Source organism: Hibiscus syriacus, unplaced genomic scaffold, assembly GCF_006381635.1.
Source record: "Hibiscus syriacus cultivar Baekdansim isolate YM2019G1 unplaced genomic scaffold, ASM638163v2 tig00110895_pilon, whole genome shotgun sequence".
NCBI classification, from domain to species: domain Eukaryota; kingdom Viridiplantae; phylum Streptophyta; class Magnoliopsida; order Malvales; family Malvaceae; genus Hibiscus; species Hibiscus syriacus.
In genome coordinates this window covers 51,134-123,222 of record NW_024062903.1, presented here as the reverse complement: position 1 = coordinate 123,222, position 72,089 = coordinate 51,134, and the positions used below count along the sequence as shown (strand labels likewise).

The 72,089-nt window shown below is 34.8% G+C and overlaps 2 long non-coding RNA genes and 3 pseudogenes across 2 annotated transcripts; 1 reads left to right on the top strand and 4 right to left on the bottom strand.

Annotated features, from left to right (window-relative positions):
* Positions 1-30,715: 30,715 nt before the first annotated feature.
* LOC120145995 lies at positions 30,716-42,409 on the bottom strand (annotated as a pseudogene).
* Positions 42,410-47,010: 4,601 nt separating this feature from the next.
* On the bottom strand, positions 47,011-48,735 carry LOC120145999. Its single transcript, XR_005518168.1, has 2 exons — positions 48,667-48,735; positions 47,011-47,329 (listed from the first exon to the last, which is right to left on the bottom strand). It is a non-coding gene; the product is annotated as an uncharacterized LOC120145999 (long non-coding RNA).
* An 8,789-nt stretch (positions 48,736-57,524) lies between these two features.
* On the bottom strand, positions 57,525-57,867 carry LOC120145997. The gene is made up of 2 exons (XR_005518167.1): positions 57,737-57,867; positions 57,525-57,604 (listed from the first exon to the last, which is right to left on the bottom strand). It is a non-coding gene; the product is annotated as an uncharacterized LOC120145997 (long non-coding RNA).
* Positions 57,868-61,298: 3,431 nt separating this feature from the next.
* On the top strand, positions 61,299-63,420 carry LOC120145905 (annotated as a pseudogene).
* Positions 63,421-71,091: 7,671 nt separating this feature from the next.
* LOC120145996 overlaps positions 71,092-72,089 on the bottom strand; it is an 8,798-nt pseudogene continuing 7,800 nt past the window's right edge.

The following is a 72,089-nucleotide window of genomic DNA, read 5'->3' as shown; positions in this document are numbered from 1 at the left end:
CTATCCTGACATTTTTCGACGTTCCAAATCCGATTCCGCAGTTCGTCAAACCTGTTGACTTTGATTTTGACCGAAGATTCCAAATTTTGTCAAAGCCATATTTTATGCTTTCGACGTCCTGAATCCGAATCCGAAATTTTTCCAAAAAACCCGGTAATTTTTGACTGATTAATCATCCAATTCGATCCGTTTTTTAGAATTAAGCTCCATTTTTTATGTAATTTCTATTTATATGGATCCGAGGAAATATTGGAAGTTGAATTGAAGATCAAAGGTGTTCGAATGTAATTTTTATGGTCGATCAGTATTACACGGAAATCGAGGTAATACTTTACTACCTCTTTATGCTTTATGGAACATGTTTATATTAATAAATGCATGAACAAGATAATGTTGGTCACTTTGGTGGAGTTGAATAATTTATACACTTGATATGATGCCGTAGAAATTCTGTAACTGATTACGGATCGAATGACTAATATAAGAGATTGAGAAATTGTTAGATTAAATTACAAGTTTGTGATTAGTGATAAAGAAATCAGCCCTGTATCTGCAACTTATAATTTATTTCATCAAAGGTTAAATGTTAAAGGTACTTGGATGAGAAATTATGAGAATACTCTGGTAGGGTAAAACTACGAAAATACCCTTAAGTTATAAAAAGACAAGATTTGAATATGGAAGTTAGATAAGAGGATTTTACAGACATATTGATCTGATAAAATATTGATGTGCATAAGAAATGTTAGTTTTATTTGGAAATTATGGATAACCGGTTTTTAATCCTATGAGAGTTTGTGAAGAATACTAGAAGTTTGTTAAGAGAACCGTTTCAAGATCAGAGAGTATTCAAGAAAGCAATTAATCATAGGATCTCTAAATTATATTATTTTCGTTAAGAGCTAATATCGAAATTATCTGGTTAAGAAATTACTGAAATGCCCTTAAGAGGTAGAATAGTCTGAGTTGACTCTGAATGAGAAATACTTAGGGGATTCATACTTAACTCGATTAAGTACGGATTTAATTGTTAAGATCCTGACTTAGTGCAGGAAAATTCCTGAATTCCGTTTGTAAAATCTGAGAAGACACTTGACCCGTAAATATTCGAATAATGAGTAAATACTTGAAGAATAATTTATCGGGGGTATTTTGCTGTCAGAATTGTTCAAAATGACTAAAGTAAATGATAAGATAGAATTAAATAATAAGACCGGATGGCAGGAAAAGATTGAAATATCGTAGATCTGTAAAATGACCAAAATACCCATATAATGGAAATGACCCAAGAATATCACCAAGCTCAGGAATGATTGGATATCCTCGAGCTCTGAAATAAATGGAATAAAACTGAACACCAAAATTACCAAAATAACCTTATGGCCTAAACTAAGTAAATACCTTGGATTAATTAAGGAATCCAAATAAGCATAGGTATTGGACTACCTTTAAAAGTTATGGAACATAACTAAGTGAGCCGATCAACCTTAATATGTCAGTACCTGAACGACATAGATATTACTTGAATACATGTTCGTCTACTCAAGTTTAGCTCAATGATAATTTTGGAAGTATTCAGCTCAGCTCAACTCTAGATTGTATTCGGTACTAAGAATTGGATATTTATTCGATAAATCAACCACGAAGACCAAACTGAACTGAACGGAAGTATAATATGTATCTGAAATTCAGAAACGTACGGAATTACTCTGGAAAATCCCGAAGTAACTGGAATAGACTTGAATGCTAATGAACTAAGCAACCTCAAGCACTAAGGATTAAGTAAGTGTGTGAGTCTGGAACGTTAATGAACATACACAATGTACTGTTCTTCTAGATCATGAACTACAATCAAGCACGTCATATTTCATGATATTGGAAGCGTAAAATAAAATAAAGACATTGGAAGATCTATTCAGCGATTATGAAATGATCTATGGACAAGAGTTTGTGGTATTAAGAGTAATACCCTGAGAACAATGAATTGATCAATCGACAAGCATTAATTTGGGAGCTATTCATTTAAGAGTTGTTTGATAATCCGATCATCGACATAGATTGTAAATGTCCTGAATCTTCATTTCATCCTTACAGCTCAATTCATATTCTGAATAATTGATGATTTTGTCATATTGAACTCTTCCAATAGTGATTCGGAATTTCGATATTCTATCGGCATACTGAAAACTGTGTTTCTCTGCCTGATAGTACCTCTAAATAATTCCTGTAAACTCTGGTGTGTTCCCTAATTATATAAATATTTTATCTGATTTTCAAATTGAATTTTGTTCTGATACGTTACCTGAATTCTGTTCTGATTCTGATCTGGATTCTGTTCTGATATCTGATATGAATTCTGTTTTGATTTCTGATATCTCCGTTACCGACGGAGAATGTTTTATCTGGGGGTTTATTGTTGGAGGAAGATTACTGCAGGCTCCTCGGCTGTGTGCTCAGGGCCTTACTGTTACTGGTTGTGCGGGGTGTATGGTTCTGAGGAACCTACACAAACAGATTGTGAAAGGATGGGGGTGTATATATATAGCTTTAAAAATATGTATCTTTTTACTGGTTTTATGGGAACACACTAGATAACCTATTCTGATCTCCTGAACTTAGTCTTCGAATTTTTCTGAACTGAAAACTCATTGTCCGTTACCATCTGAAATATCAGTAGGATCTCTGGTCAGCATAAAAATCTGTAAATGTTCGAAAATAATAAGGATATGTATGTTTATCTGTATCTGTACGTTTTTCAGCATCATCTGGGGGTTCTGTATTACTGAGCTTTTCGAAGCTCACTCTATTACTCACCTTTTCAGGTTAAAAGAATTGTACCAGTGCATCTATCGACTTCAGTAAGGGAGTTCTTCCGCATTGTTGCAGAGTATGGTACATGTGATTAGGGGCATCAATTGTATTTGATTTATATACGAGTATGAAAATTGTTTTATTTTAAATGTGATAACTTTTATTTTGTAGTAGCAAATGATTTTATTAGTTACATGTAATTTAAAAAGTTTTAAATTTTCCGCTATTTTTACAGTGGGTTACTCCGGTGGCCCTAATGTGACTTCCCGGATCGGATCGGGTTACCCGTATCGGTCTGTGGGGGTTACATTTAGTGGTATCAGAGCTTTGGTTTGAGTCAAAATTTTCAAGTTAGACCGGCCGGTCGGATGTCAAAATATGTCTGATCAGTACATGCCCCTAGACTGCAATCGTACCTCTCTGAGATGGAACTCCATGGTTGAGTCCCTATCTGTAATGAGTAAACCTAAGTTTCTATTCGTTAAGACTCTGCCTTTGCAAAAAGGAATACCAGTAACATCTGTATAAATGCTGTAAAGTACCTCACGAGCCATGTGAGAGTTAATTATACGAGAAATTCTGACCTGACTCCGAAAATGAAATTGAGATATGCTGCTGCTCTATGAGCCTATTCACGTAGCCAAGGCTGAATTGATTTCACAAGTATAAAGTTGTTTTGATTATTTACTTGGACTGAGAGAGAATTCTGAAGAGATTGATTACTCGAGAAAATTTTTGTTCAGATTCTTTTATTGAAATGAGGAAAAGTTATGATAAGAATGTATGCTCAGCTAGTTAAGGATTAGTGAAGGATTCGTATTTCTATAAGAGCTACATGAAAGATATGAAAGATCTGATGGAAGTTTCATTTCTGCAATTATGTGACACGAATGAATTTCGGGACGAAATTCTTTTAAGGAGGGAGAATTGTAATACCCCAATTTAGGGGCTAATTTAAGAAATTATAAGTTATGGATTTAATTGGTATTTTGAAAGAAACAGTGGGTTAAATTGCAAAATTTAAAGTTGGTGGACCGTTTTATGAAGTGCATGAAGTTCAGTGGCTAAACATTTGGTTTAGCCATTTTTAATTATGAGATGATATATACCCCCAATCTCCCGTATGTTTCTGGAAATTTTTCCAGTTTTCCCTATCCCGTCAACCCTCCTTCCAACTCCGATCTACTCGCCGTCCGACCTCCGATCGACAAGCTGAAACCACCATCGTGTTCGTTGTCAACCGAGGAACAAAACCCCTCAAACCTTTTGTCGTGAATCATCGCCGTTCGTCGTGAATTTCAATCGGTAATAACTCGGTTTTAGTTGGTTTTTCATCGATTCACGACGACCGGGTCATCCGTTTACGACACCTCCCGCACCATCGTGTTCCTTGAGCCGTTCTGAGTCCACCGGCGTCCTCCCTTTTCTCCGCACGCGGCGCATGTGGAGGTGAAGCGGTCAAAGTTTCCGATTCGTTGAAATCGAGCTCTCCGTCGTTCAAAAAATTGAACCGAGCTTTGTAAGTATCTCGAAATCGATTAAAATAATTTTTAGGATTTTTTTCGAGAATTTTCCGATATCAATGCACTGTTCACGCGCCACCACTGCGCGTGGGGAATGAAAAATGACCGGTTTGACCGGTTTTGTAACCCATTTGACCGGTTTGACCGGTCACACCCCGACCCGACCCGTTTACCCGACCCGACCTGTTGACCCGACCCGTTGACCGGCGTTGACCACTATTGTCCAAAACTTTGACTGGCTTTGACCGGGCATTAAACGACCTTTGACTTTGACCGAGTATACCTATCCTGACATTTTTCGACGTTCCAAATCTGATTCCGCATTCCGTTTCTCAAAATTCAAACCTGAAGGCCTTGAAATTGCCGGTCAAACCCGTTGACTTTGATTTTGACCGAAGATTCCAAATTTTCGAAAAGCCATATTTTATGCTTTCGACGTCCTAAATCCGAATCCGAAGTCGGTTTTTCCAAATTCAAACCCGGTAAGCTATTTTTGACTGATTTATCATCCGATTCGATCCACTTTTCAGAATTAAGCTCCATTTTTGATGTAATTTATGTTTATATGGATCCGAGGAAATATTGGAAGTTGAATTGAAGATCAAAGGTGTTCGAATGTAATTTTTATGGTCGATCAGTATTGCACGAAAATCGAGGTAATACTTTACTACCTCTTTATACTTTATGGAACATGTTTATATATAAATGTTGAACAAGATATGTTGGTCACTTGGTGGAGTTGAATAATTTATACACTTGATATGATGTGGTAAAATTCTGTAACTGATTACGGATCGAATAACTAATATAAGAGATTGAGAATTGTTAGATTAAATTACAAGTTTGTGATTAGTGATAAAGAAATCAGCCCTGTATCTGCAACTTATAATTTATTTCATCAAAGGTTAAATGTTAAAGGTACTTGGATGAGAAATTATGAGAATACTCTGGTAGGGTAAAATTATGAAAATACCCTTATGTATAAAAAGACAAGATTTGAATATGGAAGTTAGATAAGAGGATTTTACAGACATATTGATCTGATAAATATTGATGTGCATAAAAATGTTAGTTTTATTTGGAAATTATGGATAACCGGTTTTTAATCCTATGAGAGTTTCTGAAGAATACTAGAAGTTTTTAAGAGAACGTTTCAAGATCAGAGAGTATTCAAGAAAGCAATTAATCTAGGATCTCTAAATTATATTTTTCGTTAAGAGCTAATATCGAATTATCTGGTTAAGAAATTACGAAAATGCCCTTAGAGGTAGAATAGTCTGAGTGACTCTGAATGAGAAAACTTAGGGGATTCATACTTAACTCGATTAAGTACGGATTTAATTGTTAAGATCTTGACTTAGTGCAGGAAAATTCCTGATATTCCGTTTGTAAAATCTGAGAAACACTTGACCCGTAAATATTCCAATAATGAGTAAATACTTGAAGAATAACTTATCGGGGTATTCTGCTGTCAGAATTGTTCAAAGGACTGAAGTAAATGATAAGATTGAATTAATAATAAGACCGGATGGCAGGAAAAGATTGAAATACCGTAGATTTGTAAAATGACCAAAATACCCATGTAATGGAAATGACCCAAGAATCACCAAGCTTAGGAATGATTGGATATCCTCGAGCTCTGAAAAATGAATAAAATTGAACACCAAAATTACCAAAATAACCTTATGGCCTAAACTAAGTAATACCTTGGATTAATCAAGGAATCCAAATAAGCATAGGTATTGGACTACCTTTAAAAGTTATGGAACATAACTTAAGTGAGCCGATCAACCTTAATAATATGTCAGTACCTGAACGACATATATTACTTGAATACATGTTCATCTACTCAAGTTTAGCTCAATGATAATTTTGGAAGTATTCAGCTCAGCTCAACTAGATTGCATTCGGTACTAAGAATTGGATATTTATTCGAAAATCAACCACGAAGACCAAACTGAACTGAACGAAGTACAATATGTATTGAAATTCAAAACGTACGGAATTACTCTGGAAAATCCCGAAGTAAGAATAGACTTGAATGCTAAATGAACTAAGCAACCTCAAGCACTAAGGATTAAGTAAGTGATGTGAATGTCTGGAAACGTTAATGAACATACACAATGTACTGTTCTTCTAGATCATGAACTACAAATCAAGCACATCAGTATTTCATGATATTGGAAGCGTAAAAAAAAATAAGACATTGGAAGATCTATTCAGTGATGATTAGGAAATGATCTATGGAAAGTTTGTGGTATTAAAGAGTAAATACCCTGGAAGAACAATGATTGATCAATCGACAAGCATTAATTTTGGGAGCTATTCATTTAAGAGTTGTTTGATAATCCGATCAATCGACATAGATTGTAAAGGTCCTGAATCTTCATTTCTTCCTTACAGCTCAAGTCATATTCTGAATAATTGATGATTTGTCAGTTATTGAACTCTTCTAATAGTAATTCTGAATTTCGATATTCTATCGGCATACTGAATAACTGTGTTTCTCTGCCTGATACAGTACCTCTAAATAATACCTGTAAACTCTGGTGTGTTCCCTAATTATATAAATATTTTATCTGATTTCCGAATTGAATTCTGTTCTGATACAATACCTGAATTTTGTTCTGATTCTGATCTGGATTCTTTCTGATATCTGATATGAACTGTTTGATTTCTATCTCGTTTACCGACGGAGAATGTTTATCTGGGGGTTTATTGTTGGAGGAAGATTACTAGGCTCCTCGGCTGTGTGCTCAGGGCCTTACTGTTACTGGTTTCGGGTGTATGGTTCTGGGGAACCTACACAAACAGATTGAAAGGATGGGGGTGTATATATATGCTTTAAAAAAATATGTATCTTTTTACTGGTTTTATGGGAACACACTAGATAACCTCTTCTGATCTCCTGAACTTAGTCATCCGAAATATTTGTCTGAACTGAAAACTCATTGTCCGTTACCATCTGAAATATCAGTAGGATCTCTGCTCAGCATAAAATCTGTAAATGTTCGAAAATATAAGGATATGTTGTTTATCTGTATCTGCACGTCTTCAGCATCATCTGGTAGTTTTGTATTACTGAGCTTTTCGAAGCTCACTCTATTACTCACCTTTTCAGGTTAAAAGAATTGTACTAGTGCATCTATCGACTTCAGTAAGGGAGTTCTTACGGCATTGTTGCAGAGTATGGTACATGTGATTAGGGGCATGCAATTGTATTTGATTTTATACGAGTATGAAATTTGTTTATTTTTAAATAGTGATACTTTTATTTTGTCGTGGCAAATGATTTTATTAGTTTACATGTAATTTAAAAAGTTTTAAATTTTCTGCTATTTTTACAGTGGGTCGCTCCGGTACCCTAATGTGACTTCCCGGATCGGATCGGGTTACCCGTATCGGTTTGTGGGGGTTACATAGTGCCCACTAAAATCAGCAATTTTCCCAGTAAAGCAACCATCATCATCAACTAAATCAGATTCATCCTACATGCCAAATTGATAAATAATGGTAAAAGAAGTAAAAGAAGGGTGATATTAATCTGAGAGTTAAAACATAAAAAAGCATGGAAATTAATTCAATTTACATAAAAGTGCAAACAATATGGTGAATTAAAGAAATGAAGCTTATTGTAGGATTCCCGATGAATTCTTCAATTTCTTTCGGAAGCAAATGTTATGAACCCATCTCTCATGTTCCATGTACAACCAGAACATAAATTTCATAACAGAAAAGTATTAATTTTGCAAAAAACCATCAAGCAAGAACATTACCGTGGCATGAACGCCAAATGAAAATTCAAAATATGTATACATCATAATATAAGACTAAACAATCATAATAGCTGGAGGAAATCCACTCAGACAAAGTACTTAAGAGCAAACTTATTGATTATTGATTTTAGTACAAACACGGTAATCATCTTCACCAAATGCAGGAGCACAGTACAATTCCAGTACCACTCATTTTTCACATAGTTGTCAGCTATTACCCTAAAAGTAACATCTGAAAACTCCAAGTAGTTGAACAATGATTCATACCTGCAACACATGTTCCCTCTAGTATCCTACTACAAGAAGCTGCATTGGCTAAAACCAATTTAAATACCACAAAAGACAGTAATGTTTTAAGTTCTCTAGAACATTAGAGCTGGCAGCCAAATATCGATCGCCGGCTCTCTTTTATATATTCCACTTAATGTTGCACATGCTGCAATTCATTCCTACTTGTGAAGAACAATTGTTGTATAATATAGCATATTAGAGATCACCCAGACAGGGATCCTTAACGCATGAACCAAGGTGTCTAAAGCTAGATATCACTGCTTAATAATTCACAAAAGAACTGCTTGGATGTAGACCATACAAACTTCTTTTATAGTCAGCTACAACAAAAAACAGAACTATAAGTATGAATACTCACTTTTTCCCCACTAATGAAGCCGCAGAAAATTTTTCTAAGACCTCAAAGCAATCAGCTGCAGAATCTTTAGTCTTTTCACCAAAAGTTCATTTGCTCTTAGATTTCTTGGAACCACCAGAAGATTCATTAGACGAATTTGACTTTGGGTTCTCAGTTGGAAGCTCAGATAACCTTGACTCAGCAACCACGTAGATTTTCCAGAGTACTTATTGCGGACCTGAAATATAATTACAAAACCCATGTCTTTAGGAAGAAAGTCATATCTTCGTCCTGCGTGCAGACATATTAAATATGAAAAAGATGCAACTATTTATGCCCCATGCATCAACCAAGAAAGTGCTAGGAAAAAAAAACTATCAGCACTTCAATACTATGATCCCACTCCTTTTGTAAAAGCCCCATCTATTTGAATGGAATGGCTATTTAAAAACTTCAGTGATAAACATAAATTAAGCAATTATGAACATTCATGATGGAGCTGCGGATTTTCCAGGACAGGAGGAATCAAATAACAACGTTACAAGTAGTGCACAACATCATGTATAAACTAAAACTAAGAGTATGCATTGATTAAACCCAAAATGATGTAGATATGACATGATAAAACAGCTCGACCATCTTGTGCTGATGACCTAAATAGATAACAAGTTGAAGGCAACAGACCTTCACATAGACAAAATTTGCGTTGACACAGAGTGCAAGATTATTAGAAGGTCCATGGGGTTATCGTCCAAGCCACAAGCAGCATTATCTGGATCACAATTTTGGAAAGCCACTATTATTGAAGGATCAGATACAGACTGCACATTCAAGAGTCTGTTGGGTTAAAAGAGGTGAAAACAGAATTTGTATTGAACTTAGAAGATTTCTGAAAGGTCATCAGACACAACCAACTAGAAAGAAATTTATATTGTTTCACAAGAGGAAAATGAAAACTTGTGAGCTTTGTCCTGTAAACATGACACACAACTGCAAGTAATTTCAGTAACAGAATATTACACGAACTAAGAACATTCTTAAGAACACCCAACGATGGTGACCAAAATGCTGAGGCCACACTACCAGAGACCCTTGAGTTTGGGAAATAGTATTGTTCTCCACACACTGACCATCAAATCAGAACCTCGAAAAACAGTTTGAAACTTACACCATCAGAAATGCGCTTCCGTAGTAACGTAGCATGAGGCTGGGAATCCTTCACAAGGCACACAGATGAATGAATTCAACAATAACATAATTTTCAGGAGTCAATTGTGAGATAAAAGGTAAGTTTTTCTTTATGGAAGGAACACACAAAACATTGTCTAACTGCAAAACCCTAGACTTAGTAACCAACTTACCACGCTCAATGATGATTGAAAATTCCTCGCCATTACCCATAAAAATAGAGTTGTTACTTGTATAAGGCATGTCAGACTAAAGATTGGCCCGATCGTTGGTAATGTGATGCGTAGCACTAGAATTTGGATACCAACAAACATCTTTATCCATGGTGGAAGCAAATGCACATGAGAACCCCGAACGAGACTATTGATGTGAGACAAAAGGAATATGAGAAGTCGAAATAATAGGAGCAGATGTAGGATGAAAAACTAGCAAACCCATGTGAGGTGTAAGCAGATTTATGGGAAATATAAGCATTAATATCGTCGTTTCCAATGTCAAACTTAGCATTAAAACCACTGGTTCCAACACCAACGAATAATTAAAGAATAACGAGCCACCTAAAGAGATTCCTTGAAAACCCAAAACGGCATGAACCCTAAAACCTTGATCATGTATGACCAAGGGCTTTGAATTTATAGCAGAATATGGGCCTAAACTCTATGTCACATATGGCCTCACAGAAATAAAAGAAGGCTTGTATGCACTCAGACTAGGGCTGAGCAACGAAATCGAGAAAATCAAAAACCGACACGAACCGAGTAAAATGGTTCAGTTCGATTTGGCATTATACGGTTCGGTTTAAAGTCTTAATTCTTTTGATTCGGTTCGGTTCGAGTTTTCCATATGGAACTCATTTGTTCCATATTGAACCGAATAGGCAATTTTTTTTAAAAAAAATTATAGTTTCAACTGATTTTTTCATTGAAAAACCGATAATCAAACTGAACCGAACCGAAACCTTGAACCATTAAAAAACTGAACCAAAAATCAGTTTCTATTTTTTTCGGTTTTTTAACCATTCGGTTTCGGTTTTGGTTTAAATATTGAAAAATTGTTTATTTCGGTTCGGTTCAATTTTTGGTAAAAAACTGAACCGAACCGAACTGAATATACCTCTAACTCGGACCATCAACCCCAACAAATCCAGGTGGATAAAGCACATGAGTCAAACACCTGAGCAAGAATCGTCGGGCTACCGTGAACAAAGTTTATCATCACTCTAACTACCATCGGTGCGAGAGTTCCTCGAGGAATGCCCCTGAAACATATGATCAAATCGATAGTAACACTTTTGTACTAGTGCCCATATTTCCATATAACTATATTGTGGACACATATTTCGATTCAAATGAGAGATAAAACTCGGATGATTTCTTCCCAGCATAACCATCATTCTCATTATGTGAGGCAATATTTGCATGAACCAATGCACTATTATTGAAAAACTCCTTATGCCTTGCTTCACAATCGAGAAATATGTCCGTTAGAGTGGACAAGGTCATCGTCTCCTTCGAAGCAATAGCAAAAAAAATTTAAAATCAATAAAAAGTCCCGCATGAATGACACTAACATATTTATATTATGTGATAACAACATCAGCAGCGTAAAGCATATCGTAAATGAGCTTGATCTGGCCAAGAATTCACTAACCGAGAGTTCGCACTTCTTCTAAGTGTGAAGAAAATGCCTAAAGGTAGAGATTTTGGCACTCGAGTGAGCTCCAAACAACTTGGATACTGCCTTCAAAATATCACTAGCATTCGTGAGGCTAATCAAGTATGTGAGAACTTTTGATGAAACAGTTGAAAGCAGCCACGAGGCAAGCAGCTTGTACTACTGCCGATGAACAAGAAACTGAGGGTTCTAAACCAATAACCACTCCCATGTGTTGATATATTCATCAGGAGACTGCTAAAAATCGAAAACATATTTCAACAACCTTAAATCGTCCATGATCAATAAGACTTGGTACTTCCAGAATAAATATTAGAACCAAAACGCTGATGCCACACTACCAGAGACCCTTGAGTTTGAGAAAGAGTATTGTTCTCCACACATTGATCATCAACATCATGAACCTCAAAAAACAGAGGTTGAAACTTATACAACCCATCAGAAGTGCGCTTCCCACATAGTAACATAGCATGAGGCTGGGAATCCTTCACAAGGCACTCAGATGAATGAAATTCAACAAAAATATTATTTTCACGAGTCAATTGTGATATATAGAAGGTAAGTTTTTCTTTATGGAATGAACACACAAAACATTGTCTAACTGCAAAACCCTAGACTTGTTAACCAACTTACCACGCTCAATATGAGTGATTGAAACTTCCTCACCATTACCCATAAGAAGAGAGTTGTTACTTGTATAAGGCATGTCAGAGTAAAGATTGGCCCGATCGTTGGTAATGTGATACGTAGCACTAGAATTTGGATACCAACAGACATCTTTATCCATGGTGAAAGCAAAAGCACAAGATAACCCCGAACGAGACTGTTGCAGTGAGACAAAAGGAATATGAGAAGTCGAAATAATATGAACAGATGTAGGATGAGAAAAACTAGCAAACCCATGCGAGGTGTAAGCAGATTTATGGGAAATGTAAGCATTAATATCGTCGTTTCCAATTTCAAACTTAGCATTAAAACCACTTGTTCCAACACCTAACGGAGAATTAAAGAATAACGAGCCAACTAAAGTGATTCCTTGAAAAACCAAAGCGGCATGAACCCTAAAACCTTAATCAGGTATAACCAAGGGATTTGAATTCATAGCAGAATATGGGCCTAAACTTTATGTCACATATGGCCTCACATAAATAGAAGAAGGCTTGTATCCACTCAGACTAGGGTTGAGCAACGAAATCGAGAAAACCAAAAAATCGACAGGAACCGAGTAAAATGGTTCGGTTTGGTTTGGCATTATACTGTTCGGTTTTCGGTTCGTTTTAAAGTCTCAATTCTTTTAATTCGGTTCGGTTTGAGTTTTCCATATGGAACTCATTTGTTCCATATTGAACCGAATAGGCAGTTTTTTTTTTTAAAAAAAAGTATAGTTTCAAGTGATTTTTTCATTGAAAAATAGATAAATCGAACTGAACCGAACTGAAAAACCCGAAAAATTAAAAAAACTGAACTGAAAAATCGGTTTCTGTTTTTCGGCTTTTTAAACATTCAGTTTCGGTTTAAATTTTGAAAAATCGTTTATTTAGGTTTGGTTCAATTTTTGGTAAAAAACTGAACCGAACCGAACTGAATACACCTCTAACTCAGACCATCAACCCCAACAAATCCAGCTGGATAAAGCACATGAGTCAAACACCTGAGTAAGAATCGTCAAGCTACCGTGAACAGAGTTTATCAATCATCACTTTGACTACCATCGGTGCGAGAGTTCCTCGAGGAATACCCCTAAAACGTATGATCAAATCGATAGCAACACTTTTATACTAGATGCCCATATTTTCCATATAATTGATATTGTGGTTCATTATTAAAACATACATGACCGCGACCACATCCACCAGCATCACGATTTCTCTGAGACACATATTTCGATTCAAAGGAGAGATGAAACTCGGATGATTTCTTCCCAGCATAACCATCATTCTCATTATGTGAGGAAACATTTGCATGAACAAATTCACTATTATTGAAAAACTCCTTATGCCTTGCTTCACAATCGAGGAATATGTCCGTTAGAGTGGATCAGGTCATCGTCTCCTTCGAAGCAATAGCAAAAAAAATTCAAAATCAATAAAAAGTCCTGCAAGAATGACACTAACATGTTTATATTCTATGATAACAACATCAGCAGCGTAAAGCTTATCGTAAATGAGCTTGATCTGGCTAAGAATTCACTAACCGAGAGTTCGCGCTTTATCTGATAGTGAAGAGAATGCCTAAAGGTAGAGATATTGGCACTTGAGTGAGCTCCAAACAACTTGGAGACTGTCTTCAAAATATCATTAGAATTTGTGAGGCTAATCAGGTACGGGATAACTTTTGATGAAACATTTGAAAGCATCCACGAGGCAAGCAGCTTGTACTACTGCCGATGAACAAGAAACTGAGGGTTCTAAACCAATAACCACTCCCATGTGTTGATAAATTCATCAGGAGACTGCAAAAAATCGAAAACATATTTCAACAACCTTAAATCGTCCATGATCAAAAAGACTTGGTGCTTCCGGAATAAATGTTAGAACCAAAACGATGATGCCACACTCCAGTGTTGATAATTCATCAGGAGACTGCAAAAATCGAAAACATATTTCAACAACCTTAAATCGTCCATGATCAAAAAGACTTGGTGCTTCCGGAATAAATGTTAGAACCAAAACGATGATGCCACACTACCAGAGACCCTTGAGTTTGGAAAATAGTATTGTTCTCCACACATTGATCATCATCATCATGAACCTCGAAAAACAGAGGTTGAAACTTATACAACCCATCAGAAGTGTGATTCCCGTGTAATAACGTAGCATGAGGCTGGGAATCCTTCACAAGGTACTCAGATGAATGAAATTCAACAAAAACATTATTTTCACGAGTCAATTGTGAGATAGAAGGTAAGTTTTTCTTTATAGAAGTAACACACAAAATATTGTCTAACTGTAAAACCCTAGACTTAGTAATCAACTTACCACGCTCAATATGAGTGATTGAAACTTCCTCACCATTACCCATAGGAAGAGAGTTGTTACTTGTATAAGGCATGCCAGAGTAAAGATTGGCCCGATCGTTGGTAATGTGATGCGTAGCTCTAGAATTTGGATACCAATAGACATCTTTATCCATGGTGGAAGCAAAAGCACATGAGAACCTCGAACGATGTTACTGTGGACAAGGAATATGAGAAGTGGGAAATAATAGGAGCAGATGTAAGATGAGAAAAACTAGCAAACCCATGCGATGTGTAAGCAGATTTATGGAAAATATAAGCATTAATACCGTCGTTTCCAATTTCAAACTTAGCATTAAAACCACTGGTTCCAACACCCAACGGATAATTAAAGAATAACAAGCCACCTAAAGAGATTCCTTGAAAAACCAAAGTGGCATAAACCCTAAAACCTTGATCAGGTATGACCAAGGGCTTTGAATTCATAGCAGAATATGGGCCTAAACTTGATGTCACATATGTCCTCACAGAAATAACAGAAGGCTTGTATGCACTCAGATTAGGGCTGAGCAACGAAACCGAGAAAACCAAAAAACCGACACGAATAGATAAATGGTTCGTTCGGTTTGGCATTATCAGTCGGTTTAAAGTCTTAATTCTTTTAATTCGGTTCGGTTCAGGTTTTCCATATGGAACTCATTTGTTCCATATTGAACCGAATAGGCAATTTTTTTTAAAAAAATTATAGTTTCAATTGATTTTTTCATTGAAAAACCGATAAATCTAACTGAACCGAACCGAAAAACCCGAACCATTAAAAAAACTGAACCGAAAAATCTGTTTCTGTTTTTTCAGTTTTTAACCATTCGGTTTCGGTTTCAATTTAAATATTGAAAAAATCGTTTATTTCGGTTCGGTTCAATTTTTGGTAAAAAATCAAACCGAACTGAATACACCTCTAACTCAGACCATCAACCCCAACAAATCCAGCTGGATAAAGCACATGAGTCAAACACCTGAGTAAGAATCGTCGGGCTACCGTGAACAGAGTTTATCAATCATCACTCTGACTACCATCGGTGCGAGAGTTCCTCAAGGAATGCCCCTGAAACATATGATCAAATCGATAGTAACAATTTTGTACTAGATGCCCATATTTTCCACATAACTGAGATTGTGGTTCATTATTAAAACATCCATGACCGTGAACACATCCACCATCATCACGATTTCTCTGAGACACATCTTTCGATTCAAAGGAGAGATGAAACTCGGATGATTTCTTCCTAGCATAACCATCATTCTCATTATGTGAGGCAACATTTGAAAGAACCAATTCCTATTATTGAAAAACTCTTTATGTCTTCCTTCACTCGAAATATCCGTTAGAGTGGACAAGGACATCGTCTCCTTCGAAGCAATAGCAAAAAAAATCAAAATCAATAAAATGTCACGCAAGAATGACACTAACATGTTTATATTTTGTGATAACAATATCAGCAGCGTAAAGCTTATCGTAAATGAGCTTGATCTGGCCAAGAATTCACTAACCGAGAGTTCGCGCTTCTTCTGAGAGTGAAGAGAATGCCTAAAGGTAGAGATATTGGCACTTGAGTGAACTCCAAACAACTTGGAGGTTGTCTTCAAAATATCACTACATTCGTGAGGCTAATCAGGTACGGGAGAACTTTTGATGAAACAGTTGAAAGCAGCAACGAGGCAACCAGCTTGTACACTGCCAATGAACAGGAAACTAAGGGTTATAAACCAATAACCACTCCCATGTGTAGATAAATTCCTCAGGAGAGTGCAAAAAATCGAAAACATATTTCAACAACCTTAAACCGTCCATGATAAATAAGCCTTGGTGCTTCCGGAATAAATGTTAGAACCAACACGCTGATGCCACACTACCAGAGACACTTGAGTTTGGGAAATAGTATTGTTCTCCACACATTGATCATCATCATCATGAACCTTGAAAAACAGAGGTTAAAACTTATACAACACATCAGAAGTGTGATTCCCGCGTAGTAACGTAGCATGAGGCTGGGAATCCTTCACAAGGCACTCAGAAAAATGAAATTCAACAAAAACATTATTTCACGAGTCAATCATGAGATAGAAGTAAGTTTTCTTATGGAGGAACACACAAAACATTGTCTAACTGCAAAACCCTAGACTTAGTAACCAACTTACCACGCTCAATATGAGTGATTGAAACTTCCTCACCATTACCCATAAGAAGAGAGTTGTTACTTGTATAAGGCATGTCAGACTAAAGATTGGCTCGATCGTTGGTAATGTGATGCATAGCACTAGAATTTGGATACCAACAAACATCTTTATCCATGGTGGAAGCAAAAGCACATGAGAACCCTGAACGAGACTGTTGCTGTGAGACAAAAAGAATATGAGAAGTCGAAATAATAGGAGCAGATGTAGGATGAGAAAAACTAGCAAACCCATGCGAGGTGTAAGCAGATTTATGGGAAATATATGCATTAATATCGTCGTTTCCAATTTCAAACTTAGCATTAAAACCACTGGTTCCAACTCCCAACGGAGAATTAAAGAATAATGAGCCACCTAAAGAGATTCCTTGAAAAACCAAAGCGGCATGAACCTTAAAACCTTAATCAAGCATGACCAAGGGCTTTGAATTAATAGCAGAATATGGGCCTAAACTTTATGTCACATATGGCCTCACAGAAATAGCAGAAGGCTTGTATGCACTCATACTAGGGCTGAGCAACGAAATCGAGAAAACTGAAAAACCGACACGAATCGAGTAAAATGGTTCGGTTCGGTTTGGCATTATATGGTTTGGTTTTCGGTTCGGTTTAAAGTCTCAATTCTTTTGATTCGGTTCGGTTTGGGTTTTCTATATGGAACTCATTTGTTCCATATTGAACCGAATAGGCAATTTTTAAAAAAAAATTATACTTTCAAGTGATTTTTTCATTGAAAAACCGATAAATCTAACTGAACCGAACCTAAAAACCCGAACCATTAAAAAAACTAAACCGAAAAATCTGTTTATGTTTTTCGGTTCTTTAACCATTCAGTTTCTGTTTCGGTTTAAATATTGAAAATCATTTATTTCGGTTCGGTTCAATTTTTGGTAAAAAACCAAACCGAACCGAACTGAATACACTTCTAACTTAGACCATCAACCCCAACAAATCCAGCTGGATAAAGCATATGAGTCAAATACCTGAGTAAGAATCGTTGGGATACCGTGAACAGAGTTTATCAATCATCACTCTGACTACCATCGGTGCGAGAGTTCCTCGAGGAATGCCCCTGAAACGTATGATCAAATCGATAGTAACACTTTTGTACTAGATGCCTATATTTTCCACATAATTCATATTATGGTTCATTATTAAAACATCCATAACCGTGACCACATCCACCATCATCACGATTTCTCAGAGCCACATCTTTCGATTCAAAGAAAAGATGAAACTCGGATGATTTCTTCCATGCATAACCATCATTCTCATTATGTGAGGCAATATTTGCATGAACCAATGCACTATTATTGAAAAACTCTTTATGCCTTGCTTCAAATCGAGAAATACAATGCACTATTATTGAAAAACTCTTTATGCCTTGCTTCAAATCGAGAAATATGTTTGTTAGAGTGGACAAGGTCATCTTCTCCTTCGAAGCAATAGCAAAAAAAATTCAAATCAATAAAAGAATGCACTATTATTGAAAAACTCTTTATGCCTTGCTTCAAATCGAGAAATATGTTTGTTAGAGTGGACAAGGTCATCTTCTCCTTCGAAGCAATAGCAAAAAAAAATTCAAAATCAATAAAAAGTCCCGCAAGAATGACACTAACATGTTTATATTCTGTGATAACAACATCAGCAGCGTAAGCTTATCGTAAATGAGCTTGATCTGCCAAGAATTCACTAACCGAGAGTTCGCGCTTCTTCTGAGAGTGAAGAGAATGCCTAAAGGTAGAGATATTGGCACTTGAGTGAGCTCCAAACAACTTGGAGACTGTCTTCAAAATATCATTATCATTCGTGAGGCTAATCAGGTACGAGAGAACTTTTGATGAAACAATTGAAAGCAGCCAAGAGGCAAACAGCTTGTACACTGCCGATGAACAAGAAACTGAGGGTTCTAAACCAATAACCGCTCACATGTGTGGATAAATTCATCAAGAGACTCCAAAAAATCGAAAACATATTTCAACAACCTTAAATTGTCCATGATCAATAAGCCTTGGTGCTTCTGGAATAAATGTTAGAACCAAAACGCTGATGCCACACTACAAGAGACCCTTGAGTTTGGGAAATAGTATTGTTCTCCACACACTGATCATCATCATCATGAAAAACCTGAACCATTAAAAACTTGAACCATTAAAAAAACTGAACCAAAAAATATGCTTTTGTTTTTTCAGTTTTTTAACCATTCGGTTTCGGTTTCGGTTTAAATTTTGAAAAATCGTTTATTTCGTTTTATTCAATTTTTGGTAAAAAAATCGAACCGAACTGAATACACCTCTAACTCAAACCATCAACCCCAACAAATCCAGCTAGATAAAGCACTTGAGTCAAACACCTGAGTAAGAATCGTCGGGCTACCGTGAACAGAGTTTATCAATCATCACTCTGACTACCATCAGTGCGAGAGTTCCTCGAGGATTGCCCCTGAAACGTATGATCAAATCGATAGTAACACGTTTGTACTAGATGCCCATATTTTCCATATAACTAACATTGTGGTTCATTATTAAAACGTCTACGACCTCGACCACAGCCACTATCATCACGATTTCTCTAAGACACATCTTTCGATTCAAAGGAGAGAGGAAACTCGGATGATTTCTTCCCAGCATAACCATCATTCTCATTTTGTGAGGCAACATTTGCATGAACCAATGCACTATTAACTGAAAAACTCCTTATTCTTGCTTCACATCGAGAAATATGTCTGTTTGAGTGGACAAGGTCATCGTCTCCTTCGAAGCAATAGCAAAAAAATTTCAAAATCAATAAAAAGTCCCGCAAGAATGACACTAACATGGTTATATTCTGTGATAACAACATCAGCAGCGTAAAGCTTATCGTAAATGAGCTTGATCTAGCCAAGAATTCACTAACCGAGAGTTCGCGCTTCTTTTGAGAGTGAAGAGAATGCCTAAAGGTAGAGATATTGGCACTTGAGTGAACTCCAAACAACTTGGAGGATGTCTTCAAAATATCACTAGCATTCGTGAGGCTAATCAGGTACGGGAGAACTTTTGAAGAAACAGTTGAAAGCAGCCACGACGCAACCAGCTTGTACACTGCCGATGAACAGGAAACTAAGGGTTCTAAACCAATAACCACTCCCATGTGTAGATAAATTCCTCAGGAGAGTGCAAAAAATCGAAAATATATTTCAACAACCTTAAACCGTCCATGATCAATAATCCTTGGTGCTTCCGGAATATAAGTGATTGAAACTTCCTCACCATTACCCATAAGAAGAGAGTTGTTACTTGTATAAGGTATGTCAGAGTAAAGATTGGTCCGATTGTTGGTAATGTGTGCGTAGCACTAGAATTTGGATACCAACAGACATCTTTATCCATGGTGAAGCAAAAGCATGAGAACCCCGACCGACTGTTGCTGTGAGACAAAAAGGAATACGAGAAGTCGAAATAATAGGTGCAGATGTAGGATGAGAAAAACTAGCAAACCCATGCGAGGTGTAAGCAGATTAATGGGAAATATAAGCATTAATATCGTCGTTCCAATTTCAAACTTAGAATTAAAACCACTGGTACCAATTCCCAACGGAGAATTAAAGAATAACGAGCCACCTAAAGAGATCCTTGAAAAACCAAAGCGGTATAAACCCTAAAACCTTAATCAAGCATAACCAAGGGCTTTGAATTCATAGCAGAATATGGGCCTAAACTTTATGTCACATATGACCTCACAAAAATAGCAAAAGGCTTGTATGCACTCAGACTAGGGCTAAGTAACGAAATCGAGAAAATCGAAAAACCGACACGAACCGAGTAAAATGATTCGGTTCGGTTTAAATTCTCAATTCTTTTGATTCGGTTCGGTTCGGGTTTTCCATATGGAACACATTTGTTCCATATTGAACCGAATAGGCAATTTTTTAAAAAAATATAGTTTCAAGTGATTTTTCATTGAAAAATCGATAAATCGAACTAAACTGAAAAAACCGTACCATTAAAAAAACCGAACCGAAAAATCGGTTTCGATTTTTTCAATTTTTTAACCATTCAGTTTCGGTTTCGGTTTAAATTTTGAAAAATCATTTATTTCGGTTCGGTTCAATTTTTGGTAAAAAATCCAACCGAACTGAGTACACCTCTAACTCAGACCATCAACCCCAACAAATCCAGCTAAATAAAGCACATGAGTCAAACACCTGAGTAAGAATCGTCGGCTACCGTGAAAAGTGTTTATCAATCATCACTCTTACTACCATCGGTGCGATAGTTCCTCGAGGAATAAACTCGGATGATTTCTTCCCAGCATAACCATCATTCTCATTATGTGAGGCAATATTTGCATGAACCAATGCACTATTATTGAAAAACTCCATATGCCTTGCTTCACAATCGAGAAATATGTCCGTTAGAGTGGACAAGGTCATCGTCTCCTTCGTAGCAATAGCAAAAAAAAATTCAAAATCAATAAAAAATCCCGCAAGAATGACACTAACATGTTTATATTCTGTGATAACAACATCAGCAGCGTAAAGATTATCGTAAATGAGCTTGATCTGGCCAAGAATTCACTAACTGAGAGTTCGCGCTTCTTCAGAGAGTGAAGATAATGCCTAATGGTAGAGATATTGGCACTCGAGTGAGCTCCAAACAACTTGGAGACTGTCTTCAAAATATCACTAGCATTCGTGAGGCTAATCTGGTACGGGAGAACTTTTGATGAAACAGTTGAAAGCAGCCACAAGGCAAGCAGCTTGTACTACTACCGATGAACAAGAAACTGAGGGTTCTAAACCAAAACCATCCCATGTGTGATAAATTCATCAGGAGACTGCAAAAAATTGAAACATATTTCAACAACCTTAAACTGTCCATGATCAAAAAGACTTTGTGCATCCGGAATAAATGTTTGAACCAAAACGCTAATGCCACACTACCAGAGACCCTTGAGTTTGGGAAATAGTAATGTTCTCCACACACTGATCATCAACATCATGAACCTCAAAAAATAGAGGTTGAAACTTATACACCCATCAGAAGTGCGCTTCCCGCGTAGTAACGTACATGAGGCTGGGAATCCTTCAAGGCACTCAGATGAATGAATTCAACAAAAACATTATTCACGAGTCAATTGTGAAATAGAAGGTAAGTTTTTATTCATAGAATTAACACACAAAACATTGTCTAACTGCAAAACCCTAGACTTAGTAACCAACTTACCACGCTCAATATGAGTGATTGAAATTTCCCACCATTACCCATAAGAAGAGAGTTGTTACTTGTATAAGGCATGTCAGAGTAAGATTGGCCCGATCGTTGGTAATGTGATGTGTAGCACTAGAATTTGGATACCAACAGACATCTTTATCCATGGTGGAAGTAAAAGTACATGAGAACCCCGAACGAGACTATTATTGTGAGACAAAAGGAATATGAGAAGTCGAAATAATAAGAGCAGATGTAGGATGAGAAAAACTAGCAAACCCATGCGAGGTGTAAGCAGATTTATGGGAATATAAATTACAGTCGTTTCCAATTTCAAACTTAGCATTAAAAACCACTGGTTCCAACACCCAACGGAGAATAAAGAATAACGAGCCACCTAAAGAGATTCCTTGAAAAACCAAAGTGACATGAACCCTAAAACCTTGATTAGGCATAACCAAGGACTTAGAATTCATAGCAGAATATGGCCTAAACTTTATGTTTCATATGGCCTCACAGAAATAGCTGAAGGCTTGTATGCACTCAAACTAGGGCTGAGCAACGAGATCCAGAAAATCGAAAAATCGACACGAACTGAGTAAAATGGTTCGGTTCGATTTGGCATTATACGGTTTGGATTTCGGTTCAGTTTAAAGTCTCAATTCTTTTGATTCAGTTATGTTCGGGTTTTCCATATGGAACTCATTTGTTCCATATTGAACCGAATATGCAATTTTTTTAAAAAAAAAGTATAGTTTCAAGTGATTTTTTCATTGAAAAACCGATAAATCGAACCGAACTGAAAAATCCAAACCGTTAAAAAAATCGAACCAAACCGAAAAAATCAGTTTTAGTTTTTTCGGTTTTTTAACCATTCAGTTTCGGTTTTGGTTTAAATTTTGAAAAATCGTTTATTTCGGTTCGGTTTAATTTTTGGTTAAAAACCAAACCGAACCGAACTGAATACACCTCTAACATCAGCAACGTAATGCTTACCGTAAATGAGCTTGATCTGGCCAAGAATTCACTAACCGAGAGTTCGCGCTTCTTCTGAGAGTAAAGAGAATGCCTAAAAGTAGGGATATTGACACTCGAGTGAGCTCCAAACAACTTGGAGACTGCCTTAAAAATATCACTAGCATTCGTGAGGCTAATCAGGTACGGGAGAACTTTTGATGAAACAGTTGAAAGCAGCCACGAGGCAAGCAGCTTGTACTACTGCCGATGAACAATAAACTGAGGGTTCTAAACCAATAACCACTCCCATGTGTTGATAAATTCATCAGGAGACTGCAAAAAATCGAAAACATATTTCAACAACCTTAAACTGTCCATGATCAAAAAGAATTTGTGCATCCGGAATAAATGTTTGAACCAAAACGCTAATGCCACACTACCAGAGACCCTTGAGTTTGGGAAATAGTAATGTTCTCCACACACTGATCATCAACATCATGAACCTCAAAAAATAGAGGTTGAAACTTATACAACCCATCAGAAGTGCGCTTCCCGCGTAGTAACGTAGCATGAGGCTGGGAATCCTTCACAAGGCACTCAGATGAATGAAATTCAACAAAAACATTATTTTCACGAGTCAATTGTGAGATAGAAGGTAAGTTTTTATTCATGGAATTAACACACAAAACATTGTCTAACTGCAAAACCCTAGACTTAGTAACCAACTTACCACGCTCAATATGAGTGATTGAAACTTCCTCACCATTACCCATAAGAAGAGAGTTACTTGTATAAGGCATGTCAGAGTAAAGATTGGCCCGATCGTTGGTAATGTGATGTGTAGCACTAGAATTTGGATACCAACAGACATCTTTATCCATGGTGGAAGTAAAAGCACATGAGAACCCTGAACGAGACTGTTGTTGTGAGACAAAAGGAATATGAGAAGTCGAAAAATAAGAGCAATGTAGGATGAGAAAAACTAGCAAACCCTGCGAGTGTAAGCAGATTTATGGGAATAAGCATTAATACAGTCGTTTCCATTTCAAACTTAGCATTAAAACCACTGGTTCCAACACCCAACGGAGAATTAAAGAATAACGAGCCACCTAAAGAGATTCCTTGAAAAACCAAAGTGACATGAACCCTAAAACCTTGATTAGGCATAACCAAGGACTTAGAATTCATAGCAGAATATGGCCTAAACTTTATGTCACATATGGCCTCACAGAAATAGCTGAAGGCTTGTATGCACTCAAACTAGGGCTGAGCAACGAGATCCAGAAAATCGAAAAATCGACACGAACTGAGTAAAATGGTTCGGTTCGATTAGGCATTATACGGTTTGGTTTTTGGTTCAGTTTAAAGTCTCAATTCTTTTGATTCGGTTATGTTCGGGTTTTCCATATGGAACTCATTTGTTCTATATTGAACCAAATATGCAATTTTTTTAAAAAAAAAAGTATAGTTTCAAGTGATTTTTTCATTGAAAAACCGATAAATCGAACCGAACTGAAAAATCCAAACCGTTAAAAAAATCGAACCAAACCGAAAAAATCAGTTTCAGTTTTTTCGGTTTTTTAACCATTCAATTTCGGTTTTGGTTTAAATTTTGAAAAATCATTTATTTCGGTTCGGTTTAATTTTTGGTTAAAAACCGAACCGAACTGAATACACCTCTAACATCAGCAACGTAATGCTTACCGTAAATGAGCTTGATCTGGCCAAGAATTCACTAACCGAGAGTTCGCGCTTCTTCTGAGAGTGAAGAGAATGCCTAAAAGTAGGGATATTGACACTCGAGTGAGCTCCAAACAACTTGGAGACTGCCTTCAAAATATCATTAGCATTCGTGAGGCTAATCAGGTACGGGAGAACTTTTGATGAAACAGTTGAAAGCAACCACGAGGCAAGCAGCTTGTACTACTGCCGATTAACAATAAACTGAGGGTTCTAAACCAATAACCACTCCCATGTGTTGATAAATTCATCAGGAGACTGCAAAAAATAGAAAACATATTTCAACAACCTTAAACTGTCCATGATCAAAAAGACTTTGTGCATCCGGAATAAATGTTTGAACCAAAACGCTAATGCCACACTACCAGAGACCCTTGAGTTTGGGAAATAGTAATGTTCTCCACACACTGATCATCAACATCATGAACCTCAAAAACAGAGGTTGAAACTTATACAACCCATCAGAAGTGCGCTTCCCGCGTAGTAACGTAGCATGAGGCTGGGAATCCTTCACAAGGCACTCAGATGAATGAAATTCAACAAAAACATTATTTTCACAAGTCAATTGTGAGATAGAATGTAAGTTTTTATTCATGGAATGAACACACAAAACATTGTCTAACTGTAAAACCCTAGACTTAGTAACCAACTTACCACGCTCAATATGAGTGATTGAAACTTCCTCACCATTACCCATAAGAAGAGAGTTGTTACTTGTATAAGGCATGTCAGAGTAAAGATTGGCCCGATCGTTGGTAATGTGATGTGTAGCACTAGAATTTGGATACCAACAGACATCTTTATCCATGGTGGAAGTAAATGCACATGAGAACCCCGAACGAGACTATTATTGTGAGACAAAAGGAATATGAGAAGTCGAAATAATAGGAGCAGATGTAGGATGAGAAAAACTAGCAAACCCATGCGAGGTGTAAGCAGATTTATGGGAAATATAAGCATTAATACAGTCGTTTCCAATTTCAAACTTAGCATTAAAACCACTGGTTCCAACACCCAACGGAGAATTAAAGAATAACGAGCCACCTAAAGAGATTCCTTGAAAAACCAATGTGACATGAACCCTAAAACCTTAATTAGGCATAACCAAGGACTTAGAATTCATAGCAGAATATGGCCTAAACTTTATGTCACATATGGCCTCACAGAAATAGCTGAAGGCTTGTATGCACTCAAACTAGGGATGAGCAACGAAATCGAGGAAATCAAAAAATCGACACGAACTGAGTAAAATGGTTCGACTCGATTTGGCATTATATGGTTTGGTTTTCGGTTCGGTTTAAAGTCTCAATTCTTTTGATTCAGTTATGTTCGGGTTTTCCATATGGAACTCATTTGTTCCATATTGAACCGAATATGCAATTTTTTTTTAAAAAAAGTATAGTTTCAAGTGATTTTTTCATTGAAAAACCGATAAATCGAACCGAACTGAAAAATCCAAACCGTTAAAAAAATCGAACCAAACCGAAAAAATCAGTTTCAGTTTTTTCGGTTTTTTAACCATTCATTTTCGGTTTTGGTTTAAATTTTGAAAAATCGTTTATTTCGGTTCGGTTTAATTTTTGGTTAAAAACCGAACCGAACTGAATACACCTCTAACATCAGCAACGTAATGCTTATCGTAAATGAGCTTGATCTGGCCAAGAATTCACTAACCGAGAGTTCGCGCTTCTTCTGAGAGTGAAGAGAATGCCTAAAAGTAGAGATATTGACACTCGAGTGAGCTCCAAACAACTTGGAGACTGCCTTCAAAATATCACTAGCATTCGTGAGGTTAATCAGGTACAGGAGAACTTTTGATGAAACAGTTGAAAGCAGCCACGAGGCAAGCAGCTTGTACTACTGCCGATGAACAAGAAACTAAGGATTCTAAACCAATAACCACTCCTATGTGTTGATAAATTCATCAGGAGACTGCAAAAAATCGAAAACATATTTCAACAACCTTAAACCGTCCATGATCAAAAAGATTTGGTGCTTCCGGAATAAATGTTAGAACCAAAACGCTGATGCCACACTACCAGAGACCCTTGAGTTTGGGAGAAATAGTATTTTTCTCCACACATTGATCATCAACATCATGAACCTCGAAAAACAGAGGTTGATACTTATACAACCCATCAGAAGTACGCTTCCCGCGTAGTAACGTAGCATGAGGCTGGGAATCCTTCACAAGGCACTCAGATGAATGAAATTCAACAAAAACATTATTTTCACAAGTCAATTGTGAGATAGAATGTAAGTTTTTATTCATGGAATGAACACACAAAACATTGTCTAACTGTAAAACCCTAGACTTAGTAACCAACTTACCACGCTCAATATGAGTGATTGAAACTTCCTCACCATTACCCATAAGAAGAGAGTTGTTACTTGTATAAGGCATGTCAGAGTAAAGATTGGCCCGATCGTTGGTAATGTGATGTGTAGCACTAGAATTTGGATACCAACAGACATCTTTATCCATGGTGGAAGTAAATGCACATGAGAACCCCGAACGAGACTATTATTGTGAGACAAAAGGAATATGAGAAGTCGAAATAATAGGAGCAGATGTAGGATGAGAAAAACTAGCAAACCCATGCGAGGTGTAAGCAGATTTATGGGAAATATAAGCATTAATACCGTCGTTTCCAATTTCAAACTTAGCATTAAAACCACTGGTTCCAACACCCAACGGAGAATTAAAGAATAACGAGCCACCTAAAGAGATTCCTTGAAAAACCAATGTGACATGAACCCTAAAACCTTAATTAGGCATAACCAAGGACTTAGAATTCATAGCAGAATATGGCCTAAACTTTATGTCACATATGGCCTCACAGAAATAGCTGAAGGCTTGTATGCACTCAAACTAGGGATGAGCAACGAAATCGAGGAAATCAAAAAATCGACACGAACTGAGTAAAATGGTTCGACTCGATTTGGCATTATATGGTTTGGTTTTCGGTTCGGTTTAAAGTCTCAATTCTTTTGATTCAGTTATGTTCGGGTTTTCCATATGGAACTCATTTGTTCCATATTGAACCGAAATATGCAATTTTTTAAAAAATATTATAGTTTCAAGTTATTTTATCATTGAAAACCCGATAAATCGAACCGAACTGAAAAACTAGAACTGTTAAAAAAACTGAACCGAAAAAATCGGTTTCGATTTTTTCAGTTTTTTAACCATTCAGTTTCGGTTTAAATTTTGAAAAATCGTTTATTTCGGTTCGGTTTAATTTTTGGTAAAAAACTGAACCGAACTGAATACTCCTCTAATTCAGGCCATTAACCCCAACAAATCCAGCTGGATAAAGCACATGAGTCAAACACCTGAGTAAGAATCGTCGGGCTACCGTGAACAAAGTTTATCAATCATCACTTTGACTACCATCGGTGCGAGAGTTCCTCGAGGAATGCCCCTGAAACGTATGATCAAATCGATAGTAACACTTTTGTACTAGATGCCCATATTTTCCACATAACTGACATTGTGGTTTATTATTAAAACATCCACGACCGCGACCACATCCACCATCATCACGATTTCTTTGAGACACATATTTCGATTCAAAGGATAGATGAAACTCGGATGATTTCTTCCCAGCATAACCATCATTCTCATTATGTGAGGCAACATTTGCATGAACAAATGCACTATTATTGAAAACTCCTTATGCCTTGCTTCACAATTGGAAATATGTCCGTTAGTGGACAAGGTCATCGTCTCCTTCAAAGCAATAGCAAAAAAAATCAAATCAATAAAAAGTCCCGCAAGATTGACACTAACATGTTTATATTCTGTGGTAACAACATCAGCAGCGTAAAGCTTATCGTAAATGACCTTGATCTGGCTAAGAATTCACTAACCGAGAGTTCACGCTTCTTCTGAGAGTGAAGAGAATGCCTAAAAGTAGAGATATTGGCACTCGAGTGAGCTCCAAACAACTTGGAGACTGCCTTCAAAATATCACTAGCATTCGTGAGGCTAATCAGGTACGGGAGAACTTTTGATGAAACAGTTGAAAGCAGCCACGAGGCAAGCAACTTGTACTACTGCCGATGAACAAGAAACTGAGGGTTCTCAACCAATAACCACTCCCATGTGTTGATAAATTCATCAGGAGACTGCAAAAAATCGAAAACATATTTCAACAACCTTAAACCGTCCATGATCAAAAAGACTTAGTGCTTCCGGAATAAATGTTAGTCGATGATACAAATTTAAATGTTTTATCCGAACAATAATTATTTATTTAAAAGTAAAATCTCTAAAATTGTTAACGTTTTATAAGCAATTCGAGTCACCATCAATAGTTTACATTCAAACATTGTGGTTTTAAAATGAATTTTGTTAACAAATATTAAACAATAAAATTTCGGTCAACTATTACTGTTTTCATTGGTTGATGATATAATTAAAAACTTATTTAATTAGGATTAACGAGTGGGGACGAGAAGACAAGTTGGATTGAGCAGCAACTTGGAAGATACGTCCAAGAAACGCGCGTGGTGGGAGAGTGTGACACGGACATATTCTATTTAAAGTCAAATGACGTCATGTAGATTTAAAACTTAAAATTACCTAAAGTTAAACATTTCTCACATAAACCTTAAAAAATGAATTATGTTTCTTTCCTCGTAGAGCTAGCCATTAAATAAACTGAACGCTCAGCGAACCGTTAATGAACTGTGCGGTGGGAAGTTTGTTTATGTTCATTTATTTATTAAATGAACGAACATGAACAAGATTTTGTGTTCGTTTAATTAAATGAACGAACACGAACAAAGGGCTCGTTCGTTCATTTACGTTCGTGAACGTTCGATTATATGTTCATTTTTGTTCGTTCATTTATGTTCGAACAGATGACAAGTTGAATATGTTACGAAGATTATTGAAGTTGTTCGGATTTCAAGAAGATTGTTTTATTGAACAAATTAACTTTAAGACTTTATTCTGTTCATGTAGCTTATTTTATGATTTATGTATGTTTTTGTCGTATTCGAACAAATTAACTCTAAAGTTACAGGTTATATTAATGAATTTTAAGTTGTTATTCTTGTTGTTTACTTTTTTTACATTCATTTATTGTGTTCGAATAAGTTTGTTTTTTGTGTTTGAGTTGTTCATTTATGTTCGTTTATTGTGTTCGTTTATGTTAGTTTATGTTCGTTCGTTCACATTCGTTTATGTTCGTTTATCATTTAAATGAACGAACATGAACAAGCTATATTCCTTAATGAACGAACATGAACAAAAAAATTTTGTTCGTTTATGTTCGTGTTCGTTTATTTATTAAATGAACGAACATGAACATACGTTCGTTCGTGTACGTTCATTCGTGTGCGTTCGGTTCGTTTACAGACCTACCCAGAGCCCTAATATTATTCGACTCTTTCTTTCTCAAATTTAGTTGGATCTCCTTTTTTTTTCTCCTAAAAATAATTATGTACTTTTGATTGTTGAATTTAAGAATGAACGTTCAATTAAATGGAGTCAAATCAAGTCAAAAATCTTGAGTTTATGTTAAACTTAATTATAAATATTTATGATATTATTTAATTACAATTAAATGATTTTTTATAACTATATATAATACATTTACATTTCTTCATACTTTTGTCATACGTGATATACATAAATCATATAGAGTTGAAGGAAACTTAAAAACCACTCCACAAATTATTAAAAATTTCAAGTTACTATTTCAAGTTGTATTTTAAGACTCGATTTGAACTTAAAAATTTTTCAAGTAGAATCAAGTTTATAAAATTATAAATTGAAATTAATTTGAATATAGTTATCTTAAGCCGGGTCAAAAAAAATTCGAATTAAATTAAGTTTTGTTCACCTCTACTTGATTCCATGTTATATAGACGAGAGAGTATCTCCTCAAATTATGGTACTGTAGGTTGGAATGACACTACCTGGACTTGGATTTCCTTGTATTTATTTGGGTCTTTATGTAAAATAAATTTGCAAAGGAGACTAGAATTACACCTCATATTTTACATAAAATGTATTCATCTACTTCATGCATGCAACAGTGTTATAAATTTGTATTCAAAGTTGAAGTTAATAATAGCATCAATATTATAGATCATATCCAATATATATATTAATGAATAACAGGTTCCCCAGCAGTCGTGGGAACAGGTTCCCACGCAGTCGTGGGAACATGTCCCCCATCACCCTTCCACTGCAGGCAGGTTCTCAACGCAATCGACCTTTATCTGCAAGAAACAATCCATTGAATACTAGAATTGAATTGAATCTATATAATTCAGGGACGGATTGCAGTATTTTGTTTTAACGGGTAAATTTATAAAATTTTATAGGAGAAGAAAATATTATCAATAAAAAAATATAACAATAAATCTAAAATTTCATCGGTATTGAAAAACCAAACCTTGCCATGTCCACGTTGAAACTCCAAGGTTATTTTAAATGACATGTTGTAGATGCCTTGGAAAATCTCTTCACATAGCACCACCTGCAACTTTCGTTCATGTAAGAAAAATAACCCATGAAAGGGGAGCAATTCTAGAAGCACATTATAAGGTCAGTTGAAACAACCTATAATCGATTCCTTCCATATGATCCTACAAAACAATACGTATTGCCGGACGCAGGATTTTATTTAATATTAGGACACTAATTTTGTTTTATAAGAAATGAAGGCATATTAAGAAATTTCATACTCCGAGAATAAGAAAACAACAAATAACTGCATCAGATAACACTAACTTAGGAACAGAGACTTTGCATCAATGTTAATCTCCTAAATCAACAAGTTCATAATTCATACTCAAAATGATCAAAACTTAACTGTATGGGGTGACATACTGTCGGAGGAAAGCAACGGACATCCAATGCATCTCTAATATAGTTTTCCTGCAATAAAATGCAACCTTGAGATATTATACACAGCACACTGCAAATTAAGACGTACGATAAGTTGAGCATTCGCAATGACTATCAAACAACGCAACTCCACTGCTAAGTTGGAGGGGACTAGAACTGTTCATAAAGCAACAAAAATCTTACACAAAGATACGATAACAGCTCGCAGAAACTGTCACTCATACACAAGTACACGGATACACAAAGCTTCATTCGATGAAAAAATCCGACAAGAGATTTAGCCAATCATTGATTAGTAAGTACAACAAATCCGTCAGTGGATTTCTTAAGTCAAAACTTACTTGTGAGTTCAATATTTGATGGATGACCGACTTGTCTTCATCCAAGGACTCAAAGTAGACCCCCACCATATCTGTCGGCTCAAGGCCAGCTTTTCTTCCGTGTTTTTGAATCCTATTAACAACCTGCAATAAATTTATAGTTAAAATGTCGAATGTGTCAAAAATATTACCAAAAAAAATTCAACTGGCTTTCTCCATAATAAAGAAACAAATCTAGTTAACCAGAATCTGGTATTATCAACAAAATAGGTCATCACATTTCAACAACACAATGCTAAACAAAAGGAATAGAAAGAAGATAATACTAAGTACCACATCCTTTTGAATTAGAATTAATGATGTTTTTTAGCACCATGTTTATCTACCTCACGTGCAATGCCAGCTTCAAACAAAGATTCATCTGGCCGTAAATCCAAAACCACCAAAACATCACCTGACAGAAATGCAAGGAAAAGAGTTATCAGAAGCAGACGTGTAGTAGTAGCATTAGTCCTATGTTGTTTAGGAGTCTTTTATGAAAGATAAGTCTTAGGAGTCTTTGTAACCTAGATAGAAATTTATCTTTAGAAAGAAAAGTCCTCTAAGAAGTCAGCAACTCAGTCTATTTAAACATGTAATCTCCCACTTCAATTTTTAGATATTTTTTGCATTAACTCAATTATTTTGTCCTTCTCTTGATTTATTCTCTTAATATTACTACAAAAGTATTTTCATAACATCAGTTTATCGAAAGATACTTTTCCATTTCAATAGGAATAAGTCTCCAATCAGAATGACATTAATAATCCTCACCATCTCCAGCTGCATCCTCTTTATCTGTCATGCCATCAGGATGTTTAAATTCCCGCACAAGCTGAACAATTTTGAAACAAATAAAACATTTATTAACACAGCGCATCTTTACCTACACCATTCTTGGCCAAGCACATCAAATAAATATAAAAACTTTAAGCAATCGAGAGGATTCAGCCTACACCTCTTATTGAAGAATGTACAGCACGGATAAGAGCCAAGAAGTAAAAAAAATAGCGAGACAGTTAAATTGATCCCTTCAGTGTTTCGATTGATGCATCAATATAAAATACTAAACAAAAGAAACATCGAACAATATGAACAAATACAGTAAATTTCACTTAATAAAAAGCTTTGCAGAACAACCCTTCACATGACAGCATAAGTTAGCATACCTTAATATCTGTCAGCTTCAAACAGTGTGTAGCAATAGTCACCTCTCCAGCTTTCTCAAATGCTAAGATATCTTCCTGAGACATGGCTTTAACTTCCTTGGCAACAGCTCCCATAGATTTCCCTAGTCGCTTACCTAACACGCTGCAAGATATAATAGAGTAAGCAAATAATAAGGTTTTGAACCTAGTTGAATACCCTACCCCGCTCCTCTCAATTGAATGGAGAGGGAAGTGGAGAATAAAGGGGCTGTAACAAGTTCCATACCCAAAATCAGGCTCTGCACGAACAGATGCATACTTCAAAGTGTCTTTACATGTAACAAGAGACCTTATATTGAGCTCCTCCAGTACATACTAAATGAAGAGAACATGGGGGAAAAGACGAGAAAAATCAGATTCAAGAAAAACATGGAAAATATTTTTATTTTTTTTGATAGGAATAGAAGGCCTCAATAAAACCCCCTTCGTGATTAACGGAACTTAAAAATAGTTCCTTAATCCGCACAAGGAGGAAAAGAGTGCCCTAGGATTCATTAAACTCAGATATGACAAAGTAATACAAACTAATCTCCCTCAAGAGATACAAAACCAGAAAGAAACAGCCCTTAACAGAATTCTGAAGGGCATTTAAATAATAATAATAACCTTAACATTAGATCAATTCGAATTCTGATTGCCATTATGCTACAGGGAAATTTTTCATGCGTTTGATTCACTTTCTCCTTTCTACTTAAATGATCATCTAATATAGCTGCATCATATCCTTAGAAATGCAAACAATTGGAAACAACTTGCAATCAACAAAAGAAAACTTCTTTTCTTTTCTTAGATTCCCTTCACGGTTTTCCCATTCGATTCCCCCCTAAAGAAAAAGGTATTACATGCGTGCATATAATATTACATATAATAAAAACCCTGAAAGCTTCTTTGAAAAATTGAAGAATTCTGTAATGCCTTCCAATGAATAACAAAGAGAGAACAAGTAGAACAACAGGAATTTATTAAATTAAGAAAAAAACTGAAGATTCCACACTGCTCACGCACCTCTCTTAATCTGCCAGCTATGTCATCAAGAAAGTCCTCATCTGGGTGAACAACTATCATCTCCCTAAATTACAAAGAACGAATGGGTAAGAGACTACAGAAAGAGCAGAAACATATAAGAGAAATATCAGCAAGAGACAGCTTATAAGCAGACCTCAGAGGTGTTTTGAGAGGCTTGATGTGACGCTCACGAATGTTGCGGGCAAGATCAATTATCTTCATCATCCTTGTCACACTTTCTTCAATTCGATCCCCCCTCTTAAGACACCAATGACATTAAATTCAGTAAAATTTATAGTAGAATGAAACTTCATAATTAAGAAAATAAACCATTAATGAACTATACAGACCAGCTTATGTTAGCATAATTACAACAAAAATGAACAATACCTTTCCTTCTTCCTGAGGAAATCTACAAAAATGGATGCTTTCCTCTGCTCCATCACTGACTTTTCTCATGTTTTGATAAAGAACCTCAGTGAAGAACGGTGTAAAGGGAGCCATAACCTTACATGAAGTTAGAAGCACCTAAAACCATTGTACAAAGTTCTAAGCATGTAAATAGTGATATGATCATTACTGAATGCATAATAACAGATTAGAAGCAATAAATCGCCGGTAAGAAAATGAAACGATAGTACATACATTATAAAGTGTGGAGAGTGCCATACGGCAGTCTTCCTCTCCAGAACGGCCTTTCAGTCTCTTACGGTTGAATCTCATATATATTTGTGAGGTTGTCAAGAAACTTCAAAAGATATGGAACCACCTACAAATATATATACACATACATTCTTTTCAGTTTTACAGTGATATAATAGATGTACAAGAAACTAATGCATAGCATCTACTGAAAGAAGGTAATCTCAAATGTGCTACGGTAGTGTTATTCTCTCACAGAATTCTTAAATCTTAAAATGCTGGTATGGACCGAAAAAGTTGCTAAGCTGATGCCAACACTGAATGCTAAAAGTGGGAAATCTATATCAAACACCAGATATATGTTGCCAAAATTTCTAAATTGACTTTAGTATTAAATTCAATGTCTCTCATATTGATATATACGCAAGGAAATTCCAAGAGGTTATGTTGGTTTATAGACAGAACCGTATAAAGTCGATAAGCATCCATTTCCTCTCGAACAAAGTGAACAAGACTTTGAGTTGCAGAATTTATCCATTGATCAAGCACATTAGATGACATCTGAAGAACAGTGACAGCAATAGGAACAAATGGGGCAGAACCCTCATGCTCGAGTCTTTTAGCATTTTGAACAAGAAACCTATACGCATTATACCAAGGGAGGAAGACATCTTTGACCTGGGAAGATATCAAGGTAAGGGATTAAGAAAATAAATGTCAGAAATATGCAACAGAACACCCAAAACTAACTATAAGGAAACAATAAGATGATAAAAAATATCTTCTCAGAAGCAAGAGCTGGTACATAGCAGGCAACAAACAGAAAATACTCACAACACGAAAAACTCCTTCCTTTTTAAAACGTAAGGTCTCAGCCCGAACAACCGGGGAGTTCATAAGGTACAATCGTAAAGCATCCTATAAGATCAAGAGAAGATTTAAGACGTGAATAATGGAACAAAGTTCATGTAACTAATATATATATATATATATATATATATAGAGAGAGAGAGAGAGAGAGAGACTGAAAAAGAGGATTGAGAAAATAGCCTGAATATAGTGAACAATTTTTTAAAAATAAATATATACAGATAATGACTTACAGCGCCATAGTCATTAATGACATCTGTGGGTTCAGGATAATTTTTCAACCTTTTACTCATCTTCTTTCCGTCGTCAGCAAGGACAAGCCCAGTGCAAATGAGATTTCTAAATGCAGGTTTCCCAAATAAAGCAGTTGACAACACCATGAGAGTGTAAAACCTACCAGATTTAAAGAAAGAAAAAATGTTATAGAACCAAACTTCAGTCACAAAACTTCTTAAGAGGGTTAAACAGGAGGGGAAAGGTTCACATAAAAAGTTAATCAAATCATCACCTAATAACGACTACTCATTCGAGAACCAAAATATGAAACAAATAATAAACAAATGTACCCTCCTACGCAATCAACATGAAATGGAAAATAAAATTTTAACAGAATCCCCTTCATAACGGACATTGGAAGGAAGAAAAGAGTACCTCAAAAATTTATTACTAAAATTACCAAGTACACCAAGAGTTCAACACAACCAATTACAATCAGAAAACATCCACCAAATAAATGACCAGAATATTCAAACGAAACACAATAGTGTCCATTCCCTACTTAGCAAGACTTTACCCAATCTTACAAAATTACCCGTGTCCAACACTTGGATATTGTATAATTAGAAAAACGTAGAAAAATCTAGCCACACCCATGTACCCGACACTTAAACAAAAAAAATCAAGAAAACTTCTATCAAAAAAAATCAAGAAAATTCATCAACTCAATGCTCATTTGGTTTGCAAAATGGTCAAAATGCATAAGATCAACTCAATCCACATGTACTCTAAAATCTAGTAATAATGAATAACAGATCAAACAGTAGGGAACAAACCATCCACGAGTTTGATCTAGTCCTTCGCCACAAAGTGCCCAGGAAAATTTTTCTCAAAAAGTTCAATGTTCTCAAATGGATAGTGGATGTAAGCATAAGGCATTGATCCACTCTCAAACCAACAATCAAATACCTGCAAAAATAATTCAGCATAATTAACTATAGAAAAGACTGATGCTAACGCATAAAGAAAAAAAAGCAATAGGAACTAAGAAATGAAGGTGTTTAGCAGAAGCTGCATCTAAAAATTACTAACTCCAATAATATGCAGTCAGCTCAAAATTAAAATTGATCAACTTGATGGGGTTGGATACTAGATCAGAATTCAACAACATAGAATCTGATAGTTACTAATAATAAATAACAGCTCTTTGCATAAAAAGAACCTAAACTGAGTAACCTTACATCATCTATACGTCGTAGCACACCGAACTCTGGACCACGGGAAGAAGGTATAGTGATATGATCAATCTTGTCACGATGGAGATCAAAGACCTGAAATAATAAATTGAATTATACACCAACCACAAATTTCTTAGCCAAATATTTTCAATAGCAAAATAAATATAGAAACTGTAATACTTCCAAGAGACTTAAACGGAGAAAAAATTAAGGTGGTGCCACGAGTATGCAAAGTGAAACAAACTGAGGATCATCATCCATTTAGAATTTCAGAAAATGCTTGAAACTAACCACATAATAAGGCATCCGTAATTGGCACATATATACTGCTAAAGGCACAGGGATCAATGAACAAAATAATATATTTCTCTTTCTATTAAAGGATTTAGTTAAGGTCTTAACTTGTCAAGACTGCACTTAAACAGAACCAATTCCCATTTATGTCAAATAAATAAAATGGTAAGTACAGAAGAAGGAAAGTTTTAAATCTATCATGACAATCCCCAGCCAAGGAGAAAAGGAGGACCAATGTGGAAAGAAAAGGGACAAAAATAAATATAGAGAGGCCAGCAACACCTACCTTCCTAAAGAATAACATCTTAGACATGTTAAAACTGAGAAGAAAAGAAAGCCAAACCTTAGCCCCAGAAAGCCTTTCAAGTTTTTCCACCGAATCCATGACTATCTCTTCCTCACCATCTTCACTAATCCACACAGGGATTGGAGTGCCCCAAAATCTACTACGACTAATAGCCCAGTCTCTTGCATTTTCCAGCCAATTGTGAAAACGTTTATCCTGTAAAATGACAAGAAGCACTAAAGAAGGTCACATTCTAAAACAAACATGAAAACAAGATAAATATTTAATCTGCCTCTGAGGCATTGTTAAGCTTTTCATTGAGCTAAATCCAGACCCATGCAAACAGAATGAATACACCAGACCAATTGAACAAACTTCAAGTAAAAAGAATAATATTAACAGACATTTAATAGGGTCATCTAACCTTCACATAACCAGGTACCCAGTAAGTCTGTTTGTTGTTGTCCAATAATTGCTCTTTCAGCTCTTCCACCTTCACAAACCTATAATATGATACAGGACTTAACTATAATAGAGCAGAAAACGAAAAGAAAGAAGCAAGATCATAATTTCCAGTCCATGTACGTAAAGATATCAATAGTTGCCTATAGATAAATACACAAAGTAGAAACGAGCAAAATATTAGATAATTAATGACCACCGCATGAGTTTTCTGGTGCAAAGCAAACTTTAAATGCCTTCGCAAAATAAAGTATGTGGAACTTATGCAACAAAAGTTGTAAATCATTTCAATAACTACAGAACTTTTTCCTAGTCAGTGATTAACTTTAAATGATTTCTTCGCTTCACATGTCTCAATTTAGGCCATCTTCCCTGTTCAGCAGAAAACCTTGTTACGTGAAGAAAGGCAAAAATGCAAAATCCATAAATCATCAAAGCCTGAAGCCTACTTGCCCATTCCATGTAGAAACAAAATGTTTACACCAACTCAAAATTGTTTATTTATGCACAAACTGACATAACTCAAAAGCCACTCATAGGATAAGCTTCTATTTCTCGAAACTGCAATTCAACTTAAAAGAACTTGTGATGATCATGTTTACAGCACAAAAAATTCAACTATCGAAAACTTAATTTGATGAACATTTTTCCATGAAACAACCTTTTTCAACCAATGCTCCTCAAGGGATTTATAAGAATATATAGCATGTCTCTATGATTCCAGAAAAATCAGGTCAACCAAGGGATTTACCCTTTGTAAAGCTAGCATCAACAGGATTGATAATTAAACGAGCCAACAACTGAAATTAATATATAAGTTGATTTTGAAAAAAAAAATATTAAAGTGAAGGCATGACAAAACAGTCATTAGAGGAATATAGCTTAAACTTTTATTTAGCGAAGCTGTAAACTAGGGTTCTTATTCTTTCTGAATAAGAGTGAATCAAACATACCAGCTTGGAAGAGCTCTATAAATAAGAGGTGTATCAGATCTCGGACAAAAAGGGTAGTCATGTGTAAAGGTTCCATACTTAACAAGCCTGCCTTTAGCCTGAGAAATAAAGGATGAGATAGGTGAAGTTATGGAGAAAGAAAAATGCATAAAACCTAGTAAGAAACAAATCTTAGGAAATATCAACAAGACTCCTCTTTTTTTGGGTAGTACAACCATCAACACTAGCTTTATATGTGCATCAGAAGCCATGGATTCAACATAAGGTCTTACATGACACTATCAACAAACATAGGAGCTCCAAAAAGGGTTATAAACAATTATCTTAAGTTGTCGTAGATGCTCCACGGTTTTCCTCTTTCTTTTAGTAATTATGGTGTCAAATTCATGTTTAGCCAAACAAAAACACAAATTTTTGCATCAATCTGACCTTCACTACTTCAATGATAGCCTTATCAGCATCCTTAACATAGTGCCCACTAAAATCAGCAATTTTCCCAGTAAAGCAACCATCATCATCAACTGCTACAATCAGATTCTCATCCTACATGCCAAAATTAGATAAATAAATGGTAAAAGAAGTAAAAAGAAGGGTGATATTAATCTGAGATTTTTTTTTTTGATAAATAGGAAGGCCTCATTAAAAACCCCCTTCATATCTGTCAAGCAACAAGAGTGTCTCAACGGAGATTGGAAGAAGGAAAACAGTGCCTTAAAATTTTATTGCATAAATACCAAGTACAAGAAGAGTACAATACGACCATCTCAACAATGATATGGTGAATAAAATAAATAAAGCTTATTGCAGGATTCCTGATGAATTCTTCAATTTCTTTCGGAAGAAAATGTTATGAACCCATCTCTCATGTTCCATGGACAACCAGAGCATAAATTTCATAACAGAAAAGTATTAATTTTGCAAAAACCATCAAGCAAGAACATTACCGAGGCATGAACGCCAAATAAAAAATTCAAAATATGTATCAACTTGTACATCAAAATATAAGACTAAACAATCATAATAGCTGGAGGAAATCCACTCAGATTAAGTACTTAAGAGCAAACCTTATTGATTATTTCATTTTTAGTACAAACACGGTAATCATCTTCACCAAATGCAGGAGCACAGTGTACAATTCCAGTACCGCTATCATCTTTCACATAGTTGTCAGCTATTACCCTAAAAGCAACATCTGAAAACTCCAAGAAGTAGTTGAACAATGGTTCATACCTGCAACACACGTTCCCTCTTAGTATCCTAATACAAAGAAGCTGCATTGGCTCAAACCAATTTAAATACCACAAAAGACAGTAATGAGTTTTAATGTTCTCTAGAACATTAGAGCTGGCAGCCAAATATCGATCGCCGGCTCTGCAGCTTTTATATATTCCACTTAATGTTGCACATGCTGCAATTCATTCCTACTTGTGAAGACCAATTGCTTTATAATATAGCATACTAGAGATCACCCAGACAGGGATCCTTAATGCATGAACCAAGGTGCCTAAAGCAAGATATCACCGCTTAATAATTCCCAAAAGAACTGCTTGGATGCAGACCATACAAAGTTATTTTATAGTCAGCTACAACCAAAAACAGAACTATAAGTATGAATACTCACTTTTTCCCCACTAATGAAGCCCCAGAAAATTTTTCTAAGACCTCAAAGGAATCAGCTGCAGAATCTTTAGTCTTTTCACCAGAAGTTCCTTTGCTCTTAGATTTCTTGGAACCACCAGAAGATTCATTAGACGAATTTGACTTTGGTTTCTCAGTTGGAAGCTCAGATAACCTTGACTCAGCAACCACATAGATTTTTCCAGAGTACTTATTGCGGACCTGAAATATAATTACAAAACCCATGTCTTCAGGAAGAAAGTCATATCTACGTCCTGCGTGCAGGCATGCATTAAAAATAAAAGAAGATGCAACTATTTGTGCCCCATGCATCAACCAAGAAAGTGCTAGGAAAAGGAAAAACTATTCATGCACTTCAATATTATAATCCCACTCCTTTTGTAAAAGCTCCATCTATTTGAATGGAAGAGCTATTTAAAAACTTCAGTGATAAAATATAAAGTAAGCAATTATGAACATGCATGATGGAGCAGCGGATTTTCCAGGACAGGAGTGAATCAAATAACAAAGTTACAAGCAGTACACAGCATCATGTATAAACTAAAACTAAGAGTATGCATTGATTAAACCCAAAATGATGTAGATATGACATGATAAAAACAGCTCGACCATCTAGTGCTGATGACCTAAATAGATAACAAGTGGAAGGCAACAGACCTTCACATAGACAAAATTTGCGTTGACGCAGAGAGCAAGATTACTAGGAAGGGTCCATGGGGTTGTCGTCCAAGCCACAAAAGCAGCATTATCTGGATCACCAACTATGGGGAAAGCCACCATTATTGCAGGATCAGACACAGACTGCACATTCAAGAGTCCGTTGGGTTAAAAGAGGTGAAAACAGAATTTGTATTGAGCTTGGAACATTTCTGAAAGGTCATCAGCGAACTAATAGACCAAATTGTCATAGGAACTCAAGTAAGAATAACTAGAGAGAGATTAAAACGAAGTAAAATACCTTGTAGTTCTCTTTTTTATCGACTTCATTATTAGATAGCGGGGTCTTGCACCCGGTACTGTAAGGCATGACCTACAGGACAACAACCTTGTTAATAAAGAAACTGTAATGGAAAGCAAAAGCAAGGAAAAAAATGGAATGTAATTCTAAACAGACCTTAAATGCTTTATAGGTGAGTTTCTTTTTATACAGCTCGGCAAAGACCCACCACACAGACTCCATGTACTTCATATCCATAGTCTTATAACCGTTCTTGAAATCAATCCAACGCCCAGACCTGGTAACGGTCTTCTCCCAAACCTCGGAACACTGAATGACAAAATTCCGACACTCCTCGTTGTACTTATCAATTCCCATCTTGAGAATCTGATCACGGCGCTTAATTTCGAGCTTCTCGTCAACCTTTTGCTCTACAGGGATACCATGGCAGTCCCAACCGAAGCGACGGATGACATGGTGACCAGTCATTGACTTGTAGCGAGTGAAGATGTCTTTTATGGTCCCAATAAGGACGTGACCGTAATGAGGCTCTCCGGAGGCGAAGGGCGGGCCGTCGTAAAAGACGTATTTCGGCATGTTTTCAGTGCGATCAAGCTGACCCTTAAAAGCATCTGTTTGATACCAGTACGAGAGTATACGCTCCTCTTCAGAAGGGAAGCAGAACTCCTTTCCCTCGCACACCTCCTCCATTTGATTCTTCTCTTGTTCCTGGTTTTTCTTTTTCTTTGAAAGCTTAAGATGGCGGCGGCGAAGCTAAGAAAAAGACGGGAAAAGAATTGTATACTCCTCTAGTTAATAGGTCACAATTTGTAAAAAGGAAAAAAATAATTAATATAAAATTACATAATTAATGTAATACTTTATTACTTTTAATAAATGAGATGAGTTATATTTTCTGATATTATTTAAAAATTTAAAAAATATTTTTATTAATATTTTTCAATAAAATGCATAATAAATATATAATATCAATAAATGATATTGGTTGATATTTTTGGATATTATTAAAAAATTTAAAATCTTTTTCATAAATATTTTTAAACAACCTTTATAAAAATATAAAGTCAAAAAAATAAATTTCATTTCATTTAATTATTCATAGTTTCTTTAATATATGAATTGTAACTATTCAAACATCATATTTTAGATTAATATTTTTAATTTTCTTTAATCAATTTTTTAATAATATGAGATGATCAAAATGTAGTATTTTTTAATAATTTTTTTTATTAAAACGATATTAGTAGGGGTGGCAACGGGGAGGGCGGGGACGGTTTTGCATTACCCATTCCGTCCTCAACACTTGCGGGTACGATTTTGGGAATCTCCATTATATATTTCGTGGATTTTTTTGTCCTCATACCCATCCCTTACAGATCAATGCGAGTTTTGGTTAATCCTCATCCAAAAATAAGTAAACAAACATTTTTTAAATCAATGCAACACTTGAAACTTGTAAAATATATTTATATTGTCTCTAATTTATCTCTATCTACAATATGAAAGTTTCAAACGTTAATATTCATCTAACACCTAATGTATATGTACAATCTTAATCATTTTCAATATCAACAAATCAATGTATATGAAATGAGAAAAATCTAAACTTCAATTTTAGTTCCTTTGAGATGTAATAGTGGCAACACGTAATCTCACATTTATTTTTCGAGGATCCTACTGTTATTTTTGTAAAATATCGAGGATTCCTATGATTATTTTTCAAGATCCCCACGTTTATTCACACGAGTACGATTCAGTTATAGTAATTCACGTCCCCATTTGTGTTTCGGGGTTAAAACTTACCCCATCCCCATGCCCGTGGGTGAAGATTTTGGTCATTCCCCATCCTCGTCGGTTTAGATCCCCATGATTTTCGGTTTTTCCTCACCCGATTACCACCCCTAGATATTAGTTGATATTTTTCTTATTCTATTAGCAATAAAGATATACTTTGCATATAGAGTTATTCGATCAAAATCCTCTAAAAAAAATAAAAATTATTATTGAAGTTATTCAATAAGTTAAACCCTGATTTAAATTAGAATTAAGTAAAAAAAAAAGAACATTAAATTGATTTGATTTTAATAATAAAAATATCATATTTATTTATTTATAGTATGATTTTTAGTCAATCTTTAAAGATGATTTAGAAATTTATGGTAATGAAAGATTTTATTAAATTTTATGATTTGTAAAAGATTTTTAAAAATTATATTTTTAAATTTAAAAATTAACTTTTTATTTGAGGTTGAGAATTTTATGGTAACCTTATTTTATTTTTCCATGGAATTATTATTTAGAATTTTAATTGTTGTTTTTTCCCTCTCGAAATATAGTTTAAGGATCATTAAACATGTTGAAGAACTGGAACACTTCATCAACATTTTAATGCTCTCTCTTTAATTTTTTATACGTATTTAATTGCACATATAATTAAGAATTGAATCTATATAAATGAACTAAATTCGAACTGTCATAACCGTTTTTCGTCCGGGCACGAATTTTTTTATTTTTGGCGGGAAAAATAATGTGAATAATAAATAATTTGGGAGTCGTCATCGACCTTTTGGGTCAGGTAGGTCGAATACCTAAAAATTATCTTTTAAAAGAGTTTTTAAGAAAACATCAGTTAAAAAATGAACTGATCTGCGTTTATAACCAAAAATTCGTTCTTTTTATTAATAAAAAGGGATTCGTGGTCGGTTACGTTTAGGGAACGTTTAGGGAATGATTAGCACCCCTACAACGCCTAAAATTGGTACTTTTTAATTATAAATTGTCTCTAATAATATAATTTTAAGAATTCAAATATATTTAATTTATAATTATGTTATTTCAAATTTTATTACTATAATTTTTAAGAAAATATATTAATTTAAATATATTTATAAAAAATTTATTTATTTAAAAATATCAGAAAAGGACTTCTATGTACATTAAAACAGCTCTTTTCTTCGATATTAATAAATAAAAATAAATATTAAAATTTTAATAATTTAAATAAAACTAAATTATAATTTTTATAATGTTTAATTATTTAAAATACCATAATAGGACATCCAATTGTTTTAAGACTGCCCTTTTCTTTGATATTGAAAATAAATATACATTATTATTTAAAATATATATATATATATATATATATATTTATGTGACTAATATGAAAATAATAATAATATAAAAGTAATAACAAATTAATATTATAATAAATAATATTTAAAATAAATTTAAAAGCAATAATATTAAATTGCAAAATATATAAAAACAATTAGGATCAAAGTGAAAAGAAACAAAATATTGGTGACTAAAAAAGTAAAATATCAAAATTAAAGGGCATAATTCGAATTAATAAAAAAAAACTTAATGCTAATAATGTAATATAACCTTATTTAATTAATTCGGGTTAAAAAATAAATTATAAAAATTATGAAGGACTAAATAAGGCATTTAACCTAAATATATGTATAATACAGGTAAGGACTAAAACATAATAAAATAAAATTCGAAGGATGAATTAAAAGGTTCAAAATTCAATTTTAGTGACTAAAATATAAGGATTACAAACTAAGATGGCTGCGGGCAGGGTTTACCCCTGATGAAAATTACACGCACACCCCTCCCCCTAAACGACGTCGTATGGCGAAGGGTATATAAATACCCAAATGGTTGACCCTACGGGCCAGCATCTTCATTCTCTTCTTTCCCTCTGTCTCTCTAAAAACGAGAGAAGCGTTTCTCTTTCGCTTCTCTCTTCACCGGATGGATTCCGGTTTCCTGCCGACAGCCGTGTTCCGGCCGATTGCCGTCGCCGGCCACCGTTCACGGTGGCCGGAAATTACAAAATCCACCCCAAATCGAAGCCCGATTTTCCCTTGTCCTAGATCCAAGTCCCGTTTTTCCTAATAACCCTCTGATAACCCTATATCTAAAATAAATCGAGGGTTTTTTTACATTCGATTAAACGGCGGTTTGACAACATTTGGTTTCCGACACCGCTTGGTAAGTCTCTTCACTCTTCTCTCAGTTATTTTTCGTTGCTTTCTGTCTGTGTGTTGGTTGCCCCTCTGTTTTGGTTATCTCTGGTTCTTCCTCTCTTTACAGGAAATGGTGGCCATTTATAGGCCTCGTCGAGAGGCTCCTCAGACCGGTCCAAAAGGGGCTCTTTGGTGAGTCACCAGACTATGGTGGTGACTCACCATAGAGTTGTAGCGTGGAGGGGCAGCTGGATCTTCTGGAGCGTTCTGTTGAAGCGGTGGCAGCAGCTTCCTGAGGCGGCGGAGCAGTGGTAGCAAGGGAAGCGGTGACGTGGCCCTAGGGTGATGATATCTAGGATTTCCTCTGGAGGCTTTTGGAACGTTGGATCTTATTAGATCCAACGGTGGATGATTGCTGGCGGCTGGAGTAGAGATCAAACCCTAATCAGTTTAGGGTTTCCATTGGGCTAGCTTAGTTGGGCCATAATTAGGCTCCGGGATCCATTTGTAATTGGGCCTGTAATATAATAAAATTAATAAATAATAATAATAATAATAATAATAATAAATAATAATAATAAATAATAAAAAACCAAATGTAAAAAAAAACTAGTGTCTTCACGAACAATTACAAATAATTATCACAAAAAGACTAAACACTAACCCAAACATCACCAAGTTTATACATAATAATTAAATTTATTATTAATATAACAAAAACATTTTAAAATGTTTTTAACAATAAAACATTTTAAAGTTAAATTTAATTAGGATGTGTTATTTTAAAATAATACTCAGACCTAGCTAAAATAAAACAAGTTTATATAAAATAAAACATTATAAAATACTAAGTGCAACATGTGCATACATGTAAATCCAAAATTAAGACCTAAATTTCCCATGAAACTATAATCTTAAACAACAATAAAAAATTCTTTAAATTATAGAAAAATTCTACGATGCTCGATGAGTATTTCTGAGCATCACTAACATCATTATTTTAATTTATAAAATTTAAAATTCTAAAGGACTCAATGTTTAATTATAAATTAATTAAAAATTTTAAAGGTAAATTATTTAAACAAAGAAAAAATATTTAGGATTTTTTAATTTAAGGATTGATATTTGATTCAATTATTGTTTGAGAAAATATTATAAAAATAATGTAAATAATATTTTATTTTAAATAATTTACCACTAAATTTTTAATTAATTTATAATTATATGTTAAGTCTTTTAAAATTTTAAATTTTTATAAATTAAATTAATAGTGCTTAACGTTACTCATCGTTAGTGGTGCTAAAGGTGCTCTCGAGAGTGGCATGCTCTTCCAATTTGATATCAATGCTATATCAAACTTTAATTAATAAAAATGATATATTTTGAGTTTTAATATATAAGTACAAAAGTCGAGAACATTATTATAAGGTAAAGTAATTAGAGAAATGTCAATAATGTTACACATAAAATTCATACCCAACGAGGGAAATGAAAGATTCCCATAAACCAGAAACTTTGCCTTGAAAATGCATATATTTATAATTATTGAGGTGTTTGATGTGATGGTCTCAGATCCTGGAAATGGCAAGCTTGATGAGCTCCCTCCTAAGAATCTTCCCAGATGGGTTCTTGGGTATTGAAGTTACAAATGCCACTTTCCGAATTCTCTTGTATGGCGCTACCTGTTTTTGATCATTTACAGCTTAATACAAATCATCCTACCCTTTATCGATCTTGGCTAATATTTCATATAAATACTTTTTTTATATAAATCATTTCATTTATCTCAAAGAAAGGTAACAAATGCTACTACACGGTACCCTGACCCTCAATTGGGGACAACCAACTCAAAAACTTAAAGAATCCCCCAGTTCAAACACAGTAACCTATTATCCCTATCTATACTTGAGCTATACAATTTTACCCGAACAATATCCTTAATACCATCAACCACAACATCAGCAGAGCCAGTAACACCCCTAAACTGTCTGAAGTTGTGCTCTTCTCACACACTATACAAATAAACAGACCAAGCAAGTCTAAGAATGCGAACCAAGAGCGGCTTAACTCTCAACCTCCTAACCATCAAAAGCAAAGTCTCCCACAACAACGAGGAACATATTGCAACCCACAAACATACATGATCTCCCTCCAAATCCTGTAAGAGTTAGGACAAATAAAAAACAAGTGATCCCTAGATTCCCTATCAACACCACACAAGCGACACCCCTCATCCTGAACAATCCCAAAACGAACATGTCTATCCTTCTTAGGCAATCTGTCTAAAATAACCATCCAAACTATAATTGCTTGCTTAGGAACATAACCTTGAAACCAAATAACCTTGTACCAACTAGCATTTCCCAAATCCACCCACTATCAACCGAAGCCCAATTCACCCAACCCTCATCAAACAACCTTTCTGCCTCACCTCGCAGCTTCATCAATTTCCTCATGACCCAGCTAAAGTGAGGTTTACACTCGGTAGACCAAAAACCATCATTCTTCAGGAAACCAACATGTAGGGATGGCAGCTTGACCCGAACCCGACGGGAAAACCCAAAATCCGGCCAAATTCGAGTCGGGTTTGAATAATATCGGGTCGGATCAGGTATCGAAAAAAAATTTGGGAATTTTTTCGGGTTCGGGGCAAGGTATCCCCGCCCCGATTATATATAGATAATATTTTTTATATTTTTTATATTAACTATATATATAGAATTTTCTATATTTTATATTAATTATATATATAATATTTTTTATTTTTTATATTAATTATATATAATATTTTTATTTTTTTATATATATATTTTTTTTATGAAAAATATGGTTTTTCTCGGGATCAGGTCGGGTTCGTGGACGGGGTAAAAAAATCTCCAACAGGACGCCCTGATAAAAAACCCGACAGAGATCGAGGTGGGAACGGGGATTTATTTCGAATTCGGGATGGGGAGAGCAAAACCCGCCCCGAACCCACCCGTTGCCATTCCTACCAACATGCATATAAATAATTACTTACATGTTTTGATATAAAATCAATGACTTCAGTCTCTGATAAATTGCGACCACTTTTTCCAATCAAATACGCGCCATGATATATTTCCCAATCTCTTAATCAGGAAACCTAGTATACGAAGAAATTAAACAATTTTCATGTATTTTGCGCTAGAAACTGGTTTTGATTAAGGTTATTGCGTTTAGAGGTGAATTAAATTCGGTTTGATTTGAAAAAAATGAAATTTTTATATTCGATTCGACTCGTAATTTCATAAACTGACTCAAATTAAAAAAATTATTAAAATGAAAATTGAGTTAGAAAATATTAATTGAATAATTCAAATTTTTTAGTAATTAATGAATTGATTTTCAAGTTATAGTCGAGTTCCTCAACTTTGCATGATATATATATACACACATATCACATATAAAAAATATGAAGAAATATATATGAATATCATATATAGTTATAGCAAGACAGTAAAATTCAAATCAATTAGTATCATAACATTATAAATATTTACAATTAAATTTAAACATAAACTCAATAACTTAATTCGGCTCAACTAAAAAAATCAAATAAAATTTACTCATTATATTAAAAAAAGTGCAAGCGAAAAAAATTCGATGTATCAAATACTAAACTGAAACTTTGTATTTATAAAATATAAAGTGAAGTGTACATCAATAAATAGAACGAATGAATGATGATCATTATAAAAAAGGCATAATGTAATAAAATACTCATAATGTTTAATATTACAAATAATTTTGTCTTTTTTCGAAACATTTTACCATTTAACGTTTCATTTTAGGTCAAAAACACTATTATTGGATGAAAACTGTTAGTCAACTAACGATCAACGCTTAGAGCAGACTTAGCAATAACATGTGGAGAGAGATACTAACATGGCTTGTCTAGATTATAGTAGATGATGACGTGACAGGTCCATGTGGACTAAAATGTTGACGTGGCATGTCCAATTATGATGCCACGTCAACAATTTTTTAATTAATTATAAATAATTATATTTTATTAAATTAACAACATTTAAACAAACAAATATACAAATAAAAAAGTAAAAAGCTTAGCACCTAACCACCAAATCAAGTCCCTTGAATGTTATAATTTTACTAAGAAAGATATTTAAAGTATAAAGAAATAAGTTCAATACAATTCTTCATATTTTAAAGACTATATTTTATATATACATGTTATATTTATATTCAAAAACAAATATTCAAATAAAAAAAAAGTTAAACAAATCGATTTATGATAATTTTTTATTAATTTCATACTTCTTGGAATTAAATCAAATTTATAAAAATATAAACGTCTCTCTTCTATTATTTTAGTAAGATTTTTTTTACATGTAAATTTCATATTTAATAAATAAAATGTTATCTAATATTATAGTAAAAATTTATAATGTTATTGTTAAAGTTTTTTTCTTCAAAATATTGATTAAAAATATAAAGGAACAAAGAATTGATGGTAAGAATTTGATAGTAAGAAAATTAACAAAGAATTGTAAATGGAAGATTAGATTAAATTAAATTAAAATTAAAAAAATAATAAATAATTTTAATCATAAGATTAAATTAAATAAAATTATAAGTTTAAAAGACTAAATTAGAAAATATATTTATAATTTTTTTTGGATAATTCTATTTCATTACCCAAGAAGCAGGAAACTGCTACAAAATACAATGTCCAGAAAGGAAATAAACAGAACAAATTAAGCATAGCCATGACAGCAAACATAGCAGACCCAAGTTACAAATGAAAAGAAAGCAACAAAACAGACTCCTCTATGTAATACCCCATTTTTCACACAGAACAGCATTAGCTGGTTCTGTTCTGCTGAACGCCAAAAACTGCAGGCGTGTATACGAATGGTGTTCTTGATGTCATCCAGCACAACATCCTTGGTTCGACTTCTTCTACCAAATAATCTATTGTTTCTTTCCATCCAAATCCCATATATGTGACCAGTCCAGGCAAGTCTTAAAACGCGAACGATAAGTGACTTGCCTTTGAACAAACGAACAGCCCATGTCAATTCACCATTCCAGCTACTAACTCCACGTTCGATTCCACAAAGGCCAAGGATGGATCTCCATAGTTCTTTAGCAAAGCTACACTCAAAAAATAAATGCTCCCTAGTTTCTGACACAGTACCACACAGTAAACACATGTCAGTGTCAATGGATAAGCCCATCTGAACAAGCCTAACCCGAGTAGGCAATCTATTAAGCATAGCCATCCATGCTACAATGCTAAATTTGGGAATGCACCCAGAGAACCAGATCAGATGGTGCCAGGGAATTTTAGGGGCAGTAGCACGCAAGTTATCCCAGATTTGCCTAGTGCTCAGATCGCAAACCTGGCCCGAGAATAGGTGAGCAACTTAAGGCCTGATTTCCAGCAAGTGTTTGAAGTTCCAGCTAGCGTTTGTAGGGATAGCCATCTGCCAAAAATTAGCATTCTTAATAACATAAGAATGCATCCATGCCACCCAAAGGGAGCCCTCATTAGCCAATAGCTTTTTAATTAGTTGCAAAATGCAAGCCTTATTCCAGCACCCTCAGATTTCATGTGACAAATTTTCTTCCAACTAACTCTTGCACCTTTAGCAGGCACATCGGAGCCCTTCCAAAATAAACGGGAACATAATTACTCCATTTTCCTAATGATCGCAAGCGATAGAATAAGCTGCCTACACCAATAGCTTGAGATGCATAACAGAACAAATGAGCTGCAATCTTCCAGCGAAGCTGAGGTGCTTATTAGCCCATAAGCTTAGCTTTGTCCTTATCTTGTCAATAAGGGCTTGATAGTCCTTCACAGCCAATTTCCTTGTAACCAATGGAACTCCCAGGTAACGAACTGGGAGGGTACCCAAGCTAAAGCCAGTAAGTTCCCTGATGAGACTGCTTTGCCCAGCAGAAATACCAGAAACAAATATCTCACACTTGCTAGCATTTAGCTTCAAACCGGACATGAAATATAATTTATCCAAAACAGCCTGCACCCCCATGACAGAGTTAAGAGACCCTTTGCAAAAAATGAGCAGATCATCCGCAAAGCAAATGTGAGTAAGCCCGATCCTCTTACACTTAGGATGATAGCCAAAGACCCCATTTAAAGCAGCCACATTCAAGAGGTTTGAAAGCACATTCATAGCTAAAACAAGATATAGGGTGAGAGGGGATCACCCTGCCTAACACCTCTAGAACCTTTAAAATAACAAGACTACCATTGAACAATAAAGTACCTAGGATAAGCAAAGCAAGCCCATATACAGCTAATGAATTTGTCAGGCAATCCCAAAGCATGCAAGATCACCCCTATAAACTCCCAATTCAAGGAATCAAAAGCCTTCTGTAAGTCAATTTAAGTGCACATCTAGGAGACATGTTCTTCCTAGAGTAGCCCTAACAATTTCCTGAGCTAATAGAGTGTTGTCACTATGCTTCTCCCTTTCACAAAAGCAGTTTGGTTCATAGAAATCATACCAGGAACATAAGAAAGCCTATCCACTAGAATCCTAGTGACATTTTTGTAAACAACAGAACAACACGAGATAGGCCTAAAGTCTTTAACTAGACTCGGATTTGGGACTTTAGGGACCAAAACAACAGCCGTTGCATTGAAGAAAGGAAGCATAAAAGAGTGGTCAAAACAATACCTTATTGCAGCCAAGAAATCATCCCCAACAACAGTCCATGCTTTCTTAAAAAAGAAAGCATTATATCCATCAGGGCCAGGTGACTTATTATTAACTTGCCCCCACAAGGCCTCCTTAATTTCAGCATCAGAGATATCCATGCATAAAGTGTCAGCTGCATTCCTTGGTAATGAATAGCCAAGTAACTCCTTAACAGTGCTAATATTGCTGCCCTTAACCTCAGGATCAACTACTCCCAACTGTTTCACAAAGAAATCAACCACCTCATTGGAAATGGCATCAAACGTGTCAAGTCTTTCACCACTATGATTGTATAAAACTCTAATTGTGCTACACTTTCTTTTGCTCGCAACCAAAGAGTGAAAAAAATGGGTACCCTGGTCGCCATCTTTGATCCAATCCGCTTTAGCTTTTTGCTTATAAAATAACATCTCAGCTTCCTCTTTCAATTCCTTCTCGGTCTCCACTTCAGCGTGTATGGTCGTACCAGCAGTAGCCGAGTCAAGGTTGGCAAGCTACAATCTTTTCAATTCCTCCCTCTTATCCCTAACTTGCCCCGAAATATCACTATAACAGCTTCTATTAAGCTCCTTGAGAGACCGCTTCAACCGTTTTAACTTAAAGTAGAGGGATTGTATGGGATTAGCATTGATAGGGGTCTGTCAAGATTCCCTGACAATGGCCATGAAATTGGGATGCTCAGCCCATAAGTTAAAGAATTTAAATGGTTTGGGCATAGCAGCTGGAATGTCCTTATGCAACCAGACAAGAGTTGGGCAGTGATTAGAGTCCCCAAGGGCCTGAAATTCAACATCAGAAGACGGGAAAGCATCATTCCAGCTAGAACTAACAAGGACTCGATCCAACTGACGCGCCAAAAAATGAATCCTACTGTTTATTAGTCCACGTGAACAATTGACCAGTGAAAAGATGGTCAAGTAGACCAAGACCCTCCACACAATTCTGGAAATCAGAAATATCAACCATCGTGCTAGAATTTACTGGAGAAGAGCTTTCCTCAACACTTAAAATGGCATTAAAATCACCTCCAATAAGCCAGGCCCTACCTCCCACAAAAGCTTCAATAATATTAAGCTGAGCCCATAGTTGCTTGCGAATGAAACTATCATTTGACCCATACACAGCAGAAATACAGAAACTGAAATCCCCCGAGCAGCCTTCAAAAGTAATACTTTGATCAAAAATAAATCTGATGATGCAGGTAACATTTTTTTGCCAAAGCACCCAAATGCGACCATTATCAGCATATAAATTTTTATTTGAAGTTTATAAATTTAAATTTTATTAAAATTTAAAATATGAATTTAAATCAACTCAAATAATTTAATCATTTAAATTTAACTCAAATTTACAAAAGGAAAGTATCAGCCCAATTGTGATCCTAATGGGTTTGATGACTACAATATATTCTAAATAAACTTAATTATCAAATTATAACATTCAATGAATTTGGCTTGGTGGTTAGTTGTTGAGCATTTCATCCAATAGTTCCAAATTCAATTCCTATGACTATCATCATTTGCTGGTTTATCCTTTCCTTTATAGGTTACCTTGATTTTAAATCAATCAAATGTTACATTGATTTATAATTAATTTAAAAATATCTTTTTACTGACGTGACATCATATGTGGACATGTCATATTAGTATTTTAGTTCACATAAACCTGTCAAGTCATCATCTACTATAATTTGAATATGTCATATCAACATCTCTCTCCACATGTTCTTGTTGAGTCAGCACCAAGTGTTGATCGTTAAAAATAATTAATTTAAAAATATCTTTTTGCTAACGTGATATCATACGTGGACAAGCCACGCTAGTATTTTAGTCCACGTGGACCTGTCAAGTCATCTACTATGATTTGGATATACTACGTCAGTATCTCTCATTTTCTTACTGAGTCAATTCAAAGCATTGATCGTTATTTGACTAACGGTTTTCATTCAACGAGAGTGTTTCTTGACTCAAAATGAAACGTTAAGTAGTCAAATGTTCCAAAAAATAAAGGTGAAATTGACAGTATTATCAAACATTATAGTATTTTGTTGCATTATGCTTATAATAATATTTTTATATATAAATTAAATTTACCCGAAATTATGAAGCATTCTATTGATGGGTACCAAAGCGGTAATCTTTTTTTAATCATTAAAAAATAAATAATCATTAATGTTAATCATTATTAACGACTCGGTATAATGTCAATTATAACTTATTATAAAAAAAAATTCGCATGTTGAGTGCTTAGTTTAAACTACAACAAAAAGTTTAATAAATATTTTAATTTATCGCTGTATCGAATTTATTGATCTACTAATTCAAATCGATTTTTATAAAAGGTTTATGATGGGGTGTCCTCCCAACCTAGTTTTTCCATATGTAAATGTCAGGATTCAAAATTTAGTCTTACTTAAAAAATCTAATGTCCATCACGCTAGATCAACCGATTATCGATAAGATTATATAATTTAATACCAAAAACCACCACAAATTAATTCTAGAATCAAATTATCTTGATTCAGGTATATATATTAAATAAACTAATAAAATAAAAGTAGCTTGAACGTACCTCGGCTCTAAATAATTTTAACGTAAATTACATCGTTCCTCACTGAATATATTCTCTCTCCTATTTTCTATACCCAACTTTCAATTTGCTCATTGAGCTTTACAATCGTATCATTTTGCTCATTGAATGTTTTCTCTTAACAGTTGATGACGTGATTTTTTATTATTATTAATATAAAAATAATTAAAATAAAAAATAAAAAAAGAAGGTGGACATGCCACTGTCGGCCACTGTCGACTGTCGTAGATGGTGGTCGTTCGGTCCTAAAATGGGATGGGTCGCTTTTACTCGACACCTTGAGTTCGAATTCGACCTCTATTTTGTCAGAACTTGCTTCGAAGTCCATGAATTTGAGATTTAAAGTGAGAAAACCAAAACGTTTCAGTCTAAATTCACGGGTTTTGTGACAATTTTCGGTGAAACATCCACCAGATTCGGGCTCAGGGGATTGAGACGAATCGACCCATGAAATTTAGGACTAAACGGCTACCATCTATGACGGTCGACGGTGCCCGACGGAGAGAAAAGAAAAATGGAAGAAACGAAAAAGAGTAAATTACACCATGAGTGTTCAAATCTGACCGTTGAACCATCGATCCGATAAAAGATATCGGTATTTATATTGAAAAATACCTGATTTTCCAGATCGACTGTCCAACTCGCTAATTATCAAGCCATTTGCAGCCTCGTTTTACCAATTGTAATACCCAGATTTTTTTTTCTTTTGATACTTAAGAAACACTACCTGTACTTAAGATATCCTGTATTTTTTTAAAACTGTTGCATGCATATATAATATGTTCCATGGGGCGAGGTAGTTTATCTCCTCAAATCATGGAACTGTAGGTTGGAACTACCTGTACTTAGATTTCTTTGTATTGTTGATTTGGGCCTTTATGTAAATAAATTTGCAAAGGAGACTAGAATTACACCTCATATTTTACATAAAATGCATTCATCTGCCTCATGCATGCAACAGTATTAGAAATTTGTATTCAAACTTGAAGTTAATAATAACAAATATTATAGATCATATCCAATATATATATTAATGAATAACAGGCTCCCCAACAGTCGTGGGAACATGTTCCACTGCAGGCAGGTTCTCAACCTTTATCTGCAACTTTTGTTCATGTAAGAAAAATAACCCATGAAAAGGGAGCACTTCTAGGAGCACATTATAAGGTGCATTAACTACTACAGATTTGATCTCAGTTGAAACAACCTAACCGATTCCTTCCATATGATCCTACAAAACAAATACGTATAGGGACGGACGCAAGATTTTATTTTATATAGGAGACTAATTTTGTTTATAAGAAATGAAGGCAAGATTAAGAAATTTCATACTCCGAGAATAAGAAACAACAAAATAACTGCATCAGATAACACTAACTTAGGAACAGAGACGTTGAATCAATGTTAATCTCCTAAATCAACAAGTTCATAATTCATACTCAAAATGATCAAAACCTAACTGTATGGGTGACATACTGTCGGAGGAAAGCAACGGACATCCAATGGCATCCCTAATCTAGTTTTCCTGCAATAAAATGCAACCTTGAGATATTATACACAGCACACTGCAAATTAAGACGTACGAGAAGTGAGCATTCGCAATGACTATCAAACAAACGCAACTCCACTGCTAAGTTGGAGGGACTAGCACTGTTCATCAAGCAACAAAACATACACAAAGATACGATAACAGCTCGCAGAAACTGTCACTCATGCACAAGTACGCCGATACACAAAGCTTCATTCGATGAAAAAATCCGACAAGAGATTTAGCAAGTACAACAGATCAGTCGTGGATTTCTTAAGTCAAAACTTACCTGTGAGTTCAAATTTGATGGATGTCCGACTGTCTTCATCCAATGACTCAAAGTAGACCCCCACCTATCTGTCGGCTCAAGGCCAGCTTTCTTCCGTGTTTTTGAATTCTATTAACAACCTGCAATAAATTGAGTTAAAATGTCGAATGTGTCAGAAATATTACCAAAAAAAAAAATTCAACTGGCTTTTTCCATTATAAATAAACAAATCTAGTTAATTATCAACAAAATAGGTCATCGCATTTCAACAAACACAATTGCTAATCGAAAGGAATAGAAATAAGATAACTACAACATCCTTTGAATTAGAATTAATGATGTTATTGGCACCATTTTTATCTACCTCACGTGCAATGCCAGCTTCAAACAATGATTCATCTGGCCGTAAATCCAAAACCACCAAAACATCACCTGAGAGAAATGCAAGGAAAAGAGTTATCAGAAGCAGACGTGTAGTAGTAGTATTAGTCCTATGCTGTTTAGGAGTCTTTTATGAAAGATAAGTCTTAGGAGTCTTTGTAACCTAGATGGAAGTTTATCTTTAGAAAGAAAAAAAACTGAAGATTCCACACTGCTCACGCACCTCTCTTAATCTGCCAGCTATGTCATCAAGAAAGTCCTCATCTGGGTGAACAACTATCATCTCTCTAAATTACAAAGAACGAATGGATAAGAGACTACAGAAAGAGCAGAAACATATAAGAGAAATATCAGCAAGAGACAGCTTATAAGCAGACCTCAGAGGTGTTTTGAAAGGCTTGTTGTGACGCTCACGAATGTTGCGGGCAAGATCAATTATCTTCATCATCCTTGTCACACTTTCTTCAATTCGATCCCCCCTCTTAAGACACCAATGACATTCAATTCAGTAAAATTTATAGTAGAAAGAAACTTCATAATTAAGAAAATAAACCATTAATGAACTATACAGACCAGCCTATGTTAGCATAATTACAACAAAAATGAACAATACCTTTCCTTCTTCCTGAGGAAATCTACAATAATGGATGCTTTCCTCTGCTCCATCACCGACTTTTCTCATGTTTTGATAAAGAACCTCAGTGAAGAACGGTAAAGGGGAGCCATAACCTTACATGAAGTTAGAAGCACCTAAAACCATTGTACAAAGTTCTAAGCATGTAAATAGTGATACGATCATTACCGAATGCATAATAACAGATTACAAGCAATAAATCGCCGGTAAGAAAATGAAATGATAGTACATACATTATAAAGTGGAGAGTGCCATACGGCAGTCTTCCTCTCCAGAACGGCCTTTCAGTCTCTTACGGTTGAATCTCACATATATATTTGTGAGGTTGTCAAGAAACTTCAAAAGATATGGAACCACCTAAAAATGTATATACACACATTCTTTCAGTTTTACAGATTGATATAATATATGTACAAGAAACTAATGCATAGCATCTACTGAAAGAAGGTAATCTCAAATGTGCTATGGTAGTGTTATTCTCACAGAATTCTTAAATCTTAAAATGCTGGTATGGACCAAAAAAGTTGCTAAGCTGATGCAACACTGAATGCTAAAGTGGGTATCTATATCAAACCCCAGATAAATGTTGCCAAAATTTCTAAATTGACTTAGTATTAAATTCAATGTCTCTCATATTGATATATACGAAAGGAAATTCCAAGAGGTTATGTTGGTTATAGACAGAACCGTATAAAGTCGATAAGCATCCATTTTTTTCTTGAACAAAGTGAACAAGACTTTGAGTTGCAGAATTTATCCATTGATCAAGCACATTAGATGACATCTGAAGAACAGTGACAGCAATAGGAACAAATGGGCAGAACCCACATGCTCGAGTCTTTTAGCATTTTGAACAAAAAACCTATACGCATTTTACCAAGGGAGGAAGACATCTTTGACCTGGGCAGATATCAAGGTAAGGGATTAAGAAAATAAACGTCAGAAATATGCAACAGAACACCAAAAACTAACTATAAGGAAACAATAAGATGATAAAAAATATCTTCTCAGAAGCAAGAGCTGGTACATAGCAGGCAACGAACAGAAAATACTCACAACACGAAATACTCACTAACTATAGTGAACAATTTTTTAAAAATAAATATATACAGATAATGACTTACAGCGCCATAGTCATTAATGACGTCCGTGGGTTCAGGATAATTTTCAACCTTTTACTCATCTTCTTTCCGTCGTCAGCAAGGACAAGCCCAGTGCAAATGAGATTTCTAAATGCAGGTTTCCCAAATAAAGCAGTTGACACACCATGAGAGTGTAAAATCTACAAGATTTAAAGAAAGAAAAAATGTCATAGAACCAAACTTCAGTCACAAAACTTCTCAAGAGGGTTAAACAGGAGGGAAAAGGTTCATAAAAAGTTAATGAAATCATCACCTAATAACAACTACTCATTCGAGAACCAAAATATTAAACAAATAATAAACAAATGTACACTCGGACGCTATCAGCATGAAATGGGAAAAAAAATCTAACAGCACTGCAGAAAATGTGTACAATCAGTGTTTTATTTTTTTTTATAAAAATGGGAGGCCTCATTAAAACCCCTTCATAATATCAAGCTACGAAATAACTCAACCCTCATTTGAAGGAGTAAAGAGTACTCAAAAAATTACCAAGTACATCAAGAGTTCAACACAACCAATTACAATCAGAAAACATCCACCACATAATGACCAGAATATTCAACCGAAACACAGTAGTGTCTAGGGTCGGCCCTGAGCATAGGCGAGGGACGACCGCTAGGGCTGAGCAACAAAATCGAGAAAACCGAAAAACCGACACGAATCGAGTAAAACGGTTCGGTTCGGTTAGGTTTGGCATTATACGGTTCGATTTTCGGTTCGGTTTAAAATCTCAATTCTTTTGATTCGGTTCGGGTTTTTCATATGGAACCCATTTGTTCCGTATTGAACCGAATAGGCAATTTTTTAAAAAAAAATTATAGTTTCAAGTGATTTTTTCATGGAAAAACCGATAAACCGAACCGAACCGAAAAACCCGAACCATTAAAAAAAACCGAACCGAATCGAAAAAACCGGTTTTGGTTTTTTCGGTTTTTTAACCATTCGGTTTCAGTTTAAATTTTGAAAAACCGTTTATTTCGGTTCGGTTCAATTTTTGGTAAAAAACCGAACCGAATACACCCCTAGCGACCGCCTAGGCCCCAAGCTTGGAGGGGCCAATTTTTAAGTTTAATAATTAAAAAATATTTTTAAACATATTTTTTTTATTTCAAACACTCGAAAATATGGTAATTCAGTGGGTCCCAATATTTAAAATATATTTTTAAATATCAATTTTTATTTAAAAAACTTGAAAATATGATAATCCAGTGGGCCCCATTTTAATGATTGGGAGGGAAATCAGGTATGAGCCTCCACTTGTCTTCTTGTCATCACCTCCTGACCTAGGGCCCTTAAAATATCAGGACCGGGCCTGGTAGTGTCCATTCCCTACTTAGCAAGACTTTACCCAATCTTACAAAATTACCCGTGTCCAACACTTGGATATTGTATAATTAGGAAAACGTAGAAAAATATAGCCATACCGAGCACCCGACACTTAATCCTGAGTCCATGTAACATAGAGGAAAACGATAACTAAAATGAGAAAAATTAACTGGATGAGATGGCAGTCTAAACTCCAAAATTGTTACATCTACCCTCACACCACTTCCAATAAAGAAAAATTAAAGGGTTATAAGACAATGGAAATGCTTCGACATTAATCATGCATGTCAAAAAATTAAAAAGAAAAAGAAAATTCAGCAACTCAATGCTCATTTGGTTTGCAAAATGGTCAAAATGCATAAGATCAACTCAATCCACATGTGCACTAAAATCTAGGAATAATGAATAACATATAAAACAGTAGGGAACAACCATCCACGAGTTTGATCTAGTCCTTCTGCCACAAAGTGCCCAGGAAAATTTTCTCAAAAAGTTCAATGTTCTCAAACGGATAGTGGATGTAAGCAGAAGGCATTGATTCACTCTCAAACCAACAATCAAATACCTGCAAAAATAATTCAGCATAATTAACTATAGAAAAGACTGATGCTAACGCATAAAGACAAAAAAGCAATAGGAACTAAGAAATGAAGGTGTTTAGCAGAAGCTGCATCTAAAAATTACTAACTCCAATAATATGCAGTCAGCTCAAAATTAAAATTGATCAACTTGATGGAGTTGGATACTAGATCAGCATTCACCAACATAGAATCTGATAGTTACTAATAATAAATAACAGCTCTTTGCATAAAAAGAACCTAAACTGCTTGATAAAAATATAATATCAATAAATGATATTGGTTCATATTTAACAAAAATCAGACTATACTCCAATAATTACAGAGAGATAAATTAGTGCTATCTAATCTATTAACATTCCTATTACTTAGAAGTGATCCTACAATCTGCTTGATTGATAATAGAACTTCATCCTCAGATCTAGAACTTCCTCTGAAAATCCTTCGGTTCCTTTCCTCCCATATCTAATCTATTAACAAAGGCAAATTTCAGCGATGGAGGCGTTTGAGAAGTTGGAGAATGTGGGAGAGGGAACTTACGGGAAAGTTTACAGAGCAAGGGAGAGAGTGACGGGGAAGATCGTAGCCTTGAAGAAGACGCGCCTCCACGAGGACGATGAAGGCGTCCCTCCCACCACTCTCTGTGATATCTCGATCTTACGCATGCTCTCTCGCGATCCTCATGTCGTCAGATTGATGGATGTTAAACAAGGGCAAAATAAAGAAGGAAAGACGGTTTTGTACTTGGTTTTTGAGTACATGGATACCGATCTCAAGAAAGAAATTCGTTCCTTTCGCCAAACTGGGGATAGCATTCCGGTCAACATTGTCAAGAGCTTGATGTACCAACTGTGCAAAGGTGTTACCTTCTGTAACGACCATGGAATTTTACAAAGGTCCTTAAGCCCACAATCTCTTCATGGACAGAAAGACCATGGCGCTTAAGATAGCCGATCTCGGCCTTGGTCGTGCTTTCACTCTTCCCATCAAAAAGTATACTCATGAGATATTGACCCTTTGGTATAGAGCACCTGAAGTTATTTTAGGGGCTACACATTACTCAATAGGTTTTGGATCAATTTTTTAATTTTCTTTAACCAATTCATTTTCTAATAAATTCCCAATGTACTTTAATTATTTATAATAATTTCTTTTTAATAAAACGATATTGGTTGATAATTTTTTTTAATATATTGATAATATATATATTATATACATAGTGTCGCGACCGTCTTTCGGTTGGGTCTAAAATTGGACTTCGATTTGGATTAAATGATTAGGAGTCGCTATCGATCATTTTAAAATGAATTTAGGTGGATCGGACGCCATCTTACCTGATCTGCGTTTTACCATAAATGTGTCCGGTTCAGGAGTCGGTTACGGTCAAGGAAGGATTAATACCCTTAAACCGCCCTTTCGGTACCAATTAATTTGTCGGTTGTCTTTAATTGCGAAAATTTAAATTTAAATTTAAAACGTTCGATTCGAATTACTCACCTCTGATTGGTTGAAATTACTAAAAAAATATATGTTAGATGAAATAATAATAATAAATAAAATAAAAGTAAATAGTAAAGAGAAATGAAAAATGTTAGATAAAAATAAAATAAATAAAAAAGGATAAATAAATCAAGGAGAAAAATGAATAAAAAATATTAAAAATAAGGAAGAAAATAAGAAATAAAAATATAAAACAAATAATAATTTAAAAAACCTAAATGAAATAAAATGGTAAAAAAGAAAAAAAATAAAGGTTTGGGGACTAAATAATAATTTAACCAACTACCAAATAGTGATAACAACAGAATATGCATAAATTACAGGGCCGAATATGAAAATCATCAAACACAATATATAAATTAGTGACCAGAATGAAAATATTGAAAAATAAAGGCTCCAATTAGGATATCTAAAAGCTGCATTAATAGCTAAATAGCAGGATTACAAACTAAATCTGGCATTTCCTTTTTTTTTTTTGAAAACACGGATGAATCAGGGGTCAAAACGGTGTAGTTTCGGTTTTGTTATTTAACCCCCAAAATGAAGCTTTTTCCTCTCAATTTCCATCATTTTCCAAGTTTCCCTTCTCTCACTAAAATAGCTTCTCTCTCACCTCTCTCTAGGAAGCCTCCACCAAAGAAGAAGGTCGGCACCGTTCCGGTCTTCGATCCACCGTCCGCTGCCCGCGGTGGCCGAAAATTTCTAAACCACACCAAAATAACCCCCTCACCATCCTAAACCCAAAACTGGAACCTGATTGCCCTAAAAACACCTTAACTAAAGTAGATATAAAAAAAAACTCTCGAATTTTACCCTTGTTCGTCGACGACCATTGGCTTCCCGCTTGCCTTTTATGTTTTTCCTTGTTGTTTGCTTGGTTATTTAGTGGTATTTGGTTGTTTCGAAACGTTTTGGTTTTCTGTTCTTTGGTTGTATGGTTCGATGATGGTACTGTTGTTTTTTGGTTTATGTCTGGCTTTGGTTTGAGGTTGATGTTTCTTGGTTTACTGTTGGTTTTGCAGTGTTGGTCCCGACTAAGTTGTTGCCTGTTGTTGTTCTCAGTTTTCTGTGTACCGTTTATGGATCTTGTTGTTCTCGTGGGTTCTCCTTGTGACTGTTCGTTGTTCGTGTATTTATATAGTCCAACTGAAGTGGCGAATGACATGGTGACCAGTCATTGACTTGTAGCGAGTGAAGATGTCTTTTGTGGTCCCAATAAGTACGTGACCGTAATGAGGCTCTCCGGAGGTGATGGGATGGCTGTCGTAAAAGACGTATTCGGGCATGTTTTCAGTGCGATCAAGTTGACCCTTAAAATCATCTATTTGAGACTAGTACGAGAGTATGCGCTCCACTTCGGAAGGGAAGCAGAACTCCTTTCCCTCGTACACCTCCTCCATGAGATTCTTCTTCTTCCTCTTGTTCGCTGTTTTTCTTTGAAAACTTAGAATGGCGGTGCCTAAATTAAGAAAAAGACAGGAAAAAAATTGCCTACTCCTCTACTTATTGGTCACAATTTGTAAAAAAAAGGAAAAATAATTAATATAAAATGGTAAAAAAGAAAAAAATAAAGGTTTGGGGACTAAATAATTATTTAACCAACTACCAAATAGTGACTAAAATAGAAGATGCATAAATTACATGGCCGAATCTGAAAATCATCAAACACAATATATAAATTAGTGACCAGAATGAAAATATCGAAAAATAAAGGCTCCAATTAGGATATCTGAAAGTTTCATTAATAGCTAAATAGCAGAATTACAAAGTAAATCTGGTATTTCCCTTTTTTTTTAAAACACGGATGGATCAGGGGTCAAAACGATGTAGTTTCGGTTTTGTTATTTAACCCCCAAAATAAAGATTTTTCCTCTCAATTTTCATCATTTTCTAAGTTTCTCTTCTCTCACTAAAATAGCTTCTCTCTCGCCTCTCTCTAGGAAGCCTCCACCAAAAGAGAAGGCGAGCACCGTTCCGGTCGCCGGTCCACCGTCCGCTGCCCGCGACGACTGAAAATTTCTAAACCACACCAAAATAGCCCTCTCACCGTCCTAAACCCAAAACTGGAACCCGATTGCCCTAAAAACACCCAAACCGGAGTAGATATGAAAACAACCTCTCGAATTTTACCCTTGTTCGTATATAAGAATATACGTATGTAAGATATATATATATATCATAAATATATTAAAAACTATCAACCAATATTGTTTTATTAAAAAGAAATTATTAGAAAGAATTAAAGTACATTTGGAAATTTATCAGAAAAAGAATTGGTTGAAGAAAATTGAAAAATTAATCTAAAATAAAATGTTTGAATTGTTTAGAATTCATAAATTAAAGAAATTATGAATAATTAAAAATAATTTATTATTGTTGATTTTAAATTTTTAGATTACTTTTATTTAATAATATTTATGAAAAAAGATTTTTTTAATAAAACGATATTGGTTGGTATTTTTTTATTATATATATATACATATATCTTACATACGTAGTTGTTCGAATCAAATTTTTTTCTTAATATTTTTTCTTTGGTCGGGTTTGTATTTGCGATATGATGCATTTTTAATTGTTTTATCAAATCAATTTTTAGATGATAGTTCGTAGAAATCAATTATTGAGGTGTAACTGTTACCTAGTTGTGTTGTACTCTTTTCCACTAATTAGGTATAGGGAGGTTTTTAATGAGACACACAACTTAGGTCTTGGGTTTGCTTGTTCAAATCCTTAATAAAACAAATTTTGCCAAGCGAAAAAAAGCTGACCTTTAAAAGCATCTATTTGAGACTAGTACGAGAGTATGCTGTCACAGACTTAATCGCTCAATAAGCCTCGTGCGGCCTTAGCTCCTTTTCGCCCCTTGCGATAGCTAAGTCAGCCTCACTCGAACTCGTGCTAGTGAAAGGATTGGCAAGGAAACAAAGAAGAAAGGAAAGAACTTAGAGAGAAAGCTTGTTGAATGCTTGAATGCTTACAACTCTTGGATGATTTACAAATGAGGATTCTACACCTATTTATAGCATCCCACCTCCTCAATGGACGGTGGAGATTGATTTGATCCTACGGTAGGGAGAGATTCTCTAGAATTCTCCATTATTTCCTACCTAACATGGAAGATTCTAGAATATGTACAAGTCTTGAGTGTTCTAGAATAATCTACACTATTCTATCAACCTCCAAGACCAAATGTGGCCCAACATAGCCCAAAGTGTGGGAAAAAGCCCAAGTTCGTGACAATGCGCTCCTCTTCGGAATGGAAGCAGAACTCATTTCCCTCGCACACCTCCTACTTGTTCAACACGTTTTATAAAGACAATGAGATGGGTTTATATATTTGGGTAAATTACACTGTTTCTCATTGAATTATACTTCTTTCCTATTTTTATCACCCAACTTCCAAATTGATCAATTTGCTCACTAAATTTTACAATCGAATCATTTTACTCACTCGATCGTTTTCTCTCTAACAATTGATGATGTGGCATTTTTTATTAGTTAATATAAAATGATTTAAAAAAATAAAAACAGAATGTGACCATGCCACCGTCGATCACTGTCGACCGCAGTAAATGGTGGTCGTTCAGTCCTAAAATAAGATGGGTCGCTTCGCATCAACACCTTGGGTCCGAATTCGATCTCCATTTTGTCGGAACTTACTCTAAAGTCTACAAATTTGAGATTGAAAGTGAGAATCAATGTAATTTACCCTATATATATTTTGATATTATTTAAGAGATTTAAAAATCTTTTTCATAAATATCATTAAATTAAAGGTATGATATTTTTGTTACTATTTAAAAAAGTTAAAAATATTTTTTTCATAAATATTATTAAATAAAAGTATTCTAAAAAAAATTAAAATCAACAAAAATAAATTATTTTTAATTATTCATAATTTCTTTAATTTATGAATTCTAAACAATTCAAACACTTTATTTTAGATTAATTTTTTAATTTTATTTAACCAATTCATTTTCTAATAAATTTCCAAATGTAATTTAATTCTTTCTAATAATTTCTTTTTAATAAAACGATATTGGTTGATAATTTTTTTAATATATTGATAATATATATATATATATATTTTACATACGTAGTTGTTCGAATCAATTTTTTTTCTTAATTTTTTTTCTTTGGTCGGGTTTATATTTACGATATGAAGCATTTTTAATCTTTTTGTCAAATCGCTTTTTAGATGATAGTCCGTAAAAATCAGTTGTTGAGGTGTAACTGTTACCTAGCTGTGTTGTACTCTTTTCCTCTAATTAGGTATAGGGAGGTTTTAAATTAGGCACACAACTTAGGTCTTGGGTGTGTTTGTTCAAATCCTTAATAAAACAAATTTTGCCAAACGAAAAAAAAAACTGACCCTTAAAAAATCTATTTGAGAGCAGTACGAGAGTATGCGCTCCTCTTCGGAAGGGAAGCAAAACTCCTTTCCCTCGCACACCTCCTCCAAGTAATTCTTTTTCTTCTTCCACTTGTTCGCGGTTTTTTCCTTTCTTGGAAAGTTTAGGGTGATGGGCGGCCGGACGTCGAAATGGGGAGAGAGAGACGAAAAACAAATTCTTTGCCCATTTCCTACTTGTTTAACACGTTTTATAAAGACAATGAGATAGGTTTATATATTTGGGTAAATTACACTGTTTCTCATTGAATTATACTTCTTTCCTATTTTTCTCACCCAACTTTCAAATTGATCAATTTGCTCACTAAATTTTACAATCGAATCATTTTACTCACTCGATCGTTTTCTCTCTAACAGCTGATGATGTGGCATTTTTTACTTGTTAATATAAAATGATTTAAAAATAAAATTAAACAGAAGGTGACCATGCCACCGTCGATCACCATCGACCGCCGTAGATGGTGGTCGTTCAATCCTAAAATGGGATGGGTCGCTTCGCATCAACACCTTGAGTCCAAATTCGATCTCCATTTTGTCGGAACTTGCACCGAAGTCTACAAATTTGAGATTGAAAGTGAGAAAAAATGTAATTTACCCTATATATTTTTGGATATTATTTAAGAGAGTTAAAAATATTTTTCATAAATATCATTAAATTAAAGGTATGATATTTTTGGTTACTATTTAAAAAAGTTAAAAATCTTTTTTCATAAATATTATTAAATAAAAGTATTCTAAAATTTAAAATCAGAAAAAATAAATTATTTTTAATTATTCATAATTTCTTTAATTTATGAATTCTAAACAATTCAAACATTTTATTTTAGATTAAATTTTTAATTTTCTTTAACCAACCTTTTCTAATAAATTCTCAAATTTACTTTAATTCTTTCTAATAATTTCTTTTTAATAAAACAATATTGGTTGATAATTTTTAATATATTGATAATATATATATATATATATATCTTACATACGTAGTTGTTCGAATCAATTTTTTTTCTTTTATTATTAATGTCGTTCAATAAGTTCAACCTAGTTTACATTAGATTTAAGTAACATAAAGAAAAAGAAGGAAAGAAAATTGAATTAATTTGATTTTAATAATTAAAAATATCAAATATATTTATTTACAGTATGATTTTTAGTCCATCTTTAAAGATAATTTACAAATTTATGGTAATGAATGATTTTATTAACTTTTATGATTTGTAAAAGGTTTTTAATAAAAAATTATTTTTTTAATAAAAATATCAAATGTATTAAAAACATTTATGTAAATCGAAAAAGACTAAACACTAGCACAAATCATCACCAACTTTATGCATAATAACTAAATTTATGTAAATCCAAAATTAAGACCTAAATTTTCCATGAAACAATAATCTTAAAAAATCATATATCACCAATCTTAAAGTCCCTAAATTAGAGTAAAAAAATCCTTAAAACGTGATTTGTAAGTTATATCTTTCAAAAATTTATGGTCAATCGTATCTGTTAGTTAATGCTAAAAAAATGTAACTACTTCATAATGATAATTCATTCTAAATTTAATGGAATTAAATTATGTGTTTGGAATGACGATTTACCTAGGGCCTAGGGGTGTTCAAATCTGACCCGTTGAACCATCGATCCGATAAAAAGATATCGGGTATTTATATTGAAAAATACCTGATTTTCCAGATCGACTGTCCAACTCGCTAATTTTATCAAGCCATTTTGCAGCCTCGTTTTACCAATTGTAATACCCAGATTTTTTTTTCTTTTGATACCTTAAGAAACACTACCTGTACTTAAGATATCCTTGTATTATTTTTAAAACTGTTGCATGCATATATAATATGTTCCATGGGCGAGGTAGTTTATCTCCTCAAATCATGGAACTGTAGGTTGGAACTACCTGTACTTAGATTTCTTTGTATTGTTGATTTGGGCCTTTATGTAAAATAAATTTGCAAAGGAGACTAGAATTACACCTCATATTTTACATAAAATGCATTCATCTGCCTCATGCATGCAACAGTATTAGAAATTTGTATTCAAACTTGAAGTTAATAATAACATCAAATATTATAGATCATATCCAATATATATATATTAATGAATAACAGGCTCCCCAACAGTCGTGGGAACATGTTCCACTGCAGGCAGGTTCTCAACCTTTATCTGCAACTTTTGTTCATGTAAGAAAAATAACCCATGAAAAGGGAGCACTTCTAGGAGCACATTATAAGGTGCATTAACTACTACAGATTTGATCTCAGTTGAAACAACCTATAACCGATTCCTTCCATATGATCCTACAAAACAAATACGTATAGGGACGGACGCAAGATTTTATTTTATATTAGGAGACTAATTTTGTTTTATAAGAAATGAAGGCAAGATTAAGAAATTTCATACTCCGAGAATAAGAAAACAACAAATAACTGCATCAGATAACACTAACTTAGGAACAGAGACGTTGAATCAATGTTAATCTCCTAAATCAACAAGTTCATAATTCATACTCAAAATGATCAAAACCTAACTGTGTGGGGTGACATACTGTCGGAGGAAAGCAACGGACATCCAATGGCATCCCTAATATAGTTTTCCTGCAATAAAATGCAACCTTGAGATATTATACACAGCACACTGCAAATTAAGACGTACGAGAAGTTGAGCATTCGCAATGACTATCAAACAACGCAACTCCACTGCTAAGTTGGAGGGACTAGCACTGTTCATCAAGCAACAAAAATCATACACAAAGATACGATAACAGCTCGCAGAAACTGTCACTCATGCACAAGTACGCCGATACACAAAGCTTCATTCGATGAAAAAATCCGACAAGAGATTTAGCAAGTACAACAGATCCGTCGGTGGATTTCTTAAGTCAAAACTTACCTGTGAGTTCAATATTTGATGGATGTCCGACTTGTCTTCATCCAATGACTCAAAGTAGACCCCCACCATATCTGTCGGCTCAAGGCCAGCTTTCTTCCGTGTTTTTTGAATTCTATTAACAACCTGCAATAAATTGAGTTAAAATGTCGAATGTGTCAGAAATATTACCAAAAAAAAAAATTCAACTGGCTTTTTCCATTATAAATAAACAAATCTAGTTAACCATAATCTGGTATTATCAACAAAATAGGTCATCGCATTTCAACAAACACAATTGCTAATCGAAAGGAATAGAAATAAGATAACTACTAAGTACAACATCCTTTTGAATTAGAATTAATGATGTTATTGGCACCATTTTTATCTACCTCACGTGCAATGCCAGCTTCAAACAATGATTCATCTGGCCGTAAATCCAAAACCACCAAAACATCACCTGAGAGAAATGCAAGGAAAAGAGTTATCAGAAGCAGACGTGTAGTAGTAGTATTAGTCCTATGCTGTTTAGGAGTCTTTTATGAAAGATAAGTCTTAGGAGTCTTTGTAACCTAGATGGAAGTTTATCTTTAGAAAGAAAAGTCCTATAAGAAGTCAGCAACTCAGTCTATTGAAACTGGTAATCTCCCACTTCAATTTTTAGATATTTTTTGCATTAACTCGATTATTCTGTCCTCCTCTTGATTTATTCTCTTAGTATTACTACAAAAGTATTTTCGTAACATCAGTTTATGGAAAGACAGATACTTTTCCATTTCCATAGGAATAAGTCACCAATCAGAATGACATTAATAATCCTCACCATCTCCAACTGCATCCATCTCTTTATCTGTCATGCCATCAGGATGTTTAAATTCCCGCACAGGCTGAACAATTTTGAAGCAAATAAAACATTTATTCACACAGCGCATCTTTACCTACACCATTCTTGGCCAAGCACATCAAATAAATATAAAAACTTTAAGCAATCGAGAGGATTCAGCCTACACCTCTTATTGAAGAATGTACAGTACGGATAAGAGCCAAGAAGTAAAAAATAGTTAGACAGTTAAATTGATCCCTTGAGTGTTTCGATTGATGCATCAATATAAAATACTAAACAAAAGAAGCATCGAACAATATGAACAACTAGAGTAAATTTCACTTAATAAAAAGCTATGCAGAACAACCCTTCACATGACAGCATAAGTTGGCATACCTTAATATCTCTCAGCTTCAAACAGTGTGTAGCAATAGTCACCTCTCCAGCTTTCTCAAATGCTAAGATATCTTCCTGAGACATGGCTTTAACTTCCTTGGCAACAGCTCCCATAGATTTCCCTAGTCTCTTACCTAATACGCTGCAAGATATAATAGAGTAAGCAAATAATAGAGTAAGCAAATAATAAGGTTTTGAACCTAGTTGGATACCCTCCCCAGCTCCTCTCAATTGAATGGAAAGGGCAGTGGAGAATAAAAGGGCTGACAAAATAACAAGTTCCATACCCAAAATCAGGCTCTGCACGTACAGATGCATACTTCAAAGTGTCTTTACATGTAACAAGAGACCTTATATTGAGCTCCTCCAGTACATACTACATGAAGAGAACATGGAGGAAAAGACGAGAAAATCATATACAAGAAAAACATGGAAAATATTGACAATGCACTAAATTTTAGTTTCAAGATCAGCACACCAAGGAGAAAGAAATAATTGAGAAGGGAGTCGAATGAATAACAAAGAGAGAACAAGTAGAACAACAGGAATTTACTAAATTAAGAAAAAAAAAACTGAAGATTCCACACTGCTCACGCACCTCTCTTAATCTGCCAGCTATGTCATCAAGAAAGTCCTCATCTGGGTGAACAACTATTTTTTTTTTTGATAGAAGTTAGGCCTCATTAAAACCCCCTTCATATCCTTCATGTTATATCAGTAACATGAAGGAAATCGGAAGGAGGACAAGAGCACCTCTGAATTTTATTACCCTGAAACATAACGTACAACCAATTCGTAGTCATAGATTGAAAAGAGTACCAATCAAAACTATAATCCTCTTAAATTAGTCTCTAGGAAATAAACAGTCAAAAAGTGCAATAAATTTCGATGAGCTTCGTTTCCAACTTATTGAGCAGGCTGTGCCTGTGCATGCTCAAGAAGCTGGTTGACTAGCTTGTAAGTCCGTCCTTGGAGAGCCTTGGTGTGGTCTATCAAATGCTCATAAACGTTGGGCTTATATGAGACTACAGAAAGAGCAGAAACATATATGAGAAATATCAGCAAGAGACAGCTTATAAGCAGACCTCAGAGGTGTTTTGAGAGGCTTGATGTGACGCTCACGAATGTTGCGGGCAAGATCAATTATCTTCATCATCCTTGTCACACTTTCTTCAATTCGATCCCCCCTCTTAAGACACCAATGACATTCAATTCAGTAAAATTTATAGTAGAATGAAACTTCATAATTAAGAAAATAAACCATTAATGAACTATACCAATGACA